Below are 71,662 nucleotides of genomic sequence, written 5' to 3' on the forward strand. Positions count from 1 at the left end.
ATGAGAATATCTTGAGCTTCTGATATTAAAATCAAGCAATTCAAAAACGCAAATTCATCTACAAGTCTAGGACTACAACTTTGATGAAAGATTTGAAGTGAGATAAAATCGTTTTAGAGAACAGAATTTAGCAGTAATCTTGTTGGTCAAAAAGGGTCTCCTGATCTAATTTAGAAACTAACAATGCCGAGTATCCTAATATGACTGAGAGTCTGTGAGTATGACATAAGTACAAATCAAAAAAATTTGTGACAGAAATAGAGTCTTTAGTGCAAAACTCAGGTCAGGATCCTTCTCGCAGCAGAAATCTCTACTTTCACGTTAGATATTCAAACGAGAGTATCTTGAGCTTCTGATATCAAAATCAAGTGATTCAAAAGCCCAAATTTATTTATGTGTTCAGGACTACAACTTTGATGAAGGAGTTGAAGTGAGATAAAATTGTTTTCGAGAACAGAATGTGGTTGTAATCTGGTTGTCAAAAAGGGTCTTCTGATCTAATTTAGAAACTGATAATGTCAAGCATCCTGATATGACTGAGAGTATGACCTAAAAAGAAATCAACTAAATTTGTGATGAAAATAGAGTTTTTAGTGCAAAACTCGGGTCAGGATCCTTTTCACGGCAGAAATCTCTGCTTTTATGTTAGATATACAAATTGGAATATCTTGAGCTTTTGATATCGAAATCAAGCGATTCAAAAGCCCAAATGTATCTACGCGTCTAGGACTAAAACTTTGATGAAGTATTTGAAGTGAGATAAAATCGTTTTAAAGAATAAAATCTGACAATAATCTGGTTGGTCAAAAGGGTTCTTGATCTAACAATGCTGAGCATCCAAATCTGACTGAGAGTCTGCCCTAAGTATAGTGATCCCTTGGACCCAATAAAGGTGTAGGTTAATTTTTCAACATGTCATGAGTGACAGAATATAGCTAGGATGGTCAAATATCGTACGAAACCAAGTCAGAATCAGAGCTTAAGTTGGAACAAAAAATTACGACAGCAGCAGAACTAGTTTTTTTAGTGCAAATTTTGAGGGATTTATCCAACCTTAAAAACCAGATAAAAAAGGAATGAATTTAGCATTATGAAAACTCCTGGTCAATCTAAGAAAACCTGATGATTTTGGCAGCAAATGGGAAGGATAAAGAGAGCAGAAAACAGTTCAAACAAGGTTTCAAAAAAATATTTCTTTCTATGCTTCTGTCAATCTTCCAGTAAACATGAGCTAAACTCCTACACCTAATTCAAAAGAGGTATACACCGTCTATAGCACATGGAGTCCAAAAATGAGTAACAACAACTAATATACTCACTAGTACTTATAATACCCTTAATTAATAAAAATAGCATAATACAAAACCTAATTAATTATATTATTTTATTTATTGATACTATTTTTTTTCCGTGTGTGTGTGTGTATTAGATTATGTGAAATATCTTAATTGCCCCTCAACCATTGTCATCTATAATTACTCATCAAAATATAATATTGTCGTTTCGTATTCATTTTTTTAGAGTATTACATTTTCTTCACTTTTTAAAAGTTTTGTCCTCAAAACTTAACATAACCCAAATAATTCAATACCAAAAATTACTATTGCAATAAAAAAAAATCACTATAATCTAAAAAATATCACTTATTTATTCATCATAGATCACTAATTAAATCATACTTTGAAAATCACAAAATAACAGCATGTTTTCACTGCACACTCTAATACATCAAATAAAAAAAAGACTTACAAGCATAACTTATATCAATTCATATCTTCTTATATATAAAACTATGTCCCCTAAAGTTCTCTTGAATCAACTAGGTTCTGAAACTATTAAATTGTCTCTGAACCTAAAAATCATGAAAAGTACTTCATTAGTATGACAACGCTGCATGTTTTAATGGCATGTAAGACATCTTAACTCTAAATAAAAAAATTATTCTCAAAATAATACTCCATTAAAAAAATATACCTTGAATCATAAATTAACTAAATCCAATATAAATCATCTTGCATAAAATAACCTAACTTTGAAGTCAAACAAAATCAAATGTACTACAAGTTTATGATCATATATTAATCTAATTATTGAAATGTTAAAGTCTAGAAATCAACTATAAACTTTTAAAGCAACCACTTGACATTCTAAACCTCCTCCAAATCATTTGGGAAATAAATAAATAAATAGGGGGTAAGTGTCACATTCTTAGTAAATAACAATTCATCTCTCTAGTTGGACCAAACATGTTAAGTCTTGCTAATACATATAACTTAAAACTAATTAATTCATTATACCAAAATATTAGTACTTTAAAAAATTCAAAAGTCCAAAAGCACACTTATAATTCATTTACAATTTAAATAATTTAAACCAATTATTTTGAATACAAACATGGATTGTACAATCATATTCAAAGTCAAATTCAAAATCAAAGGACTATAATTAATCTAACCACAATAACAGTGGATCATATTTTATCATATGACTAGGGATCAAATTCTAAATAGAAATGTTTATAAGTGTTAATGTTTAACCCCCAAAGGTCGGGTCCAAAACATAGTCAATAAAATTCATATTCATATCTATATTCAATCCACAAATGAGTTCATAAAAACAAAACATATTCAAAATCATATTCAAAACACTTTTGCAATCGTAAACATGCTCTTATAAAACACTTAACACTATTTATAAATCATTTAACATGCCTAATCCATCTATTTTACGAAACAATAAATATTTTAATTAAAAAAACTTATTTAATGCATAAATATATATTTTCTAACTCAAAATAACTAACCAAAAAGATGATCAATTAGTTACATGATACGCAAGTCCAAGATTAGCCTTAGAGACAATCAAGCACTCCTAACAACCTAATACTAACAATCACCATAAATTATATTCTCACTAATATATAATGTAATACATGAGCTTGTTTCTAACTTCTAGTATAATCAAAACTTAAATATACAACTAGCTTAAATGACTTTAAAATTCCCTCCAAGAATCACCTAACACTAGAACTATGTTATTACAACTTCTTGTTTTACTTATAAAATATCTATTTTTTAATAATTAAGTACCAAAAATAATTGTGTAAAACATATGCATGTTATGGTGAAAAAAACTAATAACATTACAAAATCTTATCAGAAAAGGCTAAGAAATTTTTTTTTATTTCAAGTAAATTAGTATTTTAAGAATAATTAAAATGGAGGTTTCAGAAACTATTAACCATGATTGTTTTTAGAAAATAATTTATCAAGTAAATAGATTAACTTATATAAAAATCAAGTTCTTTATTAAACATCTTCCACATATTCAAGTTATAAAAGAAAAATTCAATTTATGTTAGTATATATTGAAATGTTTCAAATCGAACTATAAGAATTGTTCACTTTTCAAATTTTAGTTATTAACTACTAAATTTCAATAATTAGAAATAATTTTTCATAAATTTGTAAAATTTCTTAAATAATATATAAAATACATTAAAACTTTTTTTAGTAACATATTAAACAAAAATAACAAGTTTTGGGGGCCATAAAAACATTTAGGGTGATTTTCACTCTCTAATTAACCAAGAGTGGGTTTAAAAAATTCATATTTTTATAACCCAAAAATCACATATTCAAGTTTAATTTAGATAAATTACCTATTAAATAGAAGAGTCCATGGCATATTATAACTAGGTACTAAATTTCAACCATAATGCTTATTAGAAAACTAAATTCCATAATAGGAAAGCTAATTAATTATGTTATTATATATATATATATATATATATATATATATATATATATATCAAATAATGCAAAATGTCTCAAATTCCATTGTCGCCTTTAATTACTCATCAAATGATAATGTTGTCCTTTTCTATTCAATTTTTTAGGGTATTACAAGCATACCACAAAGTTGTAGTATAGTCTTAAAATATAAGGTCCATTCTTTCATCATCGTTAAAAATAAATGTGTGCTATATAAATAAATAAATGTAAGTCAACTCATATTACTTTCTCATATCTTTTGAAACTTCTCAAACTTGAAGCTTCTCTTCCATGATAATAAAATTATCCTAGTCATCCTGATGTGCAGACATTTTATAAAAACATTATTTAAAATTGAAGGAAGAATCCTGGCATATACCATATAAGATTGTTGAAATGGTCTAGAAAAAAATAAACATAAACAAGTTTGTGAGTCAAGTTCACCTAACATTATTCTCTTCGCTCTTTGATCCAGTCATTAAATTACATAAAAAGATAGGGCATACTGAGTCGTATGGGATCCTAAGACTTTTTTAGCATATAGGAACATACCAAGAGAGATTTAAGAATTAATTTACCTCCATAAGCAAACGAAGCTGACGCATATGATCTATGCCAAGAAATAGATAACTATCCTCGACCATTCAAACAAGATCCCGATGACAACAAGCCTCATACTCCATTATAGTAGTAATACTTGAAGGAGAAGATTATTGAGAATAAAGTAGGAAACGAAATCAATTGATTTATAATAGGATTTTGTAAATAATAACTCATGAAAATCAATTCGAGATTTTTTTAAGGAGAGAAATCATGTTTGAAGAAAGAGAATCGGATCCAAAGAAAAATTTATGATGTTTCTGTAAATTATATATAATATTAAATTTGTTTTTCCATTTATAATTAAAAATTGTTTTGATCAATAATATAAATTGTAATTTCTAAAAGAATAAAGGTAAAGCAAAAAAATGATCTAACGATAAGATGGTAGAAGAATTTTTCCTAATACTAATAATTAAAAAAAAAAAAAAAAAACACAGGTGATCTATACTCTACTACTGCTCTGCATCAGGTACTATTAAAGGAAGAGATGGTAAAATAATTGAGAGAGAGTAGGTTAAAGTGACCAAAGAACCATGAGATTTTCCATTGTTAAAAGCATGAGAACTAGAGAGAAGTGCACTGACTGAGGAGCTTGGTAAGCATCTTGAAAGGCTTGTGGTGGGGTCTTCGGATGAAAATCCTGTGGGATTTGTTGTGGGACTTGCGGTGAGCAGGGGTAATTATTTTTCGTTCGACCGATTTTTACTTATAAAAACAACCAAATTAAAATTTTATAAAATATAAAAAAAAAAAAATCAAAAACGGTTCCAACTGACAGGTTTCGGTTCGGTTCGGTTCAATTATTTTATATCAAAAACCAAACTCAACCAGTCAATTTTGGTTTGATTTGGTTCGATTCGGTTATTTTATATTAAAAACCAAAAAATATATTGTTTTGGGTTTTTTTGGACTTTTTAATGGGTTTCGATTTCAGTTCGTTTTTTTCAGTTTGGTTTATTTTTACCTAAACCGGTTCTATTCGGTTGAAGTTTTTTGATTTTAAGCTTATGAAACCAAAACTAAACCGAATATTTTTTAAAATATTCTAACTATTTTTTTTATGATTCAATTTTTTTAATTTTTTTTTATTTAATTGATTTTTTGACTCATCTCAAGCGGTGAATAGGTATAGTGCAAACAGATTAGAGCTTTGAGGTGGAAACTCAACGGGCGAGTTGGATTTGTTTATTGGCTTTGTAGAGGTAACTGTGAGGGATGGCTGGTTGGTTTCCACATTCCTCGTTAGCTTGTGGCGATGTTGGGTTTCCACCTATTCGTGATGTTCTTCTATGTGGTTGTTACTATATTATCTGCTCATGTTATTCTACTGGTAGGATTAAATTTTTTAAAACAAAAAAAAAATCTAGATATTACTAATATATTTTTTAGAAGAAAACAATTAATCATGTGGGGTTGATTTATTTAACTTAACGAGTCTAAAAATAATTTATATAACCAGTAAAAATAAGTTTAACTTGAAAAAGATTTCAAGATAATATTTTTTAAAATTAAGACGATAATATATTGGATTAACTTGAATTAACTTAAAATAATCTGTCAAATCTGTTATCTTGGTCATTAGAACTTGATAATCTCATATAAAACAAATCGAAATAAATTATGAAGCATAATTTCTAATCATTTCAATGTTAAATGATGAAATTGAAAGAAAAAATAATTAAAAAAACAAAAAATAAAAACTAAAATCAACATGGATTAACATGCTTAACATGTGATCTAGGTTATGAGATTGAAATAAACTTATAAAAAGCAAATAAAAAACAATGTTGAAGGATAAAATTAAAAAAAAAAAAACACAAACAAAACAATTAAGTCAATCTAAATTAACTCATTAAACACGGATCATCAGAGCAGAGCATCCCTAAAAAAAATAAATTAAAATAAATTATGAAACTTGATTTTTAATAAATTTAATATTAAAAATGAAAGGAAAAAAGAAAAAAAACTACATTAAAAAGAAAAGATTACAACAAGCATGAGTCCACTTCTCAAATTAAATTTTCAACATTACATAGAAAACATGGTTGAGATTAAAAAAGAAACAAAGACGGAAAATATAAGAATTGGCAAACGTAAATTACATCCGTGTCCCTTGTGATGAACATTAGAGCATCAAGGAATCATTGTTTGGTTCATTGGAGGCACCATACCAACTTGAGCCTGCATCATATTCTGCCTCGCTAAATTTCCCTGCCATCCTACAGTAACAAATCAAAGGATAATTCTTTGTCATTCAAGATCCTGTTGATTGGAGGAGTGGTTCATAATATGAGAGGGGAAAGAAAACGACTTCAAGGAAATCTAGAATTGATGCGAAGATGTAAGATTTGAGGACTAAGATCCATAAGAATCATTTACAAGGAAAAACATATGAAAGGAATAGAATAAAAAGCAATACCAATGGAGGGATCCAGGCCTCTATTATTGAGCTCTCTGTATTCTTGACAAAGAGCACACCATTCAAAAAGGCAATGAGTGAGCCAGTCCGGTGCTGGGTCCTCGACGAGTCCGTACTTGGCTCTAAGCTTGGAGCGGTAACTGCAGGATACTATGCACGGCATGGCAATGCAGAAGGCCACCATACCATAGATCATTCCATTTGTCCCGCACGCTACAAAATATTAACATTATTATACTTTTATAATCAGTTGGATTTGTATATATGTAAAAAGGGTTAAGGTTTCTTTTCTTACTCGTCTGGCCATTGTCAACAATTTCTGCGACCTGACCAAATGTCACGCATGGAAACAAAGCTGTTATGAGAGCTGAAAGGTAGCAGCAAACACATCAGTTCCTTTTATTGCTCGATTACAAGAGATAGGTGTGGGGAAAAGGGGTTTTGGATGAACCACACTTGACTCCTAACAAAGAAACAAGACAAGAGAAGAGAGAGCAAAAGAAAAGGGTGCTGGGGAACGGAGGTGTTAATTATGTGTTACCATTTGTTGGATCATCCATGCAGTCAAATATCCCAGTTGTCCATGCCTGCTGTTGTTGATTCATGACTTGCATTGGAATTCCAGGTGCCGGACTTTTTGGAGGGAATTGAGCTACCTGAGGCTGAGGGGCTTGGTAAGCATTTTGAAAGGCCTGTGGTGGAAATGCCTGGGGCATTTCTTGAGGTCCTTGGTTTGGGAATTGAGGGTTAGTTTGCGGTGGGAACTGAGCTGGTTGATTTGGAAATGTTTGTGGGCCTTGCGGTGGGAACTGAGCAGGCTGATTTGGAAATGTTTGTGGGCCTTGCGTTGGGTATGCTTCAGGCTTCATTGGGTTCTGAGGTGGGTATGGTGCGGGCTGAGTTTGAAACGTTCGTGGTCCTTGTGGTGGGTATGGTGCGGGCTGAGTTGGAAACGTTTGTTGGCCCTGTGGTGGGTATGGTGCGGGCTGAGTTGGATTTGTTTGTGGTCCTTGTGGTGGATATGGTGCAGGCCGAGTGGGCCCATTCGAGTACATCGGATTGGTTTGTGGGCCTTGGGGCGGGAACTGTGAGGGCTGGGCTGGTTGGCCCCCATATCCCTGATTAGCTTGTGGCGGGTTGTACTGCTGCTGCTGTGGTGGTGGTGGTGGTTGTTGTTGATCTTGGGGGTTATTTGCGGGTGTGTCCGCGTACTGGGATCCGTAGTGATCTTGTTGGCTTGAATCATTATAGTTAGTTGCATATGGTTGTGAAGAGAAATCATCTTGAGTTTGTGTAGCTTCTGTTGTCTGCTCGTAATGGTATTCCTGTGGCTGATCAGTGTCATATGAAGAAGAATCTGCTTCAGGACGTCCCATTTGCTCTGCTCTCTTTACTTACTAAAAAGAAAGGGAGAGGCAGGCAGGCAGGAAGGAAGGGGGGTGGTTGATAATATCAAGTGGGTTTTAGCAATTAAGGACCAGAGAGCTTTATAAAGGCTACGTAAGTGTCCAAGTCTTCGCATGCAAGAGGGCAACTTGGAAAAAAGAAAGCTTAAGAGTGTAGACGCAAGACGGAGCATTCTCAAAACGACCAATAATAATGAGAGAGTGGCGGAGAGGTGCAAAGCACCAGTTGACTTGCGGAGATTCTGACATTTTGAGGGTGGCAACGACGACGAATAATGAGAGTGCAAAAGGAAGACTTGGGTGCAGTGACAGAAAACAAATTATAAAAAAGTTGTGGAATTTTTGAGAGGGTTTACTTTGACCAAGACAAACTTGTAAGGGTGTTGATTCTTGGAAACGCGGCTGCCTCCACCGAAACCCATGTGCGCGTTACGTGTCTGCTTGGGCTGGATGGCAATACCTGGCCAAGACACTATTTAATTAGCACTGTGCTAGCTAATCATTCCCTCGGAGTGCAGAGTCTTTTCCTGCTCTGAGAATGTTTTCAAATGAGACTTTTTGTTTTTTATTTTATAAATATTCTTGAAAATATATAAAAAATTCAATTAATATTTTTTTAGTATTTTTATTTTTTATGCATTTATGTTAAAAATAATTTTTAAAAAATAAAAAAATTACTTTAATATATTTTTAAATAAAAAATATTTTAAAATACAAGTATTAATCAATTACTACACTTTCAAAAATCATACATTACTTTTATTCCTTGAAGCCGTCTTTTAGTTTCTAAGAATAGAGGTAGCAGTTTCCACATTTGTCTTACAAGTTGCTGCAGCATTCGAATGAACTCTCGACCATGACTACTGCATTTTATTAAAATTAAACCCAATCATAGCCCACGACATGCACCGCATAAAAATTTATATATATATAAAACATTCAGAATAAAAGGGTATAATCATACACTAATCATTTGTAATATAATAAAAATAATTAATATGACATTTAGGGTACATATTTAAATCACATTCAAAATTATATAATTATATAATCACGAAAACAATTAGTATTTAAACATAAAATCCTTCATAATACAAATAGATATTTAATATAAGTTTTTAAATAAAATTATCAAAAATTGTTTTATATATCTATCATTCTACTCATACTTGTGAGGTACCTGTAATTAATTTATAAATATCTATTAATTGTATAATATGCAAATTATATAAGCAAATAGAAAAATATATATATATATAACATTTCATTTAGATTATATCTCATCATCATCAATTATTAATTAATAATTTGTCTACATGATCCATTTATTAATCTACATTGTTCACTTCATCAAGATTTTTTATTTGTCAATAGCTTAATAAATTATTTTTTTCCTGACATTTATTTTCTAAAACCCAGTCTTTCCAAATAATACTCAATACTAGATAATTCCTTTCTTCACCTTTATCCAGATGTTATTCCTATTTCTGGGAATCTAAACTTTTTCCCTATTACCATATATTATTCCTATTTTCAAGAATCTAGTTTCATTGTTAAGTGTCGGATGTTAGTCCCAATACATGAAAAATTTAATCCCTTTATGCCCATTATCGGCATTAGTCTTATCACCAGAAAGCTAATTCCTTCGTCCCTTATTGGACATTTCTTTCTATCATTGAAAAGCTAATTTCTTCACCCCTTACCGGTCATTAGTTTCCATCACTAGGAAGTTAATTCTTGCACCCCATACCGGACATTATTGTTCATCACCAGGAAGTTAATTCCTTCGCCCTATACTGAGCATTAGTTTCCATCACCAGAAAACGAATTCCTTTGCTATAAACCACAAATTTATGTACAATATAAAAGAATACTTCCAACATATTTCTATAAATAAGCTAAGGAAGATAATGACAATGTGTATGACACCGACTTGCTGTCATAGCTCGAGTGATACCTCCCTACTGCTATGCAGCTTCTGTAATCTCTCTTATATCGATAGATATTACATATTATTATTCCCTGCATACTCATACCATAAACAAACACACACACATTCAAATTTCCTCTTATATTCATTATTTGAATAAGTTCCACAACAAACTAACTTTCTTTACGATAAAAGAACTAACCAAATCCAGTTAATTTAGGCTATTAAGTCAAGGAATTCATCTCTCATTTATTTCACAATTATAATTACTAAAATATAGTTTCATTCGTAACATATCTTCTCTGGTAGTCATATTACATTTAAACTGAAAGAATGAAGATTTTATTTAACTTTAACACATTTAAATTTACTTGTTATAATTACTAGGCAAAATTGTCCAACGCAAATTTCAATCCATTGACTCTTAGATTTTTGCCTATATCTAGAGATTTATAACTCCAAATTACACATGATTAATTTTGTTATAAGATTAATAACATTATCTATAACTTTTATGAAGAAACTAATTTCAAATTCCATTGTTTTAATACCCTAAACTCCTTTGAAAAATAGTAATAAAGTTGTCCAGTTTTTTTTGTCCATAAATTACAAAACCAGCAAAATATTCCATTCATTTTCACACACACACACAATGTCAACCTTTTAAGGTTAACCAATCCCATTTCATCTTATTTAAAATCTTCAAAACCATATCATGGAAAAATATATGTATTAACATAATATACAACTATACTATGCTTCATATACCGCAAATCATTATCATATTTTCATTTGAATATTTCATTTTTGGTTGGTACTATCAACTAATTTCTTATCATAATTTATTCTTAATTTTTTTTAATTAACTATCCCTTAAATGAGAAGTCAACACCACACCATGATCCTTTGTCTCTAGATGTGCTAATTTTTTTCAATTCTAAATTTCTCAACATTATAGCATTTTAAGCATAATTTGTAATATAACTTAGTTCTTTTAAGAATAATTTTCCTCACACAATCACACACTAATTTATCTCAATTTTGCTTAATTAAACACAATTTTATTTCATGTAACTGATTCTTTATTGGGCGGCAATTAAGTCCTAGAGCCACATGATTTTCTTTATTATTTCTTCTTAATTTAACACCCAATACAATATAATTTAACTTGATTTGATTATTTATAGTCAATTAATATTTTTTTTCCCAAATTCTACCATAAACCCTAACATAAAAGTCATGATTTCGATCTCAATTGTTATTTGTTTCGTATGAAATTACTAGATTAAGTTTAGAACTTCTTACCAAACATTAATCTAATCTTTAAATCCTAAAGAGTTGAAAATTTTCAAAACTTCCCCTTAAATATCCTTGTTGTCGTGACAGGGGTCTTCAATTCCCCTTGAATTCCATCACTTTTCTCTTTTATTTGTGTGTGTTAAGGTGTGATGGTGGGTGATTCTCTTAATTTCTCTTTAATTCCTTAATTTTTCTAGTTTTTTCTCTAAGGATTTTTGAAGAAAAAAACCAATTCTTCATCTCTTTCCTTTTGTTCCAACTATCTCAGTCATAGAGAGAAAAATATTGTTTTTATATTGTTTGTATTTATGCTTTAACCCCTCATTTATATAAAATCTTAATTTGCCCAAAAAATTCTAAATAATTTTCTTCCTTTTTTTATTTTGTGTCTCAACATTTTTTTCCTTGCCATTAAATTTTAATTTAATCCATTTTACCTAAAGGTTAAAAATTTAATATTTCAAAAAACATTTAGCTAGGAGTGTACATGGTGTATCATTCTTCTACCATGAGAGCATGAACTTTCTTTACAATTCATTAGTGGTTTCATTGACCATTTAATTACATTGTTAGTAAAGTTAATGATATTAATTTGTCAAGATTTATACTCTTTCGTTCATTTTTTTATTGTTAAAAGGTAATAAATTAATTAATCAATGCTATTAAAAATGTCAATTGGATCAATTATGAGGTCAAAGATTAAAAAACTTAATAAGACATTTAATGAGTTTATTCAGGATGCTTGGAGCAATCAAGCTTTCAGAATTAAACAAGGAATGATAAGGCATTAATGTGATCCATGCAAGAACCGGATAAATTTATGTTGGTTTTGGGCTTTATTTTTTTTAATGCATAATTTTATACTAATGAATATAACTTTTTATTTGACCATTGGATTGAGCTGAAATATTGCTAAAATATTTTAAAAGCCTTGTTTTATACAAGGTTAAAATTTCATAGTGATCAAACATAAAAAAATACCATACGAGATTTACATTATTTTCGCAATCGGTTTAGATTTCTTTTTTTCTATTTGGATTGGTACCCTTTTTATTATTTTTCCAACCTAGTTTAGGACCTTTTTACCTAGTATAAAAAGAGTTATTTAGCTTGTATTTAAGTTTGTTTTATATTGGATTTATTTCAAAATAATATTGTGTGCGTGCAAAGTTTCTCTTGCTTTAGGTTCTTCATTGAATGTTCTTGAACTTGTTAAAATAAATTCTTTTTGTTGTGTTCTTCTTGTACTTCTAATTCCCAATTCCTTAAACAATAGGGTTGATGTTTTTTTTTCACCCAATACCTTTAGTGTCTTAGTTCAAGTAATTGTTATGTCAGCTTATTTATCATAATCTGATTTTAGCTTTCTTTAGTTGTTTTTTTTTTATTTGTTTTTGTGGATTCAAGAGTTTTTATCCTCCAAATTCACATCATCATATATATATCAATCATCTATGTATTTAACCAATAAAAAATAAGTTAATGACATGTATTTTTATGAATTCTACCTTTCTAAAATTAATTATGTTTTCAACCTTTCTATCCAATTCTATTAAATCATATGATATGTGTAAAAAATATGTGCATGCATTGATTATTATTTAAAGAAAATGTAAAAAAAAATATATGAAATTATGAACAAATAAAACAAAAACAATGGAAATTTGTAAAAAAAAAAATTAGAAGAAAAGGTGAGATTTTAGTTATAGATATTTTCTTTTATCAAATATTTAATATTATTTTTAAATAGTAAATGATTTTTCATAAAAAATCTGAATTTTCTTGTTCAATCCTTATGCAAATCCTATCAATTATTACTCTAAACCCTATAAATCATTTTATTACTTCAAAATATATTTACTTTATATTTTTTCACTTTTATTTCTTTAACAAACTTATTATTGTTTGATAGTAATGTTACCGATTTTTAATTAACGTTTAAACCATCACTTTTTTTCTTTTTATACCATCATTTCTTATCATTTATTTCTTATTACCACACTAATTAATTGAAATAATTTTCTCATTTTTCCCTATTTTATTTATTTTTTTATACATTGAAACACATTACTGGTTTAGCCAACATTACAAATTTTGAATCTAAAATTTATAATTCTATTTACAACTTCATAAATACCTTTAAATCTATTTACGAATGTCATACCCTCCTTTAAATATCATTTTTAAGTTTTATATTTTTCTAATTTTTCTATCCTTCAAAAATCATTGCTTGTTCATTGTTATGAATTTTAAACTAAGATTTATAATTCAAGTAGGATCTCTATGTATACTTTTATATTTATTCATGGAGATTATTCTCTCAATTTCACATAATATTCCCTATTGTTCGTATCTCTTACTCATTTTTTTTGTTATCTTGAGTTTCTATTAGAGGTATAATGATTTTTTCATAAAGTCTGGTAGTCATTACAAAATTGATTGAGGACAATTCAACCTATAAAGCAATATTTTTTAAAAGGTTGAGCGAGGGTAATTTGGTCTTTCTATATTTTACAGGCGAATATAAAAACTATATTACCCTTAAAAGCAAAACATGTTAAACTTACATAATTGAGATTTTTTTTTTTTTCATATTGTTTTTTTTTTAATGAATAAGTTGGGAGAAGGCGATTTGGTATTTTGATTAATATAAATATTATTAAAAAAAAAAAGTTATTAGCACATGCCACCGAGTGCGGCGTCATCCTACATAACACCTCCTAATTAATATAAATACATTTTTATTTTCATCATTTTTATCTCTTCATATTTAGAATTGTTTAAAACGGTACCTGTTAGTTTTTTCTTCAATAGAATTAACTCAATGACTTAAAAACTTAGTTCAAGCAAGACCAATAATATTTTAATAAATTATTAGATAATTTCCATAATAAGTATGTATAAGTTACATTTTTATATGCAATGAAAGAAGTACTACACTGTTTATTTTAATTTTTTCGTAGCTAATAATCTTTATTTATCCTGACAACATTAGACAAGCCCATGGAAACAATGAGAATTCTATAATATTGGATTGGTCCAATGGACCATCTAGAAAAAAGATTACATTAAACCAACTAATGGAAATATTGATTTTGGGCTTTACCGAACCCACTCCACTCCTTTTTCAGACGGTCGCGAACTTTACAAACACGAAAAGATTTTGATTTGAAACTCACACCCTTAAATCAACTGATCTCTTGCTAGTGAATTTATGAATCTGATTGTTTATTCACATCTTCTTCGCTAACTGAATTTGTAGTCAGATCCAAATTCGCTTAAAAAATGGAGGCTCCGCAAGGAGGATCCGAGAGGGACAAAACGATCTCCACTTCTCCTGTCTCCCTCGTCTCCAATTTCTGGAAAGGTATCATTTTAATCAATTAAAACCTAATTTTATTTGAATTCACCCTTGATTGATGCTAAATATCGACCTGTCCCGATTTATGAACCGATGATTATTTTTCTTTTCTTTCTTTCCTTTTTAATAATGATTTGATTTAGCAATTAATATCTAATTTATGCTGCATTTTTGCAAGAGTAGGAAAAAGAATAATAATGATGATGATCTGTTTTTTCAAATTAATACTTGATCTAGAATTTGAGCTGGAGAAGGAGAAAAGTGTGTTGGATGAGCAGGGACTTAGAATTGCTGAAAATCAGGAAAACAGCCAGAAAAACCGACGGAAGCTTGCCGAGAGCACCAGAGGTACCCTTACCATCACCAATTAATTAAATTGCTAAAAGTTAAGGTTTATCGATTCTTATTTATTTATTTATTTTTGGTGGCAGATTTCAAGAAGGCTTCATCCGACGAAAAGTTAGGTTTGTTTAACTCATTGCTAAAAGGGTTCCAGGAAGAAGTTGATAATCTTACTAAGAGAGCCAAATTTGGAGAAAATGCTTTTCTTAATATCTATCAGAAACTTTATGAGGCTCCAGATCCTTATCCTGCTCTTGCTTCAATTTCTGTAAGTAGCATTGATATATTCCTTTCTTTATGCTGTCTGCAAATGTAATCTGTAACTGGCAAGTGCTTAGTATCTGTTGTTTTTCTCGGTGATAATCTTATGAATATCAGGAATTTGTCTGCCCTTCACATATATTGTAGTGCTTAGTGTTGGATGTAATTCTCAGAACTGAGCAATCCCTTAGGTCTCATCCCAATAACGTAAGGTTTCACATGTTGGCAATGTATTCTTGTTAACATTTACTATTGATGTCTGCGGTACAAGCTTGGGAAGTCGTGTTAAAACAATATTTTAAGTTAGGCATAGATTTAGTAACTGTGTTGGAAACAAGTGCTCTTCTTAGCATCAGTGAAAGCTCAAAGTACAGGAGCTATATCTGAAAATCTTGACTTCTTCATCTTGCTCTCCTCCTGCCAGCATAAGAATTCTTATGACCCACACAGCATCGATCCATTATGCAAAATCTGTTTTCTCTTTGCAGGAGCAAGATCTGAAATTGTCTGAGCTAGAATCTGAGAGCCGGAAGATGAAAGTTGAGCTAGAGGAGTTCAGGACTGAGGCAGCTCACCTAAAGAATCAGCAAGCAACAATAAGAAGACTTGAAGAGCGCAACCGTCAGTTAGAGCAGCAGGTATGCATTTCTTTTTATATGCATTACTTACCAGTAGGAAATGAATTTTGATGTTCCCTCACTGTAGCTGTCAAGTCTTGGAATCACATGGGCTCTTAGGACCTTGGTGTTTGACCGCTATTATGATAGTGATATTGCTTACATGATTTGTAGCAAGCAGTTTGGCTGATAGAGAAAAGCACAAGGTTTATCCTTTTTTGTCTTTATGGATTTGTTTTTGTTAAAATATTGAGCCATCTATTATAGAACTTTGGCAATCATTTATGAGATTTGCTATTTGTATTGATTAGAATATTATTTGTTCATTTGCTATTTTATATGTGAGCCTAACATTTTCTTATAAGGCATTATATTTTTTCTCCTTTATTAATGGTTACAAAAAAAGTTAAATGAATGACATATCTTCATGCATAAGTGCTTCGTATTTGAGGTGTTAGCATACATTGTTTGTATGTACTGCATAATTTTCTCTTCTTTGCTAGAAGTTCCATCCCTAAAGTTGATATCATCACACATAATTGGAAACAAAGGAGAAGTACAAAAAAATATCAATTCATTCATGTCTTGAAGTACTTATTATTGTCAGACTCAGATGTATATGTATATAGGACACAAGAATAGAGATATTCAATCTGTTCTGACTAATTGTAAGCTGGTTGAGCTATTGGGTTTTTTACTGCATGGGAACTCTTTGGCCATCTTTTATTCTCTTTGTGTTTTTTTTTTTTTTTTTTGAAGTAGCAGACCTTCTATCAGTTAGCAATGTGATGTCCTTCCATAGATCACTGCTATTATATGTCAGATCCATAGTCAATATTGATATGCTAAATATTTCTGAAATACGAATTGTGATTATCTACTTGGTGATGTTTGATGCAGATGGAGGAAAAAGTAAAGGAAATTGTGGAGATGAAGCAACGAAGTTTGGCTGAAGAGAACCAGAAAACATTAGAGGTTTTAAAAGAAAGGTATCTATCCGTGGTTTGTTGTGGTGACAGATATCTTTCATTTTCAACGGAAAAAAAAAAAGAAATGAAAAGAAAAGAAAAGAAACAAAAATAAAAACAAAGTTCTGCTGGTGGCTGTTTGAATTTTCATCTTACTTATCTCTGATTCTTGTCAGGGAGCAATCATTGCAAGATCAATTACGACAAGCTAAAGAAAGCGTTGCAACTATACAGAAATTACATGAACTTGCACAAAGCCAATTGTTTGAAGTTCGTGCTCAATCAGGTGATATTCAAATCCTGACTTCCTATATTATGTCCTAATCATGCTCTCAAATCTATCGTGTCCATAATTGTTATTACAAGAAACGCTCACCTGTAAATTCTATTTCTATTGCAAGTATCTTATGCCTTTTTTTCTTTTTTAATAATATCAGAGGAAGAATGGGCATCAAAGCAATCAGAGGTCAATTTTCTGATGGATGAAGTGGAAAGGGCACAAACACGTCTGCATAGTCTTGAGAGGGAGAAAGTATGTGTTTCACAGTTTGTTTATTCCAACTTGTAATCTATCCTTCTCAATTTGTTCCCTCCTCTTCTTACAACTAATTAGCTTAGCTGCTTTCTTTTCATCTTCTATTGTTCAGTTTTTATGGTGGATTCCTAGACATGTTGTTGGGTTGTTTGATAATCAGTATGTTCTTGTTTTAACTGCTAGAACTTGTGCAGGGAAAACTGAATAAGCTAGGAAGAATCTTATTATTACTATTACTATTATTCATCATGAATCAATTCATTGCATAGAGTTTTATTCAAATAGAACATTTGGTATTGAATGGTCATGGATCTTGTGCCAGATTCCAGCATTCATTGAATTTAGTTAACAACACTAAGTAAATGAAACTGCCTTGTTGTTTTTGCTTCATGGGACATGTCAGCAGGGTTTTTTACCCTGTGATTTTAGCTTAATGTCTTTTGTTTGGCAAACAAAATATACAGTTCTAATATGTGACTTTAACCTTCCTCTTGACACCTAGCAATCAGATTTAGGCTTTCATTTCTGCTCGTCTTTATGGTCATGTACCTGCATCTGTGAGTATCGGTAAATCCTAGGCCAGAGGATCTAGTTTTTGTTTTATAACTTGTTGAAGAATTTCTTCAATTTTTTTTTATCCCAAGCACTTTGGGTTTTTTTTTTTCTATGTTTTTATTACTGCATACTAAATCTTAGGGAGGAATGTGTAATTGTACTCATTATTGAAACTGAAAAGATCATGCCATATAGCCTTCCACCATGATATGATCTGTACTGCCAAGTTCTGTGTGATTCTAGATGATTAGTGTCTTGAATGGACTTTTTATCAATGACTTCTTTTCTTTTTAATGGTCTGAAATTTTAACTAGATATTTCTGCAGGGTGTCCTACGCTCTCAGTTGCAATCAGCAAATGAAGAGATTGAAGATAAGAAAGGGTAATGTACTTCAGCACCATTGTCATTGTCTTTGCTTCTGCTTCTACATAAACCGGTGGCCTTTTTAAAGATTTGGATTGGATTTGCACATTCATGATATTTCATTCCTCCAGTGATTGTTTCTTTCCATGATGAATGCACGCATCATTTGAATCTACCTAACATTTTTTCTTACAGAAATGTTTTTGAGTTTTGTTTGTTGCTGTCACAGTGACAATTCAGATTCAACTAGCATTCTCGAGAGTTCTTTGAGCACCAAAGAAAAGCTTATCTCTGAACTTAACATGGAACTTCACAACATTGAAACCACATTGACAAATGAGCGAGAACAACACATTAATGAGATCAAAAAATTGAATATTTTACTTAATGAGAAGGTATGGCACTTTATTCTTTTTTTGTTGGTTCAATGTTTATCAAGAGATATTAACCCTGTTGAGCTTGAAACTTGTTAGGTTCTCTTTTTATTCTCATGAGATACTGTTCATTTGCTCCATGAAAATCAAATGAATTGGATGTATCATTTCTCAGGTGGTGCTATAAGATCTGTAATAATGAAGCATTTATAATTTCTAGCAGTTCCATCTAATTTATGGCTACAAGTTTTCTGTAAGAATGCAAAATGAATCTTTTTTTGCATAAAAAATTTCCTTCTTAACAACTTCATCTCATGCTTTGAGGATTTAGCAGTACTTAAATAAGTCACTTCAGGAAAAATTTGTGTGCTAGGAATGTGAAAAGTTAAATAAATTATAAATGAAAATAGAGCCTGTGTGAGCCTCTCAGTTTCAGGTTTATATCTTAAAAGTTGGCATCTTCTGAACCGAGGGTGGTGTATGAGCTAAAGTTCTCTTAGGCTACTAATTGGTTGGGCTGGAGATTTCCTGAAGGAGAAGTAAGAGTTATCCTTATTCATTAGCAAAGAGCTCTGGATCTGGTCAGATTCATTAGAGAGATTAGGGGGAATTTATAGCAAACTCTTTTTATGTCTTATTATTGGGCTGGAGATTTCTAGTTTGCGGCCTTCTTTACTGGGGTCAATCCAACTTGCTCAACTTAAACTATTTTTTTTTGGGGCTTTATTAACATAGCATGGCCCATCAGAAAAACTGAGCTCTAGAAGAATAGATAATAATTACAACACATGCAATTCCAGATCTTTTCCTTTGTCCAAGGAGTTAGGCCATAACAAGTTAGACACAGATAAATATCCTTAGCCAATGCTTCCACCTTAACCCAGGCAACAAGGTTTTGATAGATGATCTTTGCTGCAAAGTGAAAGGGATTGGATCAGATATCCAAGATTTATGTCATTGACTTTGATGAAGTAATGTTGCATAGTATATATGACTGAGGATTGTTGTGAATGGCTGTAAGAAATTAATTTGCTATGCCAATAAAAAATGATTCAGTATGGAAATGATCTATATTTATAATTGCTTATACATCTCTTCTTTTTGAATTGTTTTTGTTAATTACTTGGGTATTCCTTCATTTTCTTATGCAGGAAGCTGCTCTCGAGGAGATGAAGAAAGAGCTTCAAGCAAAACCAACTGAAAAATTAGTTGATGATTTGCGTAAAAAAGTGAAAATTTTGCAGGTAGTTAGCTCACCATTTTGGTGATTTACACAAGAGTTCCTGCTGATAATATTTGTTGAAATGTTTTTTTATTATTTCTTGGGTATAAATAGCCTTTTGAATGTATTGAAGGTGAAATAACATGTCTTTTCTGTGAAGTTAGTTGCTTTGTGGGTTGTTAAACTCAGATAGGTTAAGTTTTTTTATGTAGATTGGATAGCTTCAATCTCTGGATTCTTGTCTTTCTTACATCTTGCTATATTAGCCAAGATTTCACACCATTATTGCCAGTTTGAAGTCTTTTCATTGATAAGTCCCAGTGGTCTGAATTCAAATTCCACCTCTGTACACTTTACAATGTTTTATTTCTCTCTGTTAATGGTTTCACTATTATTTGATTTAGGCTGTAGGTTACAATTCAATTGAGGCTGAAGATTGGGAAGTAGCTACAAGTGGGGAAGAGATGAGCAAAATGGAGTCTCTTCTTCTTGATAAAAACAGAAAAATGGAACATGAACTCACGCAGTTAAAGGTACCAAGTAGTCCTTGCATTACCTCATTTACTTTCCAGTTTTCCTTTTAGTGTTCGATATTCTAGATCTTGCTGAAGTCACTATAAGGAAATAAATACTGTCTAAATGCTTTCTTATTTTTTGTTCTTTTATTCATTTTTTATGGTAAGATTTCAATCTTTACCCCATCCATTGACCATGTAGTTCGAGGCTGAGGGCCATACTTTGGGAATGTTTAGGTGGTGGCTAAAGATTTTAAGGATTGGTTATGATGCTCAAATTTTGCTGCTTTCAGGTAAAAATCTCTGAGAAAGTGACTTCACTGGAAACAGCTGAAGGCAAGATAACAGAGCTTACTGCAAAGGTTAATGAACAACAAAAATTAATACAAAAGTTGGAAGATGATATATTAAAGGTTCGGATCAATGACTTTTGAATCTCTTGCACTGCCTATTCTGTAACTTGGTCACTCTGCATGTTAATGTTAGCCTCCGTGAATCTATTATGCTTTGCATGTATATTAACAGGTCGAAACTTGTTAATTGTGTTAAAATGTCCATTAAGTTCCCAAATGTGTGATCATTCTATTCTTGAATGAACACATCATTGTCAAAGGATTATAGGCATCCAATTTTAAGACAATTTACTATCTTGCAGAGACATAATCAGCAAATAAATAATAAATAAATAACATCCTCCCATCATATATGATGATTACAAACACTTCAAAATGTGAAATTTAAGTTGTTTTCTTCCTGATGCAGGGTTATAGCTCCAAAGATCGGAAAGGCAGTCTATTTGATGCTTGGGATCTTTCAGAAGCAGGGGGGGTTGAATTATCTGAGGTACCTCTCTCTTTCTTCCTACACCGCAATTTCCATTAATGAGTTTATCGAGATAAAATTAACAAGTCATTGATCACTGATGTGTTCTTTGTGATTGCGATGGATAGCATCATTTTCACTCATCTCTAGTAGATAGTTTAGAACAAAGCTATCTAGCATGAAAAGAGTACTGAAACTAACACAAACAAGAGTTAAAAAAATAAATGACCTAGAAGTTAAATAAAATTTCACCAGCTGCCATTGTCTGTCATGATTATTTTATAAATTTCGTTTTGCACTGCATAGCATTGCTCTATAGTTAATGGATGCCATTGTTTTCACTCATTAATACTTGTGCATGCCAGGTTTTACTATTTGTTTTGATTAATAAAACGGTAGGGAATTGCAACATATGGGTGAACATTTTGTGAAAAATTTAAAGGATTATTAACTTAATTGGCTAGTGAATCTTCAAGGAGGGAAATCATGTAAGGAACATCAATTTAAATATTTTAGTGTTATTTTGTAATTTTTTTCTCTGAGATTTGTTTCTTCTCCATGAATTTTTTTCTTATTCATACTTGCCTATTTTGGTCCAGAATGCAGATCAGAAACATGTTTCCTTAGATCAAGATCAGAGCTCAATGCTTAAGGTGATCTGCAATCAGCGAGATCGATTTAGGGCACGTTTGCGGGAGACCGAAGAGGCATGTTATATGCTATGCAATCTTTTTGTAAATGCTGACTTTTCATTATAGTTTAGTTTTTTGTTTGGCACATTGCGAAATATTCACATTGCTAGATCAAATGTTAGTGTGATTTAAGTGAATTCTTTCAAATATTGTAGGAGGTGAGGCAATTGAAGGAGAAGATAGGGGTGCTAGCAGCAGACTTGGAGAAAACAAAAGCTGATAATGTCAAACTATATGGAAAGATACGCTATGTCCAAGATTACAATCTTGAGAAAGTAGTTTCTCGAGGATCAAAGAAGGTACCTCATTGCATATCCATTTTTATCTCTTTTTCCCTATTTTGCTTCTAGTGTTCTATTTTATTAATGTTATATGATCATTTTCAGCATGCTGAGGATCTGGAAAGTGGCTTTGCCTCAGATGTTGAATCTAAGTACAAGAAGATATATGAAGATGACATAAATCCGTTCGCTGCTTTTTCAAAGAAGGTTGTATTCTTTGAGCTCATCTGCTAAAAGTTGTTTCATCACAAAACTCATGGTCACATGTTTGATCATAAAGTGGTTTTTAAGGCCTGCCAAGTCACTTTCCTTCTTTAGCTTTTGTTTTCCCATTTGAAGGTAGTAATTGAATGGAACAGGCATAAACCTCAATACCTCATGCCTGTTCTGACTGATTTTGTTGCAGTAGGGCTTTGTCATTGTTGTTCTTCAAGAAAACTCAATTCAGTTTTCCATTTTTTAATTTTCTAATAGTTGAGAGGGGCGGTCTAGTAATAGTCTGTTTTATCATACTTTGAACGAAGAGATCTTTAATGACATATTTTCAGATTCAATATTCAGATGCATATCCTAGGCTTTTTGAAGTCATTTATCATGTACTGACCAACCATTTATTTGAAACTAGGAGCGGGATCAAAGATACAAGGAGTTGGGTTTCAGGGATAGAATCACGCTTAGTAGTGGACGCTTTCTTCTGGGTAACAAGTATGGTTTGGTTTATTCCATATTGCAACTGTTCTTTACCCCCCTTATTTCTCAGTACATAGTGCAGATCCTGAACTATGCATCTCTCAAATACCAGCATTACTATGGTCTCTAGTTATGGTTCACCATCATAACTAATGGTATCTTACATGAATCAGTGTTTGGCAGCTCACTGAGTTTTCTGGTCCTTTGAACTGTAACCAGATTTCATCCTGTCTACTCCACAATTTGTTTATTTTCACCACTGCTTGGATGCTGTTTGCCAGTTTTATAATATGTGCTAACAAATCAGAACACATTTTTATTGATTTCTTCAATTTATCATCACTTCTATTTCCTGTCTTTCCCAATCACATTCTTGTCACATCATTGCATAGGCTATATTTATTTATATAAATGAACCTTTTTTTTTTTTTCTTCAGCTTATGCTTGGAAAAATATATTTTTCTCCCATGAATATGGATGTTTGTGCTCCATATGTGTCATGTTCACTTGTGGTTGAGTATCCTTGTTGCCCCTGTTCGATGTGTGCAGCTACATGCTTTTCCTGTTCATAGCATTCATCTTATACACTGCATTCTTAGTTCCCACCTTCTTTTTATACAAGTATTGTCCAATGTTTCAAAAGTTCTTCAAGTTCTAATTTAAAATAACTATTGCAGATATGCTCGAGCTTTTGCATTTTTCTATACAATTGGGTTACATATTCTGGTGTTCACCTGTCTCTATCGAATGTCAGCTCTGAGCTATCTCAGGTGATCATTTGTCATCGCTTCATCAATAACTATGTTTTTATTTTAGATTTTCTGCCAAATTATTAAAGATTGTGTCTCTGCAGCCACGGTGAGGCCTTCGATGGAGATAAAAAGCTGGACCTCCCGCATGCACTCTAGTGTATAATACTTTTCTCTGGTATCTATTGATGAGACTGCATAAAAGTTCATCGGATGTATATGTAACAGAAGTGGCTTGTGATCGACTTTTTTTTTGTTTGACAACGCAATGAAAATAGCTGCATTTTTGTTCTTCTTCACGCATTCATTTGTGGGTGGATATCGTGAAGGCACTGAAGAATAGCCATTAGGAGTTAGGACTATTTGAATCTACTATAATTAGTGAAATCTGTGCAAGGTTTGCTGTGCGACGCAGCTGATTATGCCTCGACCATGAAAGTGTCAAATTTGTGTACAAATTAATTTCCCAGGGGATGTTCTAGCGTTGTGTTCATTTCTGTAACTACGATCTTCTGAAAAATTAAGATTCCTTGCCATTCGACGACTCCTGTTTACTAGCTTTTCCTGTTTATTGTCAGCAGATTCTCGTGTCTTGCATGTGGGGAATCAGTCACCAAAAAAAGGACGGTGAGAGTGAGAATATTCATGGGTGGTGACTCGACGGACAGGTGAGAATATCATAGAAAAGAGACCATTTCCTCCTTCACAGTGATGTCAAATGTCTATTATATCAGCTGATTAATTAACAGAACTAACTTCAACCGTGGCTGTGGCCATCTCGTGGCGTACACAACAAACCAATATGACTCGATAAAACAAAGATAAAGCTAACGAGTGCCGAAAGGCGACCTTTTAAGTAGTATTTAACGGGGCATATTACTACCCATTATCACGGGAAATAGAATTGGACTAGCTGGATTGAAAAAACAAATTATAGAAAATAATGTTCAGTTAGTGATATGAGTTAAAAAAAATATAAAAAAGTATTCGTAATAAATATATAACAATACTAATTAACCTAAGTCAATACAAAATATCCCATTAAATTCACATCTTAAGTTATATAACTGAAATAACTTAGAAAAAAAAAGAATTATAAAGCTTTTTTTATACATAAAAAATATGTTAACCTTTTTAAACTAGTAAGTCGAGTCATTACATTTGAAGCATTAAATCTTGAAAAACCATGAAGTTTAATTTTTAATAAGTTAAATATTAAATGATAAAATTAAAAAAATATTTAATCATACAACATGATTTAAAAAAAAAATAACAATTCAAAAAAATCAAAATCATTATTACTACTATTATTAATAAGTAATATCATTATTATTGTCCTCATCATCGTTATCATCATTATTATTATTTCTATTACTATTAAAATTATTATTATTATTATTATTAGCAGCATCATCACCATCGCCATAATTATTGTTAGCATTAGCATTATTAGTAATAATAATAGTAGTCCTATTAATATTATTATTATTTTCACAGTTGTTATCGCTATTATCATCACTATTATTATTATTGCTACCGTTGCTATTGTTATTATTATTAGTAGTAGTATTTTTATTATCAACATCATTCCTCCTCCTCCTCCTCTTATTATTATTATAACCATGATTCTTATTATTATTACCATTATCATAACAATTATTACCATCACTACCACTATTATCATAATAACAAACTACTACTACTACTACAATTATTACCACCACCACCATTATTACTATTCTCACCACAATTGTTACAAGCATCAATAATAAAAAAAAAATTATTATTATTATATGTCACCGAAGTACATGTTGTTTCCCACATGCTAGCACGTGCACAAAACGCACAGGCAACTTTTTCATATTAAAAAATATTATTTTAATGCAAAATCAAATCACTACCCTCAACTAGACCGATAATTGACAAAAATCTAAGACTAAAAGACTCTGATATCCCTAATCATAATGGGTTAAATTTCTTGGATTCAAGGGTACATATATAATTCTATGGTGTATAAAAAAATACCTAAATACCCCTACTCAAAACTATTGATTTTTTTACTCTAGGGTTTTTTTTTTGTTATTTTATTGTACATTAAAACATTGGATAGCATGTGTAATTTACCCTAATATCTTCCCTTTTAGTATATTTGTTATAATTACTTTCTATTTAAAACCCTTAATTAAAATTAAAAAAATTTAGTATAATCTTTTTTTTTTCAAACTAATCTATATTGTTGTACTTTAGTGATAGCATGTGTAATCACCTCATTTTTTTCCATGAGAAGAAAAAAATAAAACAAATAAAAAATAAAAAGGGCGGTGTGGGCTTGGACTAAACAACACAGGTAAGCCCAGGTTATTTTGGTTCAAACATAGTTCAGTTAAAAAATAAATCTTGAAAAGAGAATATGTAGAATAATTGATACACACATTCACTATATCCTCCCTTATACATGACATGAAAAGACATCTAGCCAACCTTAAAAAACAAAAAAGAAAAAAACAAAGAAACAAATAAAACCTCATTTTCATTGCCATCCTCCAGAATTTTATGATAACAAGTGCTAGTTGACTCACATCATCATGCTTAGCCACCTCCATATCAACCAAACTAAAGTTGATCAAACTTTTCCTTCACCCTTATGCATCAAGAGTGAGTTGGACCTAATGTAAATTTCATGGATATAAAGATTCAGAAACCCACAAGTTTGAACACAATCCTAGAAAAGTCAAAACTAAGATTTGAGATAGAAAACGTGACATAATAATTACATTGAACTAAGACACTAACACTATTAGAATTCAAACCCCCACCCAACAATTAGCGTATCGTGACCGAGAAGTATAAGGAAGATATCACAAAAATAGTTGTTCTTCAATAAATCAATTTCAATTCTTTCAAGAACCACAAGGTATGAGTTTTCCTCTCATACACACAAGTATTATTATGAAATCAAAGTATGTAAAAAAGACTTGAGTAAGATAAATAACCTTATTTATAATATGTAAAAAAATTCATAAACAATGTTGAAGAAATAATAAAAGAGTTCTAAATAAAATAGAAAAAAAATCCTAAATCAACTAGGAAATTAATACAAATTCTGCATAGTAGCTTCTATACCTTATCGCAAGGTCTTTTTGATGTCCAATTGATATGAGATTTCAAATATATATAAAACAAGACCTCTGGAAACTTTTGATAAAATTTTAGCTTGATCCAACCGTTGGATCGAAAATTATAATTGTTGGCATAAAACTATGCATAAGAAAAAATCAACCCAAAACCAACCTAAATGTCCTTGAATAATAAGGAGTGTTGCTACCGAATTTAACTCTTTTAAATAAGCATGAAATTTTTTGTAATAAATGTTTCCCCTTATTTTCCTTGTACAAGATGGAAACTCCAAAAATATTTTACCAAAATATCCTTGTAATGTTAAGATTAATTTTCATCACCCATCTTTTCTTGTAGAGCATGGAAAGTTGTTCAAACAAGGCCTCCCAATTATGCCGCCAACCATAAACCCAAGTTGGGGTTGAGTTGAGCTCGTTTTGCGCATGGATTAAGTTGATTATAGGCTATTTCATATGTGTTGAAGCCTCTTTGATGTTAACCTTTGCACAAATGCTCTAAATAAGCCATTAAATGTCTCCTTTAGTTTCTTGGCCTTTGAACTTGTGATTGGTCCAATTGACACCTCTAATGGATCCTATGTCATGATAGGCTAATTCATAACATCCCCTCTCTGCTAAAGAAATTCGACCTTGAATTACCACCCGCATCAAAACAAAAGGTGATCAGAAACATTAAAAGTAACACTAACATTATACTTACTTAGTATATACATTTTGTAGGCATTTTCATTTATTTTTTTAAGGATTTGGAATGGACCATCTCTTTAAGGTTGCAATTTTAATTTCTTATGGGATGGAAACCTTTACTTTTACATATGCACCCAAACTCAATCATCTGGTTGGAAAACAATTCGTATACACCCTTTATTTACCTTGGATGCATATTGTTCATTCTTCATTTATATATGCTATCATGCCCTCTCATGAAGTGTCTTCGCTATTTATGTTTTTCTATTTCCATCAAGACTAACTCTTTCATCAATCAACAGGTAAAGAAATCATATCTAATGGAGTTAATGAGTTAAAATCATACATGATCTCAAATGATAAAAAGTTAGTAGTAGAATGCACATTATAATTTTAAGCAAACTTTATGACTAAAAAACAATATTCTCAATTTCTAAGAATCTTTTGGATGACAGTATGTAAAAGTGTATTTAAATTCTTATTTATTACTTTTATTTTCCCATTCGTTTGTAGATGATAAGTAGTAAAAAACAATAATTTAGTTCCCAACTTTCTCCACAAAACAATCCAAAAGTATAAAGAATTAACCCTTTTTTTTTTCAAAACTAGACCTTTTTTTTTTATATATGTGTTTTAGTTGGTTATTAACCCTTTTCAAAATTCATTATATAAATACTAGAAGAATGCTATATTTTTTTAATGTAGGATTTGAAATTCTTTTATATATATATATAAGAAAAAAATTATTTTTTCAATATGAAATTTAAATTCCTTTAGTATATATATTCTATGTTCACAAGAAGAAAAAAAATTATATTTTTTCAATATAGGATAAAAAACGTTTTTAGTTTAAATACTTCAATTTAAAAAGAAAACATATTATCATAATATCTTTTCAATATAAGATAAAAAATATTTTAAAATAATTTTTTAAACTTTATTATTTATAATACATATAGTCTATATTCACGTGAATTATTTTTTAATTTTTTAATATAAAATATTATAATTTCAAATATATTTTTAAAATATTTTCTGGGACTTAGTTAGTTAGGTCAAAAAGATGTTATTTCACTATTTTTTTTCCTTTCAAATGTGTTATTTTGCAAATATTTTTTTTAAATCAAGCTATTTTTCTTTAAAAAATCGTTCATATGATATATTATCTATAAATGTTTTGAAGAAATTTCTATCAGTGAAGTAATTGTGGTGTAGCGGGAGTATTGTGACAAAAAAACTCGGGTTCGTAATCCATTTTTCTGTCACAAATAAAGTTTCCCAACTTCATCTTTCCTCTCTTGCATGTTTTCCCCCAAGTGCCCCCAATAGGAAAAGCTGTGCCGTCTCCTTCCTCTCCTCAGATTCAAAACCCTAAAGAACCGTTAGTATTTTCTTCTTTTTTATTAAAAAGGAAAAGAGAGAAGAGAAGAGCATGAAACTGGGTAGTACAGCAGTGGTAGTAACATCATCATCAGTTGCCACATTAGGGTTTCCAAAGAATTATTACAACAAACCATCTTGGTTTGGTCAATTATTAAAAACCAACATGTTTCCTCACAATTTCCCAATTCTCTCTTCCTCTTCTTCTTCAGCATCCATCTCCACCACCACGGAGGATTCCAGTGATGCAGTTGCAGCGGCTAAGCCAAAACAACAGCAACCTTGGCTCATTGTTGGCCTCGGCAATCCTGGCAAAAAATATCACTCCACTCGCCATAACGTCTGTTCATTTTTTCTCTTTCTTCTTCTTTTGTCGTCGTTTTCATGTTGTATGAATAAGGGTTTTCCCCCAAAATTTTAGTTTAAAAATTTTTAAATTGCAAATTTGATTACTAAAAGTAGAAGAAGATAATAATGTTTTTGTTTGTTATTGCCTGTTGGGGTGGTGTTGTTTTACAGGTGGGATTTCAGATGGTGGATGCTTTGGCTGATGCTGAGGGCATATCTATCTCTGGTGTTTCTCTTAAAGCCCTCTTTGGTAAAGGTCGGTTATTTACACCTTCTTGTATTCAACTCAATTCTACATTGAATTAATTGAAACAAGTTCAGATTTTTATCCTTCTTTTGAAATCATTGTCTCGTTGAATTTTTTATGGGGTCTTCAAATTATACTTTGGCAACTACTTGGTGCTGTCGCAAACATTATTTGCTTATGGTTGTTATGGAATGGGTGCTTGGCATGCAAATTAACAATACGAATGAGTGATAGATGTGGGAATTTCTCCTAGTTGTCAATTTTTGTGCAATTGCCAATGAATGATTGAAGGGTACAAATTAAGACACATAAAATTGAATTATCTTTTAGGCACTATGGCAGTGAGAGTTAGATGAGATAATGGAATTTTATCTTTTCTTGATTTTAGTTTTCTTATTTACAATCATTATGATAATAGTTCCGTGTTCCAGGATTTATTGGAAATGTTCCAGTGATGTTTGCCAAGCCCCAGACTTTTATGAATGCAAGTGGTGAGTCTGTAAGTAAGCTCTTTGAAGAGGACCTCTTCTTATATTTTCAGTCTAGATATTCTCCTCTATCTAATGTGTCTAGAGTTCTGGCATTGATAGGTTGATTTTCCAATGCCATTTGTAGGTTGGAGCCATTGTATCGTATTACAAGATTCCTTTGAAGCAAGTACTTTTGGTAAATAGTGATATTTGATCTCCCTTTACTCTTTAACTTGAGAAACAATTATGTCCTCCAAACTAAGAGTCAGTTATTCTATTGTTTCAGATTTATGATGACCTGGATCTGCCTTTTGCCAAATTGAGACTATTGCCGAAAGGTGGACATGGAGGACATAATGGGTATCTTCTTCTTCTTGTTGTTGCGTGCCCTTAGTGCTGTACTAATTCTATCCTGATTTTGGGCTGTAGTTTACTCGGATCTGAGCTTCAAGTAAAAGGGTCCCATGGCTGAGCCTTACTTTAGTGCATGTATTGTTTGCCTTTTGTGGTTTTGGTGTCTGATTGGATCTTGGAGAGGACATAGCTACAATGTTTTGAATCATAATCCCTCTTATATCATATCAGAATAAACATTTGGAACTTGTTTTTATATTTGTGATATAATTTGGAACTTCATTGTTGTATAATCTATCCTTTGTTATGGCTATTTTTAAAACTTTGTTGCAAAAAGGAAAATTTAATTATTGAATATCCAATGTTGAGGGCCATTGTACACTCTGAAAAATATTGTTCTCCATTGAAGTACAGAGAATTCCTTGTAATTAACTCTTGTATTAAAGTACAAAGAAGAATTTATCGTAATTAACTCTTGTATTAAAGTACAAAGAAGAATTTATCATAATTAACTCTTGTACATTGTATGGCTGACTAATTTTCTTGTTCCTTCAGGATGAAGAGTGTTATTAATCACTTCAAAGGAAACCGTGATTTTCCTCGTTTAAGAATTGGTAGGTTGTGTTTCCAAAAGCACCAAAATTATACTTGGCAATCTCCTTTCTAGATTTGTTATAGCTATGTGTTTGCGAAATCATTCTAGGCATTGGACGGCCTCCTGGAAAAATGGATACTGCTAACTTTGTTCTCCGTCCTTTCACTAAACAAGAACATGAAGAGGTATGTAAACTTTTTACATTTACTCAGAAGAGATACTGTATAGAATTGGAGAATGGATTTTCATCATTCTATCGATTTCTTTTCTTTTTTTCAGTTGGATTTTATGTTTCAACAAGGCATAGAAGCTGTGCGGATTCTTTTACTCGAGGGGTTGAATAAAAGTGCTACTTTTGTCAACAGTACTAAATCTATGGAGCAACTTGGTTAATTAACTGCTCTGCTGATTATCATTTACATGAAAGGGAATGGATGCTATAGGAAATTGATGGAATGGTGAACGAAATTGGAAAAATATATTTTGCGATAAAGAATCCTGCTCAAATTTAGCAACGCAGAATACGAGCTTTTCTATGTATCTAATTTTGTATTGGGAGAGTGTTAGTGCTTTAGATTTTGTTAAGGTGTACTTCTATTGTATCCAATTAATATTTAATGCATTTCTTTTAATAAAAATGAAACCTAAAAGAATGGTTGTTTTAACTGTGCATCATATATTGTCTTCTTTTAGTCGTTAAAGCTTTTTTTATTTTTAATTTAGTCATTAAACATTTTTTTTTTCAATTTGATCCTTGTACATTGTTATTTATGAGAATTTGTTTTGATTACTTTGTTATGAAGGGTTTTATTTATGGTATATTTGAAACTCTCTAGAAGTTTTAACGAAATTTTATGTTTGAATTTTTTTTTAGTATTAATAATTGAATTTGAAATTCAATTTCTAAAAATGTATAAAAGTAAATCAAATATCGAACTTCTTTGATTTACAATTCTATAGCATAGAAATTTAATGTTAAAACTATTTAAAATAAAATATTCATCAAGCTTTGTTTTTAAAGATATTTGGAGAAATAAGATGAATGTAATCAGGATGATATACAAATCAAAATGAATTGAATTTTATGTTTTTTAAACATGTGAATTCAAGAAATTTAATGTTAAAACTATTTAAAAAAAAAATATTCATTTTGCTTTGTTTTTAAAGATATTTGGAGAAATAAGATTATTGTAATGAGGGTAATATAAAAACTAAAATGAATTGAATTTTATGTTTTGTAAACATGTGAATTCAAGAGTAAAACACTATAACTGAATTCAATTATATTAGAGAATTTATTCCAAACAACGTATTAATTATTTAAAATGTACCTTTTTCATGTATTTTTTTCTTATAAGATTTTGTTCAACATTTTTTTTTGTTCCTTGAGTTTGAAAATTATTTGTTTTGGTTCAAAACTTCAATTTCTTCTGCATATCACTCCCTAGGTTTAAGAGACAAGAGAAAAGTCCCTGGAAAATGATAGAGAACAATTGGTTGGTCATATTTTGACAATTAAAATGATTGATTATAGTGTCAATTAGTGTCAATGAGTTTCATTTAATGAGGAGTTTGATAATAATAATTTTTTTTTTCTATTAACATACTTGAAAAATTAAATTGGGGCTTGTTTAAATTTTTATGATTCATTTGATTTTTGGTTATTAAAGCAATTTTGGGGTGTTTGGGGGTTGGTAAGTGGTTTATAGAGGTTTTACAATGTTTTTGATGTATTTTCAAATAAAAAAAAGTTAAAAATTGGGCTTTAAAGGTCTAAAAACTTAGATCTCAATTTTCTTGTCACTAGAGGTTATAAAAAAAAAAAAAAAAACATAATAGTAAGTGATGGGTTATCTAATACTACAGATGACCATCTCCTATAAAAACAAAAAAAGACTCCTACACTTGTCCATTTTCCTGTTTACAATAGTGTTGTATCCTGCCCTCTGTTAGATGAAAATTTAGGCAACAATAAGGATATTTGAAAATTGTGTATTGTTGGATATATTGCTAGTAAATTCCCTAGATATACAACTTTGATCAAATTCATTTATGCACCTGGAAGTGTGATCCATATTTAACCATTCATGATTCGGGGTGGTTAATTTTCAAATTTAATTCTAAAGTAGATAAGCTTGTTGTTCTGTATGGAGGACCTTATTCGGTCTTTAGGAGGCCTCTGGTTTTGAAATCCAGGCCTGAGTACTTTGACTTTACCTCTACTGATATGTCAACAACCCTGGTTTGGGTTAGATTTCCTAATCTTCCACTTAAATGTTGGTCTTCAATATTCATGTCTAAGATTGCCAGTGTTATTGGTAAACCCCTTCAATGTGATACGCCCACCACTACCATTTCTAGGCTCTCATTTACCAAGGTTTTGATTGAGGTGGACTTGCTTATTGACTTGCCCAACTCAACCAACATTATATTGCTTAATGGAGTGCGATTGCTATAACTTGTTGTCTGTGAATCTCTCCCAAAGTTCGGCAAGCATTGTAGACTCCTTAGGCATACTATCACAATATGTTCCAAAGTTGTCGCTGCCAAGGGGGCGAAAGAAATCCAAACAACTATTATTCTTGAGAGGGATAGTAGGAGTCTTGTTCATTATCCTCCTAGTTTTGGCCTTAACACTGAGACAATTGTTGTAGAAGACCAATGGGGCTATTAAGATATGCCTTATGGTGAGCAGTCTCTAGATCCCATGTGTGCTGAAGTCGAGGTTGTGGCTCATGGTTGGGCCATAATTTGTGGGAAGAAAAAGGTCAGACTCACCTTTACTAATGAAAACAGAGATCAAGATATAACTTTTTATATTCAAAACCTGAGTATTGTACCATCTGAACCCTCTGTCATTATGTATGTGATAGACGATCCCTTACAACTTGTAGATTCAGTTGAGGGGTGGGAAACTACCAAGAGTAAAAAATAATAAATGATGCGCAACAGAGGCATGTTTGCTCATGAAACTCCTCTAGTTGATCCTAGAAATCAGAAAGAACAGGCCTTAACTGTTGATGCTAACATTTTCTCTATATGCAGAGGGTTTGTTAGGTCCCAGTTGGGGGTGGTCACCAAAGATATGAGCATGTGTATTGCCAACAACGATTCAGGAAAGGGCAGGACTCCTGGCCCTCCCCCCTGACTGCGTTCCTTTTGGTTTGTCAATGGGCTTCACAGCCCTCTGATGTACTATGGAGTTGTTGGCCTCGTGGTGTCATGGTTTGCTTGATGTTGCTGTTTGTGCTTGGTTGTAATCTAGTTTACTCTTGCTTATAGCAAATGCTGGCCTTTTTGTTTGTTGTTGTAATCTTGCTATGGTTGTATCTTGTTTGTTGCTGGGTTGTCACTATTATTGCAGGTCTGTTATGGGTGCTGTTGCTGCTCGCAACATTCAATTTTTTAGTTTTTTATAGTTGGCTGTTGGGCTCTTCTCTTTGCAGTTGGTTGCTTGTTGGCTTCGGTTTCTGTCTGCTGTTGCTATCCTCTGAGCTGGTAGAGGCTTTTTGCTTCTCTATGAAAAGGCCTTGATGTTGTCTTTAGTTGGCTGCTGGGTCTCTTATGATGGGATTCCAAGATTTTGTTACTTCTAGCTCTTATTGTTGGTTGCAAGGCTGGCGGCTAGAATTTTTATTACTACTCTATTCTGTGTTAGAGTTCATGGGCATGGTTGGTTGATGACATGGTCTGTTTGTTGTTTGCTGCCTTCAAGGTTAGGTCGGTTATTAGCCTGGTTTGGTAGGTTGCTAGCTATAGTCTATGGTGTCCCCTTGTTAGAGTTACTACTTCCTTATGGATGTAACTGCCTTGTTATGGTTTCTGCCTTACAGTGGTGCTACTTTGCTTGCTATGTATGGTTGCTTTGCTGGCTCTGTTTTGTGCCCTTGCTGGTTTTCAGCTAGGAGGACAGTTGTTGTGCATTCACTTGTTTTGTATATAGTTCTGTTCCTTTTGTTTAATGGCCTAATTTTTTTTTTGTTGGTTATGCTGCACTAATTTCTTGTTCAAGGGAACCTGTTTTCTTCGGGTTATTTTCCTTCTTTGTACATATTTGTATATTTTGACTCGTTGGTTTTCCAGCTTTATTACTTTTTATTTATAATACTTTTTAGATTTTGATTATATATAAAAAAAAAAGTCTACTCTCAAAGAAAAGAAAAGTAATAATAATAAAAAAAAAAACTAGGCATGAGCCTAGGATTTTTAATTAAGGCTAAACATATAGTCCTGGCCTTGTAGGCCCATACATTTAAGGTTTTCATAAGGGTTAAGTATGTTGAGCTACTCAAGTTCGTGTATCTAGTCTATTTTTGTGTTTTGGTTTGTCTTTAATTTAATTTATTTAAATTAATTAATTTAAAATATTATAAATATATTAAAATTTTAAATTGATTAAAAATATATTCTAGATATTATTTTATGAAATTCCATTCAATTATTACTTTATCTTCAAATAAGATTATATCATTCTTTTAATAATATTAGCAAGTTTTTTGGATAGGCCATCATTATTTAAAAGAATTATTTGTTTGCTTCTATAACAATATTGTTATTATCATTTAATTAAATAAAAATTATTTAATATATATATATATATATATATATATATATTATTTTGTCAATTTAGTTCATGATCTAAGTTACAAATTTAACAGATTGGCCCAGGTCGATTGAAAACGTTGTCGTTTTGATATTTGAAAACAAAATACTTTGTATACATCAAATTTTAAGTTCAAAATTAAAATTTTACTTGCAATTAAAAGACATTAGCGATGCTTGCAAAAAAAAAAATCATTAAAAAAGAACTTCCATCCTACCTGTAATAAAGTGTGGGCTAGTTACCTAGTAATCATTAAGAGCTTTTTGGGATTTTTTGAGATTTCAATTCTTTGCGTGAATACTAAAGCTAGTAAGGCACAATCCACAAGACCATATTAGTAATAGATATTCACAATTGGATTTTGTATTATTCATTCTCAAACTCAAACTTAAAACTACTCTTTCAATACATGACTCAAAACTTAATCAAGTATGGATTTTAAAACCTGAACCTGATTAAATTTTGGATATCTATTGGATATCCATGACTTGACTCTAACTCATACCATCAATTTTCTCAATTAAAAAGCTCAAAATAAATATAAACTTTCTCTATTAAAATTGTTTTTTAGATACACCGTGTATAGTTAAAAAGAAAATTAAACCATGTAAAAACCCACTAAATTATAATCTGAGTAAAATAAATAAAATACCGAATAGATTAAATAAAAGGATTTTAGGTATTGTAATTGGATACAATAGAATAAAATATATGATGCTATGGTGTGAATTAAGTAAAAAGAAGAGTTAAGTGACAAAAAATAGAAATAAGAAGAAATTGGGGCCAATGTGTAAATAGGTCAAAGTTAGACTATAAATACTTCATTTTTTTCTCTTTTAGCCGTGAGCTTGAAACAAGGAGAGGGGGAAGAATTGTGTGATTTTTCTACTTAAATTCTCATTGATTGCACTAATTAAAGTGAGTAATTAGAGTGATTAGCTTAATTAAACACCAAGAGGGGGTTGATTTTAATGTGGTAAGTGCATTGAAGGAAGGATTTCAAGCTAGGGTTTGAAAAGGGAGAAGAAGAAAGCTTGATTTTCTTGCATTCTTTCCTTAAATCCTTATCAAAGTGAGGTAAATAACATGCTCCAAATGATTAATTCCTTTAATTTTATGTTTGATGAAAGATTATGCAAAATTATGATTATGTGAAGTTGTGGATTTATGTTATAATTTATAGGAATAATGCAAATTATGTTTGAACCTTGTTAGAAAGCATGAATTATGATTGAGTAAGTGTTTAATTTTAAATAAAAGAAACAAAAATTAATTTTCCCCATTTTAATTGAATATTTAGCTAAAAGAGGAATAATTTAGGGGATTTGAGGTTTAATACAATTGTTTGGAAATTATGGGAAGATGAAAGTTTATAAGTGTTATTATATGAATAGAGTAAGAATTTTTCAAAGAGAAAAGAAAAATCTTCACTTCCTTCCATAGGTTGTTTTTGGCTAAATGGAGAAGAAAAATTAGAGAATTGAGTATAAATGATATTATGGAGGAGTTTTTGGCTAAATGGAAAAGAAACATTAGAGAATGGAGTTTAAATGATATTATTAAGGAGTTTTTTGCTAAATGAAGAAGGAAAAATTAGAGAATGGATTTTAAATGATATTATTAAGGAATCTTACTAGATTGAAGACAATTGATATTCATGGGTTAAATTGAATAGGTACTTTTGTGAAAAAAATAAGTAAATGTTTCAAAAAGAGGGGTTTTATCCTCCTTGAATTAAAAGTCAATTAAACTTAATTAAGGGTGTTGGATTTAATCAAAGAATATGTAATGGATATTAGAATTTTACCGGTTCAAATGAATGAATAATGACAAAGTAAATTTTATTGGTACAGTGGAGGCCGCGAGACCTAATCAACAACAAGGAACCTCTTCACGCACACAAACACTAGGTAGGTGTTCGACACCTTGAAGTAATTAATTAGTTTTTATTTTATTTTATTTTATATTGTAGAAGGATTTTATAGATCGTAAACTCTAATGCTAGTTAGTGGAAATAATGCCCTGGTGAATAGACAAATCTTGAAAAATTATTTCCTGGTTACTGGAAATAATGCTTTGGTGAATAGGCAAGTGTCCTGGTGAATGAGCAAGCTTTGAAAATTATTTCTTGGTCACTGGAAATAATGCCCTGGTGAATGGGCAGTTACTGGAAATAATGTCCTGGTGAATGGGCAAGCCTTAAAGATTATTTTCTGGTTACTGGAAATAATGCTCTGGTGAATGGGCAAGCCTTGAAGATCATTTCCTGATTTCTGGAATTTATGCCTGGTTAAATGGCCATGTTAAAAAAATTAATTTACAAATTTATGAGATAATCACTAGATGTAAAACTTTGAATTTAAATATGTTGGTTTGTGGGAGACACTTTTGATATTTTTATTTTAGTAGATTTATCCTTATGTCTAGAAGAGAGTTTATGAAATTAGAAATTTTAAAAAGAAAATAAGACAATCAATTCTATGATATGAAAGTCACTTTAATGTATATGAATAGTTAGTCGTTAATCAATTACTTATTGAAATGTGCAATTGTTTTACTCATGTTTATTGCGATTATATTTTTAGGTACATCGCACCCTCAATCTGAAAAGTAGATGCTTGGATAAATAATTTTGTTATGTAGTTAATGCAATTGGAAAAAAAACTATTATTTTGTTGTAATATACTTCCATATCTAAAATTGTAATGTTTGACTTATTATCTTGTGTATGATGTAATTTATAATATTATTATTATTAAGTTGAATTATGGTTGGTCGTATGTATATTTTGAGCACAAATACATCAAAAAAAAAAAAAAGAGACGATTCATGTTAAGCATTTATTAGTTTTATTATAGTGTCCTATAGAAAATAGAATGGAGATATTGAAATTTAGTTGAGTTTTTGTTGTCCAAATGATGAGAAGAATATTGTGATTGTTATTATAGGTTGAGAAATTATTGAATCGATAACTTAGCATCTAAAAAATACAAAGGAAACTCTGCCGAAATTTCAAGAAAATATGTATATATTATATATATATATATATAAAAGAAAAAAATTGGTAACTACAAATATATATCATATATTTTGAGTTTACAAGTTGAAACTGTTACAAACCATGTAACATAAACACATTCAATTCAAAAATCTTCAATGACCTAGAAAACAAACATGAATAATATGAAATAAATAACTTCAATTTCTAAAAAAAAAAACCCTCAAAACAATATATCAGAAGACCTATTTAATACTATAAATATGGCATTCTACACTCAATTGGTTTTTATATTATTAAATAAAAAATAACCTAAAAAATATTATTATTATGAATTGAGCTTCTTAATTTATTTTTATTAACTTTTATAGGGTTATCGTGATCTTAGAAAATTATGTTGGCATTGGGTTGGTGGTCAGATTTTTGAGCATATACTTCCTTACCATGTTATTAAATAAAAAATGATTTCAGAAAAAAACATAATTATTTAAAATTAGGCTTCATGATTTATTTCAATTTATTTTTTATAGAGTTATTATGGTCTTTAAAAAAGATCTCGGTATTGAGTTAGTGCTTGATTTTTTAAACATAAGTTTTTTTATCATATAATTAAATAAACAAAGTTTTAAAAAATAAAGTTATCAAACTCAATAAAGTTCATGATTCAGATAGCGGGTTTGACACTTTAACCTATGTTGATCTAGGTTGATCAAATGTGTCATCATTTCAATATTTTTTAAAACAAATATATGTCACATTGAAGAACATTTTTTAAGCCAAACCATGTTTTTAGCAGTCATTTAAGTTTTTTTTAATTTATCAAGTTGACTAAATCATATTAGGACAATCCTATACAATTTAATTTAAAACTCGAGTTGGGCGAGAAATATGGTCAAGAGGTTTTAGGTTAAACCCCAATTATATAAATTGATTGTATACATTATATTCTAATATTAAACTATTAGAGAAATACAATTCTTTTTTCTAATAATGGCTAATGAAAGAGGAGTTAATGGAATGCAATTTTTTACAAAAATAATATCTGAAAATGCAATAACATTTATACACATATACATCTTTACATCATATAAATTTAATTAAATAATTAAATCGTTTTATATCATAAAAATAATACATTCAATGATTGCCACAACCATTTTTAATTTTTTTTTCATAAAATTTTATCCTTTAATAGATTTATTATCTTTCCATTTTCAATAATTTCCTATTTTAAGTATAATTAGTTTTTTTTATATCTTCAATTTAAGTCCACAAACAAAATCTAATATAGCATTTTAATTAATTATACTTCAAGTATAAAAATAAATTTAATAAAGGCTAATTCTATTATGAAAACAATTTCATTATTAATTAAATTGATAAATTATAAATCAGTAAAACAAGTGGGTCAACTTTTTAACATGTTTCGAGAAAAAAGTTTTTTAGATGGTGCGTGTACACTAAATAACAAACAAATAAAAGATGAAGAAAACTCTGTTAATGAAACAAGATTGATCTTAGATTCTAGATCCAAAATAAACGACACTAAACAACATATATTAATATATGTTATGATCAAATAACACATAAGAGATTTGATAACTTCAAGAAAAAAAAAAAATAAAAAAAAAAAAATTTAATTTTTAATTAACTCAATATTGAGAAAAAAAATAAAAAAAAATTGATTAAAAAAAGATACAAAAAGACAACTCAAGTCAATATAAGCTAACATGTTAAACTTGTAACCTGAGTTATGAGACAAATATAGTTTCATAAAAAGCACATAAAAAATCACAAAGCTCCATCTCTAACAAGTTTAATGTTAAAAGTTGAAATTGGAAAACAAACTAAATTCATGAGACATAAAAAAAATTAAAAAAAAATGTGAAGCTAAATTCCCAAACAATCTAATATTGAAAGAAAAAATTCTAAATTCACGAGACTGTGATAACTCTACACAAAATAAATTAAAAAAATTTATGAAACTCAATTTCTAAATAATCTAATATTGAAGGATGAAATTGAAAAAAAAATTGAATTATTGGAGGGTGAAATTAAAAAAGAACAAAAAAATAAACAAGTCAACCTTAATCAACCTGTCAATCTCATGATCGGGATCATGAGATCAAGACAACCTTATAGGAAACAAATAAAAAAAATTATGAAGCCCAATTATAAAAATATTCAATTAAAAACAAACCTAGAAAAATAACAGGGTCAACTTGTCAAACTAGTTACTCGGGTCATGAGATTAAAATAATCTCATAGAAAGCAAATTGAAAAAAAAATGAAAAAAAAACCCTAATTTCTAAAAAACTCAATGTTGAATGATTAAATAAAACAAAATCAATTAGAAAAAATAGCAAAAAATAACTTAAGTCAACCCAGGTTATTCTGTTAAACCTATAGCTTGGGTTATAGATAGGGATAAATTTACAAAGTATTTTTTTAAAAATAAAGTATGAAGCTCCACTTCCAACATATCTAACATTGAAGGTTCAAATTGAAAAAAAAAAAAAAAAAAACTAAGTCCATGAAACCAATATATAACCCAACAAAAAAAAAATATATATTACAAAGCCTAATTCCCAAAAACAATATAATATTGAATAATTAAATTGAAAAAAAAAACTAAATAATTTTTTTTTTGGGTTGTTAAAGAGTAAAGTTAAAAAAAAAAAAAAACCCCAACTAAAAAAACAAAAAAAAATACTACTTTAGCAGATAGTGTTTTGTGAGTATAGCCACACTCTTTAATGTTTTGTTAATTTTTTAAGGGATTTGATAAGAAAATCTCTACTTTCTATCAAATCCTCCAATCTAGTTCTTATTTTTGCTGATTTTGGTATAAGTCCTTGATTCTTTTATTTTTTTAATTTAATAATAGTTATTTTCAATCCCTTTTTTTTAATGAGAAACTCCTTGTCAAAAGCTTGTGCATCTGAAGATTAATCGGCCTTAACTCAGATACCTAATGCTAATCCAAAAATAATACTTAGAAATCAAAATAGCTTCTTCATATAGTCCTTCACCTTTTTGTGTGTTGTCTCATTTTGATTTTTATGCATTTAAAAAAGGTTAGTAAAAACTAGCTTCTTTATTGACCAAAAATATTTCTCAATAGTTATTTTATGTAAAAAATAAAATTACTATATTAATATCAATATAAAAAGCATAGATATGCATGAAAACAATCTGAATAAAACTATTAATAAATTAAAAAATAAAAAGATCAAGGACTTGATACCAAAATTAGCAAAGTAAGAACTCGATTGTAGGATTTGACGGATAGGGTTTTTCTTGTCAAATCACACCAAAAAAAACAATAAAATACTAAAGGGTATGTCTAAATCAACCAGACTCACAAAAGAACTTTTTTACTAAAATAAAGTTTTACCCTTCACTAATCAAATTTCTATTTTTTTTTGTTTAGTCTTTTTGTTTTCAATTATATCTTTTGATATTAGATTATTTTGGAAATTATACTTTGTAAATTTATTTTTCATTATTTTCATTATATTGGTTTATATACCGATTTCATGGATTTAGTTTTTTTTTTCTTGATTTCAAACTCCAATGTTATATATGTTGAAGATGGGTCTTCATACTTTTTTTATAAAAAAATTGGTTTCTATGAATTTATTCATATCTCATAACCTAAGTTACAAGCTTAACATGTTAGCCTGAGTTGACTTGGGTTATTTATATGGAGATATCATGGTCTCATGAATTTAATTTTTTTTTTCTTCTCGATTTCAATTTTCAATAATAGATTTGTTGGAGATTGATTTTCATGATTTTATTTATTTATTTTTTATGAAGTTATCTTTGTTTCATGACCTAAGTTACGGGTTTAATATGTTAATTTAAGTTGATTTGGATTGTTTTTTTGTAATTTTTTTTTATCAATCTTTTTTTCAATTTCATTCTTCAATATTGGGTTGGTTGAAAATTAAGGTTTATAATGTTTTTAATTTTATTTTTATAAGGTTATCTCAATCTCATGACCCGGATTGCGAGTTTAGCAGGTTAACTCAAGTTGATTCAAGTTGTTTATATATATATATATATCCTTCAACTTTGTGTAGATTAGAAATTGATTTTCATAATTTATTTTGAATTATTTTCTATAAGGTTATCATAATCTTATTACCCATATTATATATTTAACAAGCTAACTAGATCGATCCCAATATGTCATTATCACAATATTTGAAAAAACGAATAACAAGTCGCTATATCAATATTTAAAAAAGAGATTGTCCAATATGCATTTTATTTTGAGTTCATGATTATAATTTTTTTTATTAGAAAACATGTTAGCAACGATTGTTTTTTTCATGTTAAAGAAATTGATCAGATACACAACACAGTGTGATTTGGTGATCTAGTTATATCTAAACGAAAAGTAGTTAAAAGAATGTCTGTCTAGTCTAATTTTTATATGTTTGTATTTTGTAAAAACTTTTACAAGAAAATTAATCTACGTGGAATATTTATCTATAAAGAGGTGCGACCCACAATAAACAAGAGAACATTTTTTTCCTTAAGCATAAATTAATTTCTTTTATAAAATATTTTATTGTCAGCTTTTTACAATTAGTTTATCTATTATAAAATATTTTTCAGCTCATTAAATTTTGTAAAATATTTTATGAATTATAATTCACATATAATATTATCTAACAATTTCAATAATCAATGTCTTCATCATATCTATTAGGGGTGAGCAAAACCGATTCGGTTCGGTTTTTACCTACAAAAAACAACCAAATCGGTTTTTTTTTTTTTGAAAAAAAAACCGAAATCGAGTCAAACCGACCGGTTTCGGTCCGGTCCGGTTCGGTTCTTGATTTCAAAAAACCGAGAAAACCTATGTCTCATTTCCTAAAAACATCATCCCTTTTCAACAGTTCTTCATCTGCCTAGACCTGCTATTTATCAAACAAAACCACCACCAAAAGAGTACTTCAATGGAGTCCTATGGCCAACTAGTGGTTTTAATTACTGGTTGCACCTAAGGTGGTATAGGTCATGCCTTGGCACGTGAATTTGCTGCCAACAACTACCTTGTTGTGGCCCCGACCAGATCATTGACTTCCATGAGAGAACTTGATCAAGATAACAGATTTTTTCTCCACTAATTGGATGTTTTGTCTGATGAAAGTGTGCAGAATGTTGTGTCGAATGTTATTGAAAGATATAGCAGAGTTGATATTTTGGAGGCGAGGGAGATTAAGAGAGAGGGGGAGGGAGAGGGACAAGAAGAGGCGAGGAGTCATTCCCGTGTGAATTAAAAAGGAATAGAATTACCTCAGTGTCGACTCTGCTTGTTGTCGGAGGATGAAGGGATCGGAGAGGGAGATTAAGAGGCGAGGAGGCCGAGGGGGAGGGAGAGGGACAAGAAGAGGCGAGAGGGGGCTAGGGTTACTGGCTTGGGGGGTAACTTTTTCTATTTATAGTATATTTTTTGAACCGGTTCGGTTCGGTTCGGATTAACCGGTTCTTGCATTACAAAACCGAAAACTGAACCAAACCGGGATTTTTTCTAACTATTCTAATCGGTTTGATCGGTTTTATTTTTCGATTCGATTTTTTCAGTTAATATTTTTTTGATTTTCTCGGTTTATTCGATTTTTTGGTTTTTTTGCACACCTCTAATATCTATAATGACCGCTATCACTCCACACATTTATTTCATCAACCTAAAATATTATCACCATCATCATCATTTTATTAGTACTGTATTTTTTACATCATTACCTACCGATTATCATAAAATATTTTACAAAAATAAATTTTTCACACTGAACATTTTATGTGAAAGAAACACCTACAATAAAGGTGATTTTTTTAGAGGCATGCATACATGCCATGCGATCATCTTTATTATTTTATTTCCTCCTCTCGTAGACTCGAGCAATCGTGAATCGGACGGGCTTTAAGTTAGGAGTCCATCTCATTCCCTCCAGGTCTGGGCCAGTGTAGATCCATCGCATGTCAAAACTCGGGTTAGAAACTCATGGCCTGACTAGCTGCTAAGCGCTAACAACTCCTTCCTCCTTCGAAAGAGACCGAGCCAGCCATCGCCATATGCTCTTTCTAAAACCCTAACCTCAGAAACCTCAGAAATTCACTCATTCTTGAAAACTTGCAGCAATCATGTACGGTGGTGGTGAGTTTCAAAAACATGTCTTCGAAATTGTTTCTTTTAATTATTTTCTTTGCTGATAATCTTGTTGGTGAAAACAGATGAAGTGTCAGCTATAGTCATTGACTTGGGTTCTCACACTTGCAAAGCTGGTTATGCCGGCGAGGACGCACCCAAGGCGGTCTTTCCTTCTGTTAGTCTCTACATCTCATGTTATTTAACCTTCTACATCACCAACATTTTAACTTACTTTCTTTTTTTTAATTGCTTTTAAAACAAGGAATTCGTGTTTGAAATTTAAAAAATGGATAATGTTTATGTCTTTTCTGTGGTTTTGATGGAGAGGAAATTGGAAAATGCTTGTGGCTGTCAGCTAGGGTTTAGACATTGTTGTTATTGCTATCTTCCCTTGTTTTAGAGGTTTTCTTGATACATGGATAACTACTGCCCAGGTTGTGGGATCAATTGATCAAATGGATGTCGATGACATGACAAGCAACGAGAAGAATGCTGCTGTAGATTCTAAAAACAATGTCAAAGATTCTGAGAAAGGGAAGGGAAAACGTAAATTATTTGTAGGATCTCAGGCCTTAGGGTTTCGTCGGGACCATATGGAGGTCAGTTGGTGTTCCAGTTATCTTCTTGTCATGTTTCTGAAAGGCTAGGTGGAATTGTTCAGGCTATGTGATAAATTTAGCGTTTTCCTAAGCTTTTCTGCCTTTCATCAGGTGTTATCACCTTTTAAGGACGGGATTGTTGCTGACTGGGATATTGTGGATAGCATATGGGATCATGCTTTCAGGTAATGTTTCATTATCAACACTCTGATTTCAGTTTAAAATGTTCGGTGGTCTTGTTTTCTTTTCTTTTATTTTGTAATATCTAAATTTAAATTTTACTGTCTTTAGGGAGTGTCTATTGATTGATCCAAAGGAGCATCCAATGCTACTTGCAGAACCTTCATCCAACAGTCAACAACAGAGAGAAAGGTAAGCTGGCAATACATGATGATATGTACTTAAATCATTCAATGCCAGCTGCATCTGTCAGAATTTGTTTCCTTTTGTATGTTATCTGGGAGTAACCCTCTTGATCAAACAAAAGAGTTCTTGCTTTTGTGATTCTATGAGAATGACTAATAATAATACCATTGATTTTTGTTGAATACCCAATTTTGTGGTATAAACCATGAAGCTATATCAAGGTCATTCTCTATAAATAATTGAATAGCGTGATCTATCCCAAATAATGTGTGAAGGAAAAAACTCCCAGTTTTGCAACATGTTCTTACTTCACTTATGGTTCTCATGGTAATCATATCACTCATTCCATGTTTCAAAGTGATGCTAGTGAGTACCCCCCCCCCCCCCCAACTTCGTCCTTAAATTATCATTCACCAGCTTGTTTTTGTGCAGGCAATAAATCTTCATAAAAATATTCCTTTTATCTCAGCTTGTGTTATTAAAAACAAACTAAGCTTCTTGGTCTTAGCTTGTTTCATCATGCTGCTTTGATGCTTGCTGATTATGGTTGGGTTGCTGCATAACTGACAGGACAGCAGAGCTTATGTTTGAAAAGTACGCTACTCCTGCATTATTTTTGGCGAAGAATGCTGTATGCCCTTTTCCATCTTGTGCCCTTGTCTCCAATTTGTACCATATATATATATATTAATATGATTGGAGGATGTCATTTAATTTGGTATGACTCAAGTTCCTCGTGCTGCCAGGTTTTAACATCTTTTGCATCAGGACGTGCTACCTCGCTAGTTGTTGATAGGTAGGATATATTTAGTTGCTGATTCATGAGTGTATACTGTCGTCAACTGGAAGTGTCAGTGTGTCTGAATTTACTTCACTCTTATCTTCAATCTTCTTACTATTTGTGCTATTTTAGTTGAAAGTAACCACCTTGTCTCTTATCTCCACAGTGTATTTCTTGCCATACACATTCTAAAAAGAATACATGAGATAGAAGAATTAACTGTGGGCTTAATTACTGCAGATTGTAGCGTTATTTAAATAGTGAAAAGAACAAAATACAAGGAAAGGAACTTGCTTTTAACATTTTGATGTGAAGATAGACAATGACATTGGTAAATAACATAGTTTAGAACTGTTGTATTTCTCATCCATGAGCAATATCCAGAACTTAGAAAATTCAAGTTATGCAAATCCAATGGTGGATAACAGAATTTGAAATTGGTGCTTTTCATGAAAAGTTGATAGCAATGTGCTAAACCTAGAAGATTGAAACATTCTATGGATTAACATGGCAATTTATCTGCTTAAATTGATGTTGGCTGTAATCAGTGTTTTGAAACCACAATGTGGATGTTAACACGTTGGAAGTTTGGCGATTGCTTCTAGAAAGATCTTATTTGCAATAACAGATTTTGATGCTCCCTTACATTCTATATGACATCTTTTTGTAAAACATATTGATTGATTTATTGCATAGTATATAACACTGATATAATGTTATCTGTGCTAGTGGTGGAGGATCAACTACAATTGCGCCAGTCCATGATGGTTATGTTATTCAAAAGGTACTGCTCTTTTCCTGATCATGTGGCTTATTTTACTAGCAAATAATTGCATTTAGGCTCTGGTATTTGTCTTTAAACTTTCAACAATAAAGCAATTGATATCAGTCTTGATATTTGTACAATTTTTTTTTATTGTTGACATTTCTTAACTTAAATTGCAAGTAAATTCTGCATCTTTACATTTTCAATTTTCATTTGAAGATATTGGATAGTTCCTTAGGAAATTATCGAATTTGGAGGACCCATATTCCCTTTAAAATGAACTGAGAATTTGTGAAATGTTTTAATATCTCTGGTGCTTTCACGTGAGCATGGAGGTCTCTCCTTTAGTTTTTTTCTTGGTAATTTTTTTGTATCCTCTCAAACATCATGAATGTGTCCCTAAACTCTAAGATAAATCTACAATTATGATATATCCTCAGCATGTCAAGTGATAAAAGTGTTGATATCTTTTATTGGAAATTGTCTTGTTGTGGTTGGCAAGCAGGCAAAAAGATGGTTCCTTTGATGTTTATGTTTTTGTTGGAGTAAATAAAGAAATTCATTAGAAACGAAGTATATTTGCAAGACTTGCTCCTAAAAGATAAAGGAAAAAAAGGATTCCATGCAAGAGAGCACCAAGCCTGTTGAATAATTGTTACAGCACACTCCAATTATTGGAACTTAATTAAAAATCAACCTTTTTCCCAAATCACTTGTCAGCAGCGGACTTATTGCTGCTCAGTTTCTCTTTCCTAAATATTTAGAGCTTATGGGAACAATAAAGTTTGGCTGGCCTTTTTTTAGGCCCTGTTTGGCATTGCGGTCCAGCCGTGCTTTTGGAAATTTTTGAATTTTTTTTAGCTTCAAATTAATTTTTTGGTGTTTTTGGATTGTTTTGATGTGTTGTAAAAAATGAAGTATAAAAAAAATAAAAAAACATTATTTTGATGCATTTCCCCTTAATGTCAAAGGTCCAAGGTAGAGTTATTTGCCATGACATACTGACAGCCCTCTTCTTTTTATTGCTTTTGTGGTTATAGGCTGTGGCCTTTTCTCCTATTGGAGGAGAACTTCTTACTGATTGCTTGATGAAAAGCTTGGAGAGCAAAGGTGTCATGGTGAGTTAGTATAGGAATGAATTTTACTTTGAAAGGCGAGTTCTTTTGTCAGAACTAACTGAAGTATGCTTTTTTTTTTTTTTTTTGCTTTCCTGTTTTCTAAGTAATCTTTTTATTTGGCTTTGCAGATAAAACCAAGGTACTCTTTCAAAAGAAAGGAAATACAGCCGGGCGTGTTTCAGGTATTTTTAAAATGTCACTGGAAATTGTTTTAGTCATTATCTTTTGGGAATATGATTTCTTTCCATGTTTCTGCTAGATTTCCCTCGTCATTTCTTTCGCTTTCTGAATTCAGATCTAATTTCCACTGTTGCTTTTTGTTCATCTGGATTTTTTTTTCCTAATATATGCATTTGACATTTTCTCTTATATTTTTTCTGAACGTCTTAGACAGTGGATCTTGATTTTACAAATACAAGTGAAAGCTACAGACTCTATTCTCAGGTCTGTGATTGTCTAGACAATATTCCTTGTGAAGATGAGTATCGTTTTGTATCTGATTGTTTGTTTTGGAAACAGAGAGTGATTGCAAGTGATATCAAGGAATGTGTGTGTCGTGCACCAGATACGCCCTATGATGGTGTGTATTTTCTTCATATTGTATTTGCAATGCTTGATTGCTTGTAGATTTTGTCCATTAAGATCGCACGCCCCACTCAATGGAATTTCTGGATTGTCTATATGTTTTGTATGTGGATATGGTTTGTGGGACATCCAATTTGTCGTATTTCTTGTTATTGTTGTTTGACATCAGAGCTGCATTCAACCTTCAATAAAGTTGTGGTTAATTTAATCCTAGGCATCAGCTTTACTGCCACTATCTGTTTGTTCCCTACACAAAATGTGTTCATATTTCCTCTGAGGGGTTGGATCACTGGCGATGTAGAATTAACATTGCAAATGAAACTTGTATTGTATCTTAGAAACCTGCTTAATTTTTTTTTCTCAAAGCTTCTGCTTCATCACTTGGGTTAGTGTGTCTTATGATTTAGGCTATTATTTGTGAACAGGCTCTGTCAAATATTTTCCTGAAGTTTCCTTGAATTTTTCCAACTTAATGCATCCCAAAGTTCCTAAAGCAACTTTCTTTTTCCCGAGTAATGACAGAGTAGTCTAACATTTTCAAAATTGGTGAATAGAATTCCAGAAAATGTAAAAACTTGAGAAGCCAAGGACCATACCGTCTCAATCAATATATGATGAGTGAATGACCCACCTTTGCCATGATAAATCATGACAATTAAGCTTTTGTTCAGTAAAACTGAATCTCTTGCTTAGTTATGTTGGTTGGCATAACAAGTCATAATTTGTTTTCAGTTTCACAAGTGTTGATTTATGTAAACCTTTCTTTTTCTCTCTGTTTCCTTGTCCTTTGTCTTTGCAAATTCAGAAAGTTCATACTCAAACATTCCAATGACTCCATATGAGCTTCCGGATGGCCAGTAAGTCCCAATCAATACAGTATTATCAAGTTTAAATGCTGGTCGGTTTACTTTTTGTATTTTGAACATTGAACATTACAGTTTTCTATCTGATATTTCGTTCTTAAACACAAACAGGACAATTGAAATTGGAGCTGATAGATTCAAGATTCCAGATATTCTATTCAATCCATCCTTGGTTCAGGTTCATGGCTCACGAACCCTCACAATGCCTATTCCATGACTTTTCCATTGCATTTTCTGTCACTCTGCAATATTCATAGTCATTTGGGGAGATGTCCATTAGTTTATTCACTTCATGGAACAATTTGTAGATTGCTACAATTTTCTCGAAGTACTTCTATTTTCTTCTTTTAACTACATTGATGGAGGGAAATTTTTAAAAAATCTATGCTAACATTTTATTTTTGACTGCCTTGTGCACATGTTAAAACTTCACGGTGGACATGAATTCTGGTATTTTTTTCCAAAAAGAGAAAAAAGTACAAATTTTTTTATAATGCAGGGCTCTTATTTTATTTGTTTGGTGTATCTTTACCGTAACTCTTTTCTCATTTGATTTAGTTTCTACATTTTAGTTATTGAATGGGTCTTTCTATAATATCTTTGTTGGTATTCTTGAAATCTTGTTTGTTCCTGAACTTTGATGCTTCTTGTTAGAGTTATATTTTTGTTTAACATAAACAAGCGTCAATGATAATTTAATCTGTATATTTAACCAGTAATTATCCTTTTCTTAGTACATGTGAATCTTATGTTCATATGAAATATTCATGAGTTGCTTGATTCATCTGTGGGTTGCAAATGGTTCTATGTATTGTATACAAGTCCATCTTGTATTTCAAGTGTGAAATTTTTGACCATGTGTTCTCATATAGCAATTGTTTTGTGACTAATATCAGACAATTCCTGGTATGGATAATTTTGTGGAGATTGCTCCTAGTGTTCGCGGTTTGCCACAAATGGTAAATTTACTCATTTTTACTTAAAATGTTTTCTGTTGAACTTAAAAATTAGTAGCTATCTTTCTCTGACTTTTGCTAAGCTCTTTCCCAATATGCAGGTTATTGAAAGCATTAATAAGTGTGATGTTGACATTCGAAGAGAACTGTTCAGTAGTATACTGGTAAAGTGAACGTGCTCATTGTCAACTCTGATTGTAATGTTGAAAGAAAATAACTAGCAAAATGTGTGGATGGCTGGATAACTGATGGAATGATTGGGGTGTAGGATTTGTGCTCTTAAACTTTGAAGGTTTCTTTGCTTTTCTCTTTTATTTGTTCAAGGATTTCACTTATTTTTTTATCCCTTTATTTGATGGGGGTGGAGATTGAGTGTTCTTAACATTAGTTGACTGTATTATGATCAACAAATAGAGTCAGCTATGGGTTACTTAAAATTTTGATTGTGATTCATGCCATAGATTACACATAACTGTATGCATCAATTTTAATGTCAGATTATCATATCATAGTGTCAGTTTTATGAATATCTACGATGTGAAAAAGAAAAAAAGAAATACATGGATTGTAGTTTTACTACATTATGTTTAAAATTTCAATGTTCATTTGCTCCTCTTTCCGCTTTTATGTAGCTTGCTGGTGGAACAGCATCAATGCAACAGTTGAAGGAACGGCTTGAGAAAGATTTGCTTGAGGTGTTTTTTGGTTGACAAGATACTTGTTGTCCACCCTTCTGCTTTGGATTTAGTTATAAAATAATGGAATGATTATTCATTCATATGCAGGAGTCTCCTCAAACTGCCAGAGTTAAAGTGCTTGCTAGTGGAAATGCAACTGAAAGGAGATTCAGGTTTGATTAAATCTCTCTCTCTGCTTTTGTGTGCGAGAGCTTGTAAATATTGTCAGAACTTGGCTTATATTGGCATCTGTTTTCCAGTGTAACAACTTCTACAGTTTGGCACCTAGTGGCTTGTGTGTATTTTAGGCAACAATAATGTATGAACTATGCAATCTCATTTTTTGTATGACTGGTGGCTAACTAAAAAATGATCTTTGGGGATAGCTTTAGAGATAGATGTGTTGAAGTATTGAGAATCCTGAAGAAAATCAATTTAGAAACAAAGATAAGCCTATCAAATTAATAATTGAAAGTTTTGTGTATAGCCGGATATCTCACAGAGCACAGAAAACAGTACCCATCCTGGTGGAAAATTCACTGCGAACTTGAAACTTGGAGTAATTCCTTCATTTTTTAATGTTTTCAACTTTTACCATGTATAGTGCTTTGATGTGTTATCGTCTTTGTGAGAAACAAAGATGGGATTATCTTGGCAGTCAAAATCAGTTTATTCCCATGCATTTGAAGCATGGTTTGGTGATTTCAGTGTGTATTAGATATAGTTTGAATTCTTTACCTCCAATGCTTTCATGTACAAGACATGCAGAAGAGCTGATAATTTGATTTTTTTTTTTGAATCTTTTCAAGTTTAATTATATGTGATATTTCTCTAGCTGACAAGTTCTTATCATGGTTTAGAATTGATGATTTTACAAATGATTATTTAACAGTGTCTGGATAGGAGGGAGTATATTGGCATCTCTTGGTTCATTCCAGCAGATGTGGTTCTCCAAGTCCGAGTAAGTTCCCATCTTTCAGAGCTCTCTGTTATATGGATGCCAGTTAATTTCTGAGGTTAAAGGAGCATATTTTCAAGTTATGCTCTCTTTTTTTCAAGGATTTTCAGAATTTAAATTTGAGAGTAAGCTTTACGAATTCAAGGTTGAGCAAATATTTCATACTCAATTTAAGCGTGTGGAATTGACAGGTATGAAGAGCATGGGGCGTCTTATGTACAGAGAAAATGCCCTTGATACAATATTTGTGATGGTAGCTGTGCAGAAGGTTGTATCAGTTTTCGTGGTGGACAATTTTATGGTTGGTGAAGCTGTCTTTCATGTCATCTGAGTGCTAACATTTTGGGGATCATATAGATTCCAAGCAAGTTCAGAGCATCCACTGCCACCACGAAAAATTAGCTTAGATTACATTATTATCATCATCATCATTTTCCTGACCTTGCTTAACATTAGCTTTGTATCAGCATTTTCCATCTTGCATCCCTTTCACGCATGCCGCGACTAACTATTTGACCCTCTAGCATAGTTCGATGCCCATTTGTACGGACTGCCAAGGGTTGTCTATATAACATGTTACTATTGACAAACATGTGTTATGCCTTGAACGCGAACAATCTGTATTATTGGTACTCTGACAGGAAAGATACATTTGGAAAAAAACAAAATTAAAAAAAAAAATTGAAAAAGAAGAGGAATTTAGTACTTGACAAGACTCACGGAAAACCCTAGAAAACCCGGGTTCGTTTTGAGACTAATGGATGAACGAGGAGGTTGAGAAGACAACTTGGGTAGCATGAAAATCTACAAAACGAGTTATTGTTTGGCTTAGGGGATTTAGTAAATGTGTAGAGGGAATGAAGTCTCAGAGGTTATCTTGTGTGTGTTTATCAAGATTAAAAATGATTGCTTAGAAAAAGATTTAGAGAGAATTACCATGTTAAAGATGGAATTGACTTAACTTGGGGTTCAAGATAGTTTATATAGCTTTAAATTCATGCCAGTGTGTCTATGCAAAGAGTAGAGTGATCAACTTTGAACTATTTGGAGATGGAATTAAAGTAACAATACGTCTTTATAAAAGTTGCTTGATTTTTGTGTTTTGTGAGCTATGTATTGTTGATGATGATTGTAGGATTAATTTTTTGGGACTTGTTGTGTTAACTAGGTGTGCTTTCATTCAATGCATGCATGTTTCTGTCTTCATGGTTGATGATGATGATGAGTAGATTGGATTTGACTTAAAAGTGATGCTCTTAGGGCTGAACAATTGGTGCCAGGATGTGTTCGACTAGTCTCAGGCTTGAGCTTACAGGGAATCACTTTTTAGGAACCATGGTATGTTTTTGCGCTCTAGTGTGAAAAGCATAAGTTTTGTGGAATTGGATCTTTTGCATATTTGTGCTATAAAATCTTGTTGGAAGATTTAGGAACCCTCAGGGCCTCGTGATATATTTTTGCGCACCGTAGGCACCCTCAAGACCCCATGATATATTTTTGCATACTAGTACACAAATCATAAGTTTGTGCAATTGCATTTTGCAATTTTTGTGCTTTAACAAGTGTTGGTCACCTTTAGACATCTTTTGGAGCCTTGTAGTATGCTTCTGCATACCAGTACAAAAACTATGAATTTTGTAGAATTGTGTTTTTTGCTTTTTTGTGCTTTAGAAAGTCTCTCGACAAACTTTAGAAACTTTCTAGGAACTTATGAAATGTTGTTAGATGCAGTGTGAAAACTATAAGTTTTTTCAAATTAAGATTTTTTGCACTTTTGTGCTTCAAAAAACCAACCGGCTAACTTTAAGCACCTCTTCATGACTCGCTGTATGTTTTTACATGTTGATGTGAAAATTATAAGTTTTGTGAAATTTATTTTCTTCCACCTGTCATTTGCAAAGCCTGTTGGCCAAATTTAGGTACCTTTAGGGACTCACGGTATATTTTTGCATCATGATGTAAAAACCACAAGTTTGGAATTTTTTTTTCCTGCTTTAAAATGTCTATCGAACCAATTTTTGGTACCTTTTATGGCCTCTCAATATGATTTTGCATGTCAATGAATGCTAAACTCATAAGTTTTATGGAACTGAGTTTTTTGTACCTTTATGTTTTATAAAGCATACCAATGAACTTTAGAAACCTTTTAGAGCGTCACAATATGTTTTTGCATGTCGTTATGAAAACTAGTTTTGTTGAATCATGTTTTTGTCTCAATTTTGTGCTTTAAAAATCCTATAGGCCAACATTATACACTTTTTAGGGTCTCGCAATATGTTATTGTATGTTGTATGCTGGTGTGAAAATCAAAAGTTTGGTTAAATTGTGTGTTTTGCACTATTGTGCTTTAAGAAGCCTACCCGCTAATTTTAGGCACCTTTAAGGCCCATACATCATGTTTTTTCATACTGGTGTGAAAACCATATGTTTTGTTATCTTTTGTCTTTCAAATTTCTAAGCTTTAAGAAGCTTATTTGACAATTTTAGGCCCTCACAATATGTTATTACATGCTAGTATAAAAACCATAAGTTTTGTCAAATTGGATTTTTCACTCTTTTATGCTTTAAAAAACTTACCCGTCAACTTTAGACCTTTTTAGGGATGCACAATATGATTTTGCATATTAGTGTCAATATCATGAGTTTTTTGGAATGAGTTTTTTTATATATTTGAGCTTTAAAATCCCTATTGACGAGATTTAGGCATCTTTTAAGGCCTCATGATATATTTTTGCATGCCGATGTAAGAACCATAAGTTTTATATAGTTGTGTTTTTTACACTTTAGTGCTTTAAAAAGTTAAAAAGCTTGTCGTCAGCTTTAGACACCTTCTCATGCTTGAGAATACTATTTTGCATAATGATTTCAAAACTAAAATTTTTTGAAATTGTAATTTTTTGCAATTTTGTGCTTGAAAAGCCTACATCAGTCACAACTTAAAAACTCACAATATGATTTGTATGTTGATACAAATATTATAAGTTTTGTGAAATTGAGTTTTTTTTTTCATGCTTTAAAAAGCATATAAGCCAACTTTAAGCATCTTTAAGGGCCTATTGGTGTGATTTTGCATGCTAGTTAGAAAACCATAATTTTTGTCCAATTATGTTTTTTTTTGGTAATTATATGCTTTAAAAATCCTACTTATAATCTTTCAGCACCCATGTAGAACTCTTTATATGTCTTTACACGTCATTATAAAAACTATAAGTTTTGTGGAATTATGTTTTTTGTATATTTTTTCCTTAAAACCTTACAACCAATTTTAGGTACTTTTTAAGGAATCATTGTATGTCTTTGCGTATTGATGTGCAAGCCATAAATTTTGTGGAATTGAGTTTTTCATACTTTTAAACTTTAATAAGCCTATCAACAAACTTTAGAAACCTTTCAAGGCATCATGATATATTTTTACATACCAATGTGAAACTATAATTTTTATGGAAATGTGTTTTTGGTACTATTATACTTTTTAAAAAATCCTATTGACTAACGTTGGGCACCCTTTAGAGCCTTACAATATTTTTTTAAATGCTGATACAAAAATTATAAGTTTTGAGAAATTGGTTTTTTATGTTTTAAAAAGCCTACCAGGCAACTCTAAACAATTGGTAAGGCCTCACTTTATGTTTTTTCATCTGGTGTTAAAATTGTAAGTTATTAATTACGTGTTTTTTTACACTTATGCTTGAAAAACCATACTCGCCAACTTTAGGCACCTCTTAAGTACTCACCATAAGTTCTTACAAGTTGGTTAGGATACCTTAAGTCTCATAAAATTTGTTTTTTAGGCAAATTTGTACTTTAAAAATTCTATTGACCAGATTTAGGTATTTTTTAGGGTTTCAAAGTATGTTTTTACAAGTCGATACAAAAAACATACTAGCTAGCTTTAGATAACTTTTAGGGCCTCACGATATGTTTTTGTATGTTGATGCGAAAACTACAAGTTTTGTAGAATAGTGTTTCAAAACATTTGTATTTTAAAAGTGTATCAACATAAAGCGTATCAATTAGCTTTAGGCTATTTCTAGGGTTTCACAATATATTTTTGCATTCCAATGCAAAACCATATGTTTTATGGAATTTAGTTTTTTCTATTTTTTTCCTCTTTAAAAAGCATATCTTTTAGAGACTCACGATATGTTTTGGTATACTAGTATGAAAACCAGAAGATAATTTGAATTGAGTTTTTTTATTATCAAGTTTTGTGCTTTAAAAAACCCACAAGCCAACTTTAGACACCTTTAGTATGATTTTGCATGAGAAAACCATAGGTTTTGTTGAATTGAATTTCTCGTATTTTTGTGCTTTAAAAAGCCAACTGCCAACTTTAGGCACCTAGTATAGCCTCACAATATGTTTTACGTGTTAGTAAAAAAATCATAAGCTTTAAGCAACTGGGTTTTTGACATTTTTGTTCTTTCAAAAGCTTACCAACCAACTTTAAACATTCTTTATAAATTTATGTATATTTTAGCATGCTGGTGCAAAAATCACAAGTTTTGTGAATTGAATTTTTTACACTTTTGTGCGTTAAGAAGCCAATTAACCAATTCTAGTTACATTTCAAGGTGTTTGTTGTGATTTTTCTTGCCAGTGACAAAACCATAAGTTTTGTTTAATTAGATTTTTCTATAATTTTATACTTTTAAAAGCCTACCAACTAGCTTTAAAAACCTCTTGGAGCTTCACAACATGTTTTTTACATGTTAGTGTGAAAATTATATAAGTTTATAGAATTGAGTTTTTCATATTTTTCTACTTTAAAAAACCTATTGGCCACCTTTAAACACCTTTTAAGACCTTATGATATATATTTGTAAGATGGTATGAAAACCATAAGTTTTGTGGAATGGGGTTTTTTTGTTCTTTGAAATCCCAATCTGCTAGCTTTAAGCACCTTTTAGTGCATTACAATATGATTTTGCATGTTGGTGAAAAAATCTTAAGTTTTATGGAATTGGGCTTTTTTTTTTATGCTTTAAAAAATATACTAAACAACTTTAGGAAACTTTTAAGCCTCAAATTATGTTCTTATATGCTAATGGAAAAACCATAAGTTTTGTGGAATTGGTTTTTCATATATTTTTTTACTTTAAAAATCCTACCAACTAGTTTTAAGCATCTTTTGGGGCCTTACGTTACGTTCTTGTAAACTAGTGCAAAATCATAAGTTTTGTGGATTTGTTTTTTGTAGTTTTGTTATTTAAGAAGCCTATCTGCCAACTTTAGGCATCTTTTTGGGCCTAATTGAATGATTTTGCATGTTGATTTGAAAATAATATTTTTTATGAAATTAAATGTTTTACTTTTTTGTTCTTTAACAAGCTTATTGACCAACTTTGGACAACTTTAAGGGCCTTATAATTTATTTATTTTTGCATTTCTATGTGAAATATTAAGTTTTATGGAATTGGATTTTTCAAATTTCAATGCTTTTAAAAGCCTAATATTCAAACAACTTCTACAACTCACTATATGTTTTTACATGTCAATGCAAAAATCATGTGTTTTATGGAGTTGACTTTTTCAAACTTTTAGACTTTAAAAAAATATTAGGTAACTTTAAACACCTTTTTATGGCTTCTAAGTATGATTTTGCATGTCAACACAAAAATTATTAGTTTTGTTGAGTCAAGTTTTTCATACTTTTGTTATTTAAAAAACCTACCAAATAGGTAAGGCACTTTTTAAGGCCTCACGATATGTTTTTGCATCCCGAGAGAAAGCTATAAGCTCTATAGAACAAAATTTTTTATTTTTTTTTATTTTGAGCTTTAAAAAAACAATTGGCTAGCTTTACGTATTTTTAGGGTTTCATTATATGTTTTTTCTTGCAAGTGTGAAACCCATAAGTTTTATTGAATTGTTTTCGATTCTTTTGAATACCAAATACCATAATCAGATGTGGTACTTAAGAATTTCAAGATTTTCTTAATTGCAGTAAAATGTGATTTTTTTGGATTAGACTAAAATCTAATTATTTTGCATTATGAATAATAACCTATGCAAAACATTTTATTTTTATTTCCCTTCTTCGTTATTCCACTTTTCTTTCACCTCCTTCCTTTTTTCTCATTAGCGCTCTCTCTCTCTCTCTCTATATATATATATATATATATATATATATATATATATATATATATATTTTCCTCTCTTTAACTTGGCTCTTATTTCTTGCATCTCTTCTTTATATATATATATGGATAAATCTTCTAGAACCTTTTTTGGGTGGAATGATCATGGCCATCAGTTTCCCTTGGTTAATCTCAACCTTTTACCATCGTTTTTCCCTTTGACCAAAGTTATTTGGATAAGCCTCTTTGCACCACTTTCACAACTGTTTCAGAAGGTTCAATCACTTTTTTTTTTTAGCTGATGATGTATTATTTAGCAACTGTGAGATGCATATTATAAAGATGAATATAGCCAAAATCAAGCTAAAAGCATCATTTTATTAAAGAAATAAAACATCATTTCACTTAAACATAACAACATCCTTTTACTTAAGTAAAACGATGTCATTCAACTTAAATGAAATGACGTTGTTTTAATTTAAAACAATTATTTTAAAAAATTTCCAAAGAGGTCCCTTAATTTCTTTGCTTATTTGAACTTGGTCTTTGGATCCTTAATCTTTTTATTTTTGGAAAACTTCACCCTTTTCTCAATATTTCTTCTCAATTTCATCATTGATTGCATTAAAATGGTCCTTGTATTTTTCTACATTTTCAAATTCAATCCCTGACTCTTATATTTAAAATTATTCATCCAAATTCAATCATTTTTCTCTCAATTTTGTTTCAATTTCATTATTGAATGGCATTAAAATGGTTCTTGCATTTTGATGTCTTTTTCAATTCAATCATTAACTTTCTAATTTTTAATTATTTAGCTAATTTTAGTCATTTTCTCTCAATTTCACTTTAATTTTATCCTAAATTTTATTTTTTAAAAATGTTTTTCATTTGTTGAGATATTGTTTTATTGAAATATTTGTTACCTTTTTTGGGATATTTGAGAGGAGTAAAAAATTAGGTTATGACGACTACCCTCTCTTTATAATGCTTATGGTATAAATTTGATTAAAAAAACCTTTTTTTATAGGCCTTATTTAGCAAGCTTATAAAGAAAAGATAGCATACATAAAAAAAAGTATTGAAAGGTCGTCAAATCCAAATGTAGCTAATTTTAAGAATTGAAATTTAAAAGAATCTAATGGGGTTCAAATATGCATGAGCAATGCTATAACACCCTTATATGATTACTATGTGGGCACATAAAATAACCAATAATATAACACATAAGAATCATGAAAATATTTTTTTATAACAAGCTTAGATGTACTCATTCCCACCCGTTAACACGATCTACAACCATCTATTTATATTTTCCAATAAAATAATCACATGCAAAATCTGACAGTACAATACTAAAATAAAAAGACTTAAAAGAGTAAAACACCACAATCATTATATTTATAATGAAAAGACGTAATCCATCATCATTAGTACAAATTTATCATAATAACATAATAATCCATACCAACTCAACAATTATGTTTATTACAATCTCCCAAGAAGTAACATGAATATTATAAAATATAAAATCCCAACTCTATATGAAAAACTGGTAAAAGTTTTACAACTAAAAAGAATCTAATAAAAAATCTTAGACCTAAATAGTTTACCATGCTAGTATGGTTTTAAGGAGTTCATGAAGAACCTATAAAAAATAAACATACCAAGAATTTATAATAAAATTATTTCATTATATCATGACATTAACAAATCAAGCATGTATTAAAATTTACTATCACAATTTCCACATATTATATTTTTACATTCTTTACCATAAACATTTCCTCTACTAATAATTAGTAATAGTATTTCACCTAACAGAATCCTTTATTTCAATATCTAACACATAAGCTCAATATCTTTAGACTAACGTTTTATATGACATTGGACCCAAAATGATGATTTTCACACAAGAATACCAAAAGGCAAACTTAACTATAAAGGTTATCATTTCTAACCTTTCTTAATCCTCCTTTAAAGGCTCATTAATAGAACAATAACTAGTCCTTTGTTTTGTTTTGCTTAGCTCAACATCGAAGATGTATGTCCAACACCTTCATAGTCTTTGCTCATGTGACTAACTATAAATTACCCACTACCCCCACATATGAGGCCGATACATTAAATTTTATGATCAAGTCCCTATTTTCAAAAATAGCCAACTTGAAGTTAACAATTTAGAGCCTCACTATTGTGCCTGACTTCCATGCATACAAATGCATCCAACATGTCCTCCAAAGGACCTTGACCCTAGCCTACACATATGGCCGACTATCATGCCCACAACCATGAATCATAAATCGACTAGGAAATTAATATAATTCATGCATAGTAGCTTTTAAACTTTATCATAAAGCTTTTCTAATTTCTAATTACCCAAAAAATTTAACCCAATATTAAACAAAACCTATGCAAACATTTAATAAAGTTTAGCTCAATCCAACAATTAGATAAAAAAGAATGCTTGTTATAATAAAACTATACATTAAAAAAAATAAACCTCTACATGTTGAAATTAATTATCCCATGAAGTAGATGGATCAAACCCCTCTCATGCATAAATTAAATTAACTAAAGTCTGATATTTACTTGTTGATGTTGTCTCCTTGAAATCCACCCTAGCCTAAATTTTTTAAATAAGCTCATTGAATGTATTTTTGAGCTTCTTTATTTGCAATCTTGTAATTGGTCTAATTGGAACTTGTAATGGATCTTTTGATGTAGTCTTGATCGTATCATAAATAGGTAGAGTGGAGAAAAGAAAAATCTATCATTGAAGGCATAATGATCCCTCTTTTAAAAAAAGGTTTAGGAGATTTTTTTATTGAAGGTTTATTTTTTTATCTGAATTATTGTTAGAGGCTGAATACTTGAATGACTTATAGTTTTTGACAACTCGACCTTGAAGAAGTTGATCAAACCTAAAAAAAAAAAATTAATTTTCAAATGATCTTTACTCAAATCTTAAATAATCATAGATTGTCTAATAGGATCTTTAGAACTCTAAAAAAAATTTTAAAATACATTTTCCACTGCATCTAAGAGTTTTGAAAAATTAAACATAAAGTCAGTTTTATAAATAACCAATTGATTGACTATAAAGCATGTACACTAACAACTATAATGAAAGTTTAATGTTGGATTAGATCAAGATGGTGGTGGTTCGTGAGTTTGGTGGTGGTTATGGATAGACCTTTCAGCTTTGATGGTGGCTTAGTTTTAGGTGGAAAGAAAAAGGGTTTGGACAATGTGAAGAGGGTTTGGACAACGTGCTTTGGTTTCGCGCATGCACGTACACATACATGGTCTTAAGTCAAATGATGATTGTAATGGCTGTGTATGTTTTTGGATGTTATTATGCATGTTCATTACTAGTTTCTAAATTAGATTTGTAGTTTTATGAGCATATATGATGAAGATATTTCTTTACTGTATTTTGTTTGATAAAAAATTTCTCTAACTTTCTATCAAATATATACCAATATGTTTAAATAATAAACTATACCATTCTATTTTAATGCACTGAAAATGAACATCTCTTTCATTTTTTTTTTGACAAATGTATAATTTTTTATCCTAGCATGCTTGAACTATATGATAAAAGAAAAAATTTGTATCCTCATTTACTCCATATAAAATTCTTAAAATGGATGCATTTCAAATGGTGCTATGATTTTAACATGTGAATTGCTTATATGTCAATATATAAGTTTTAACCGATAAATCTTCACATATACTAAACAAAATTAACTTATATACTAGGTTAAAATTTCCACGTGTGCGGATAATAAAAATCAAAATATTAATACAAAGTTGAAAAAAGAAAAATATAACATTTTTTTTAACTATATACTTTAATCACAATTTCTTGACATATGTTTATTATAAATTCTTTTTTAAGATGAATAGAAAGCTCATATAATATACTTTAATTTATTATGCATATTGAATAGTGTCTAGTAAGATAAAAAAGAGATGTTTTTAAGAAACCTATGTTTTTTATACTAGATGAATTTATATTAAGGTTCTTTATGTTTTTTTTTTTTTTTTTTAAGTTTATGACAACATAATAGTTCGCTTGTGTATTGTTTGACTCATTACATTTTAATTAAAAAATTTTCTTGGTAAAATTATGAAAAAAATGATATAATAATATTTCTTAAAAAAATCAAGGATAACTAAAAATTTAAATTTGACATCCATCAAGAAAATGATATATATTATATATTATTTAAAAATAAATCAGGATAGTAATTTTCTAAATTCAATTACAAATAATAAAAAAATGAAAATTAATACTAAACGATATAAAAGGTTATAAAAAAATTAGATTAAATATCTTTATGAGTGTGAGATTTGTTAATATCTGTGCTAAAATACATATAATTATAACAACTATGATAATACAAAAATATTTTTATGATGATATAGTTAAATTGCTAAATAATTGATAATACACAAATAATTAAATAACTAAAATTTATTTCTCTCTCAAAGATTATTAATAATTCAATTTCTTTCTTTCTTTTCAACAACATTTAACTCTTAACTCTATTAAAATATAAAAAAATTTAAAACCATTTTTTACATGAGTTTTGTTCTCTTTCCAAATACCTTCATGCCCAAAATTATACGAGAAAATAACATAATTAGAGAAAAAATTGGAAAATAATATGAGTGTGTTTGTTTTTAAGGTAGTTTTTGTGGTTGTGATATGAAAAAAGTAAGTTTTAAAAAAATATAGTTAGGTGTGGTTAGTTAGATTTTGATACGTGTTTGATAAAAAATATGGTTAAAATTTATATGTAGCAAAAAAAATATATAAAATGTTTAGTAATTGTGTGGTTGCAGTTACTTTTCAAAGTGATTTTTTACTTAGAAATGTATCAAAATATATTTTTTTTTCAATTTTTAAAAAATTATTTTTAATATCAACACATCAAAATGATCTGAAAAAAAAAATAATTTGAAGTAAAAAAATTAAATTTTTTCAAAAACGTTTTTAAAACGAAAAAATAAACAAAGTTTTATGAAATTCAATTAAAAAAACATTTAAAAATTACTTTTCAAAAATTACATTTTAAATTCAAATTTTTAGTGGGTCTCATAATAAAAAAACATAATAAGGTGTGTTACTATATTTATTATAACGCAAACACAAAAACAACTACTAAAGCGCATCCATATATTTTAAAAAGTCGCACCACTCTTAGTAGTGCAACAAAATATATGTTTTTGAAAGGTTGCGCCACCACATTTCTTTTAAATAATATATTTTATTTACAAGTTAAGAGCTCATTTTTATCATTGTATGCTTTTATTTTAATCTTCAATAACTTACTCTGCATATCAACACACATAATAAATATTTTATTTGAGAAGATATTTTATTCAGAACTTAATAAAAAAATATTTTTATTGTTCCATGTGTAAAAATAAACAAGGTAGGTTTATCCTAATAGGAGTATGATAAATTTGTTGTTTATTTTCTCTTACAAATGGAATAATAAAAAAAATAGTTGGCTGAACCTTTCAAAAAATGTTTCTATTGCAACACAGAGATTACAATTTTGTTGCGATAGCATAACTGACGTGACCTTGTTTATTTTTTTTTTAATTAATATGAGTATTTAGATTAAATAATATGTATTTTAATTAATTATTTAAATTTTAAAGTTAATGATTTTATAAATTTTTATAGTGATTATTATATTAACAACTACAAGACTCAAATATGAGACCACAAGGAAAACAAACATTTTATTTTTATTTTTAATGATTAATTATATGGTGTTTTATATTTTTTTTTATTTTACTTTTATTCTTTAGAAATTACACCTTATATTCCTGTCGACCAACATTTTCAATTTAAATAAAATGATAAAATTATACTCATAAATGATATATCAATTATCAACAATTCAAACAAGCAATAAATAACACACGCTCTCTCCTCAAGTTACGAGTTCTCTGCAGACAACTCTCTCTCTCTCTCTCTCTCTCTCTCTCTTCCAGTATGGAAATTATAACGGTTAAACTTAAACCACACCATCTTTTTTTTCTTCCTCTCATAAAGTAACACGTCCATTTAATGATTTCCAGCAGATTCAAGAGCAGTAAAGAGCACTGGGTTTTGCTTAGTTTTTGTAAATTTGGATTATTTGAGATTTGTGTGGGATTTAGAGGTCTGGATCTTCCTAGTGAAAAGGATAAAATAGATTGCTTTTGCTTGGATTTTTTTAATTGGGTTTTGTATATTCTTGTCGTTTGGTAAGATATCACAGTCTTGAGACTTGGAAAACTTGACTGATATATACAAACATGACTGCCCAATGCAATACCAATCTCCATTTCACTACCATCAACACCAGATTTAGGTTTTGTTATGTATGCTCCAGGGTTTTGATTTCCCATCTGATTGGATATTGAGCAAGAGACAGCCACCACAACCACCACCGCTCTTCTTGCTTTTATTTCTCTGGTACTACCATCCATTAGTAGATATATTTTTTCAATTCTCTTGGTCTTGACTTGCGAGTTTTAATGGTAGGTGATGTTGTTTTGATTAATGGGTCGGTCATATTTGTTTTTTTGTTGTTGGATTAATGGATGGTTTTGAGAGATATCCGATATTTAGTCACAATTCATCATTTTGGTTTGAGCTATATGAAGGGAAATAACAAGAATTTTGGTGGGAATAAAAGTACCCAAGAGAGGATTTCTTATTCCGATCATTTAAATGACGACACTTCCAAGGTTCCTCGCGAGGGTGGTTCAATGATACTCAGCCGCCACCACTAAAAATCTTGCTCCGGTATCTATGAATTTCTTACCTTTTGAAGTATCATTCCGAATTCCTATATTCCCACCCCCCCTTGTAAAAAGAGACCACATCTTTGTTTTTGTTTTGAAACTCAGGCTATAAAAGCATTATACCATGTTCCTCCGCCGTGTGATGATATACCTAGATACTGATCTCTTTCCCCTTCTCCAACGCCAATATCTCCCTACTCCACCTTTGGTCCTGGATCAAGCGCACAGGAAAAGACCAAGAATTTTAAAAAATCATCCTCCCTTTGCCTTTATATTCGTTAGGACTCCGAGACGATGGAGAATATGTCCTTGTGATCTTAAGCCAGAGAATATCTGTGAAATTCAGTTGTGGTTGATTGCCATCTTCATAGATCTGTCCACCACATATTTCATATAAAATTCTTTTTTATTAGAGTTTTTTTTTTTTTTTTAATGTGATTCAACGGTTTTTTTTAGTTATTAAATAAAATACTTTGATAGTTATATAAATAATTTAATATTTTTTTATAGTACGTTAACATGAAGATGTAAAATATTATGAATTTATAAACTTCATTAAATAATATATAATTTTTGAAAGAAATAAAACAAATTAAACTATAAAAGGTTTGATACAATTAAAAAGACTCATTTTTATATCCTTAGAAACTCATCGTGCTGTAGCTGTAGTTACATATAAATAATTTATAAGTTCATAATAAACTCCTAAAGATTAAACTAAAAATTTCCTTAATAATTAAAATTTTCATAATAAATTAAGGTAGGGCTTAATATTGTGATGGTAATTATTTTTTAAACTATTTTTTAAAAAATATATAAAAATAATATATATATTTTTTTATTTTTTAAAAAATATTTTTAATATCATCACATCTAAACAATTAAAAACCATAATTTTTTTTTTTTATAAATCATAAAAAAAGTCTCAACCGCAAAAATAAACTGCCACTAAATTCAAAATATCCTTCCCTCTTGAGGCCTGCCAAAGAAAAAAATAAAAATAAAATACAACCCATCCCCTCTTACTCAAATGCTTTTTGCAAAAATGAAAAATCAAAGTTCAATACATCATAAAGTCATGCAAAATGCCTCTATGAAAAAAATTAAAATCCCGCTTGATCATTTTACACATGGCAGATTTTAATTGCAGGAACACCTAATTTCCCCCCTTCATTCCCACCCACTTCCACACGCTCTCTCTTCTTCCCTCTCCCAAAAAAACGCTTTCCTTTTACTTAGCCCTCAGCTTCGGACTCCAAACCTAACCTAGGCTCGGACCCGAACCTCAGTTTTTGTTCCCCAGTTCGTTGAAAATTTTGCTCTCCATTATGATCACTTTATCTCTCTCTCCCTTTCTCTGAGCTTTCATTTCTACACTCCCCCTTTCTCTCTCCCGATTCGAAACCCTAGATGAACAAGTACTATGAAATTTTCAAGCCTTTAGAGGGTCGATTTGGAGCTCGAATCGAGGCGTCAGCGTGAAACTGTGAGTCCTAATTCTCTCTAGAAACCCTAATTTTCTCCATGTTAAATTAAGAGTCCGTGTCTAAGTTTAGTTTTTGTCCTTTATGGATGGGCAGGTGTATTACCGCTTTTTTCTTTGATTAAAGGTTTTATGTTTTGTTATCGATCTTTATAATTTGGCTATAAATGTGATATTTTAGTTAAATTTGGGGTTTTAGGCTTTGTTTGGTTGTTGATAGAACGAGAGGGAAAGGTTCTGTGTTTCGTTTCTGCTGGTTATTTGTTTAGCTACTGGGCTTTGAATGTTTGGTAAGCATTTGTCTTCGAGTGAGTTTGAGAAGGATTTTCAATCTCATTCGACTTGTCAGGATCCGGATTTTGTGTATCTTCTGTTGTCATTCTTAATTTCTAACCACTGATACCGAAATTCACTTGTGAATAAATAAACGCTAAAGCCATTGCGAAAGTATTGGTTACATGTAAATTTAGCTTCTTAAATTGAATATGTCCAAGTGTTTTCTGCAAGTAATTTGATATCATGCTGCTCTGCGCTATGATCCCTCCAATCAAGTGTTTTCTCCATGTAAATATTGATTGGCAGCTTAAATGTGTCAATTTATGAGAAGGTCAGGACATTTTGGGAGGACAGCAACCCCCCCCCCCCCCCCCCCCCCCCCCCGGTTATTTAAGTTTTTCCAGTTCAAGGTTATCAAAAAAGAAAATCCCCAAATCTGACTTCAAAGAACTCTTGAATTCAGCTCCCTCTCCAACAATTGAATGCTTGATGTCTAGGCATGTAGCAGGAATCTTTCTACTACACCTTACCCCATCGCCTGCACAATTGCATTCCGAGGGGGTAAGACATCCATGTCAATGAATTTTACTCGGCAGTGGAGTTTAGGAGATTTCTACTTTCTAGGGCATTCGTTTGAAGAGGTATTTTTCCTTATAGCTGGTCCACCTTTTGTAATTCAATGAAAAGAAGAGGTCACCTATTAATCTCATCTTCAATTTGATTTTCAGCATCTCCTAGTATGAACCAATAGATAGAAGAGTCATGTCTTTTAAGTTCTTGCAATCTGAATTTAAGCTTCTTGCTGCTGAAGGATATCTTCTGTAGGTTTCCTATTGCCTAAACAATTTATAGAGCTTCACCTTAACCTAGCTGTAACTTTTCGAAGTTAGATTAGTTGACAATGTCTGGGACGTTCCTTATTAGGGAAATATTGAAGTCATACAGTTTTTGAGAAATAATAAAGTGACTGGAAACTTTTTCTAGGTATATATGTGTGGTGCCCCTGCATGCAAACTGAAAGTAGGCTAAAAAGAGTTCAAATTCCAGTAATGATGGTGGTTGTTTGGATTTATGGCTGTTGGCAATATTGTTGAACTTAATAGAATATATTATTAACTATTCTTTTGATTACTCTTGGGTAGATGATCAACAATTAACTGCAAGAGATTGTTAAATATGTGTGTGTGTGTGTCAAGAGATCATTGTTTATATAATATATTTGTAAAAGGTGATTATGAGGTAACACTGTAATTGAGGGCTGACTTAAGTATACGGGACAGCTATTCACCATCAATGTTACTAGGTCATCAACTCCTTTTTCTGATTAAGTCTTTTGGTCAACTGTATAGAGTTATGCTCACATACACACACACAATCTTATCCACACATCTTTCCATTACTTCATTGTGATGCCCTAGATCTTGATTGTATGCAGAATGAGATTTGAGTGACACCCAATGAACAGAGAAGAGGTTTGAGCATGCTTGTACTTGTGAAGTTTTTCATGTAGTAAAGTTCTGTTCAATTAAATTGTCTGAATATAAAGATTTAAACTTGATCTCCTTTTAGGTAGTGAGTTTCTTCTGACAATTTAAGCTGCTGGAATATCTGTGAGGTGGGTTATCTATGCCTGGCAACGAAGTTGGAGATAGGATCCACAATTTCCTTGGGCAGGATAACTGGTCCCAGGGCCAGCACCAATCACAGACTGTTGATGGGGCTTGGTCTGGCCCAAATAATAATCCCTGGGCTGGAAGTCAGAGGCAGATTGGCACACCTCTTATTTCTAACTTAAAAAATGACAATGTACATCAACCAGGTATTAATTATGCATATCTTATTTTGTTAGTTTTCATTGGCCTGTATTGTTTTCAGTAGAGTTAAATTGTAATAAAGCAGACTTGGTTTTTCCTCCATCATAACACCCTGAATTATGGATATTATGGTTTGAAGTTACGTGTGCGGTAAAGTTTGTAGGCTTTTATGTCATTTATCACTCATTTTCTTTTGAAATTAGCTGATACTGAGAGAGGAGGTGAATCATCAAGTGTGCAGCTTGGCATGTACTTTTCACATTCAAATCCCAGACCTGAGTTTGCCAGAAGCCAGGGTCAAAGCCAACAGCCACCTTTGAATGGCTATATGCATGGCCATCAAGTTCTCCAGACAAACCAGAATGAAGAAAACTTTTTGGGAGTGGATACAGAATCTGATCGACGTAGTATGACATCAAAAGGCTTTTCAATGCTTGATTCACAGCTGGCAGATGGTCCTGAATTTCTCAAAAAGAATTCAGTGAGAATGGATTTTAATGAATCTCCAGTTAATTATGATTTCTTTGGAGGTCAGCAGCAAATTAGCAGTCAGCATCCTGGCATGCTGCAATCTTTTCCTAGACAGCAGCCAGGGATTAGTGACATGCAGCTGCTACAGCATCAATTTATGCTTAAGAAAATACAAGAAATGCAGTGGCAGCAAGAACTTCAGAAGCAAGAAGATGCAAGGAAACTGAATTCAGTCAATCAAGCTTCTGCTTTTGCAAAACAGGCAGCTGGCAACTCACAGCCTTTGATCAATGGCATTCCTATTCATGGAACATCAAAATTTTCATTGCAGCCTGAGCTCATGGCAGCTAGCACAAACTGGCCACAGCAAGGTGTGCCTCCAGTTATGCAAGGATCTGTTAGAGGACATATGGTTTCCCCTGAGCAGGGCCAGGCGCTGCCACACATAGTGGGTATGGTTCCGCAGCAGGCTGATCATTCTCTTTATGGTGTCCCTATCTCTGCAACGAGTCTCACACCAAGTCAGTATTCTCCTGTCCAAATGGATAAGCCCTTAATGCAGCGGGTATCAGACAGCAGTAACTCCTTAACAAACAATCAGTATGCATTTCCAGAGCAGGTTAGCGTGCGGGATGGAGCATTGATTTCTAGACAGGGATATCAGGGGAAAATGATTGCATCGTCTGATGGTCATGGTACAAATAGTGGATTTAAGTTGGAAAACTTGCAGCAAGTGAATCCCCAGCAAAGCAATGAGCCAGTGCAAGAAATTTGCATGAGGCAAGACCTGGCTGGTCCATCAGAAATATCAGAAGAGGAAACCATGATACAGGTTGCTCCTTCCCAGAATGTGGCTACCCTAGATCCAACCGAGGCAAAGATTTTGTTTGGGTCTGATGATAATTTATGGGACGCATTTGGCAGGACCGCCAACATGGGTTCTGGAGGTTACAATATGTTGGATGGCACAGACTTTTTCAGTACATTGCCCTCTGTGCAAAGTGGGAGTTGGAGTGCTCTTATGCAATCTGCTGTAGCAGAAACTTCTAGCAGTGATACACGGCTGCAAGAAGAGTGGAGTGGTGTGACTTACCAAAAGAGTGAACCTCCAGCTGTGAATCAGCAGACTCCCACTGCAAATGATATTAGTAAACAGAATTCAAATTGGGCTGATAATAGCTTGCCATCTGCCTCTAGCTTGAACACTCGACCCATCCCTGTGTCTCGTGAAACAAATACAGGTATGAGTTATAATAATATCCGAGGGGTTCACCAATCTGGAGTCAATACTTCACATGAACAGAGTGAGAGGTTGCGGACTGCTTCTCTTAGGCATACTCAGCAGTTTCCGGGTGAGGAAACCAAGTGGTCAGATAGGAGACTCCTACAAAAAGCAGCTGTTGAAGGCAGTCATTTTTATGGAAAAGCTACCCATTCTTCAGATGCAGCATCAAATGCAAAGAACATTCCAGGCTCTTGGTCAAATCAACAGAGCATGCCATCATATAGCTCCAGTGGCCAACCATTAACTAGTCGAAGTGGCTGGAACTTTATGGATTCTGCGTCTCCCATCACAACTGATGCTTTGAAATATCAGGGAAATGAAAAATCATTCCAAGATTCTCAGAATGCTGATAAAAAGAGTCCCATGTTTGAGGTGATGGGTCTTGGTGCTGATATATGGAAGACTACTTCTGTTTCCAATTCTACTGCTGAATTGGAACATGCAAAATCTTCCACGACAAGCCCACTGGTCAACCAAGAAGATACTAACACGAATAATGTTGCTGCATTGCCAGATCCAAGCACCGAGAGGGCCAGCATGGAAAGCAGCAAACAGCTTTCTAAAAGTAATAATATTGATATCTGGAAACATGCTGGTTTTTCAATGAACCATAAAGGAAATGAGGTTGTAGGAAAGTGCCAACCCCATATGGTCAAGAATGATCATACTTTTGAGTCATCAAGAAATAGTAGTTTGGCAAACAGGGCAGTTGAAACTCAGGAAGCACAGCGCTCAAATACAAAAGATAACACAACTGATAGCTTCCCCAATATAACCCACCATGCTTCTGCTTTTGGCGCAAGGGAAAACACATGGTTGGGTGCAAACGATTCTTGTTCTTTGTCCAGAGGAAAGCAAAAGCCATCCAGTCCTATAGGTCGAAAGCCATCTGGATCACGCAAATTTCAGTATCATCCTATGGGGGATCTGGATGCTGACATGGAACCTTCTTATGGAACAAATCTTGTGGCAAATTCACAGTCCATTCCCCAGCAGGTTTGT

The 71,662-nt window shown here is 31.2% G+C and overlaps 5 protein-coding genes across 15 annotated transcripts in view; 4 read left to right on the plus strand and 1 right to left on the minus strand.

The window, feature by feature from the left end:
• Positions 1-6,361: 6,361 nt before the first annotated feature.
• On the minus strand, positions 6,362-8,444 carry LOC118049064 (uncharacterized). The gene is made up of 4 exons (XM_035058939.2): positions 7,337-8,444; positions 7,091-7,162; positions 6,796-7,008; positions 6,362-6,595 (listed from the first exon to the last, which is right to left on the minus strand). Exons 1-4 carry the CDS (start codon positions 8,169-8,171, stop codon positions 6,510-6,512), a joined length of 1,206 nt encoding a protein of 401 aa, XP_034914830.1. The 5' UTR covers positions 8,172-8,444; the 3' UTR covers positions 6,362-6,509.
• A 6,089-nt stretch (positions 8,445-14,533) lies between these two features.
• Positions 14,534-24,322, plus strand: LOC118049062 (protein CASP). Of its 3 annotated transcripts, none has more exons than XM_073403619.1 (19): positions 14,535-14,797; positions 15,029-15,139; positions 15,223-15,401; positions 15,883-16,032; positions 16,912-17,000; positions 17,156-17,265; positions 17,417-17,511; positions 18,396-18,451; positions 18,663-18,828; positions 19,959-20,051; positions 20,434-20,562; positions 20,838-20,957; positions 21,307-21,387; positions 21,966-22,100; positions 22,214-22,357; positions 22,445-22,546; positions 22,965-23,044; positions 23,707-23,799; positions 23,883-24,322. In XM_073403619.1, exons 1-19 carry the CDS (start codon positions 14,716-14,718, stop codon positions 23,935-23,937), a joined length of 2,070 nt encoding a protein of 689 aa, XP_073259720.1. In that variant the 5' UTR covers positions 14,535-14,715; the 3' UTR covers positions 23,938-24,322. The 3 variants fall into 3 exon arrangements, with proteins under 3 accessions (XP_073259721.1, XP_073259720.1, XP_034914828.1); XM_035058937.2 differs by having other exon boundaries at positions 14,537-14,797; positions 21,966-22,073; XM_073403620.1 differs by lacking the exon at positions 22,965-23,044 and having other exon boundaries at positions 14,534-14,797.
• A 4,476-nt stretch (positions 24,323-28,798) lies between these two features.
• Positions 28,799-31,661, plus strand: LOC118049065 (peptidyl-tRNA hydrolase, mitochondrial). The gene is made up of 8 exons (XM_035058940.2): positions 28,799-29,322; positions 29,502-29,586; positions 30,009-30,076; positions 30,193-30,243; positions 30,334-30,407; positions 30,957-31,015; positions 31,105-31,181; positions 31,276-31,661. The coding sequence occupies exons 1-8, from the start codon at positions 29,035-29,037 to the stop codon at positions 31,387-31,389; spliced, it is 816 nt and encodes a 271-aa protein (XP_034914831.1). The 5' UTR covers positions 28,799-29,034; the 3' UTR covers positions 31,390-31,661.
• Positions 31,662-44,568: 12,907 nt separating this feature from the next.
• Positions 44,569-53,980, plus strand: LOC118049066 (actin-related protein 4). 3 transcript variants are annotated; one of them, XR_012167521.1, is made up of 21 exons: positions 44,569-44,772; positions 44,850-44,941; positions 45,201-45,365; positions 45,477-45,550; positions 45,657-45,737; positions 46,302-46,362; positions 46,478-46,527; positions 47,242-47,296; positions 48,319-48,396; positions 48,525-48,578; positions 48,787-48,840; positions 48,916-48,976; positions 49,787-49,838; positions 49,956-50,022; positions 50,741-50,803; positions 50,902-50,964; positions 51,433-51,495; positions 51,586-51,650; positions 52,370-52,438; positions 52,627-52,736; positions 53,604-53,980. XR_012167521.1 is itself a non-coding variant. In XM_035058942.2 (20 exons), the coding sequence occupies exons 1-20, from the start codon at positions 44,760-44,762 to the stop codon at positions 52,670-52,672; spliced, it is 1,326 nt and encodes a 441-aa protein (XP_034914833.1). In that variant the 5' UTR covers positions 44,569-44,759; the 3' UTR covers positions 52,673-53,543. The 3 variants fall into 3 exon arrangements, 1 of the variants encoding a protein (XP_034914833.1); XR_012167522.1 differs by having other exon boundaries at positions 53,696-53,980; XM_035058942.2 differs by lacking the exon at positions 53,604-53,980 and having other exon boundaries at positions 52,627-53,543.
• Positions 53,981-66,545: 12,565 nt separating this feature from the next.
• LOC118049067 (uncharacterized) overlaps positions 66,546-71,662 on the plus strand; it is a 9,669-nt gene continuing 4,552 nt past the window's right edge. Inside the window, exons 1-5 of one of the 7 annotated variants that reach the window (XM_035058944.2) lie at positions 66,547-66,817; positions 67,554-67,731; positions 68,526-68,562; positions 68,660-68,909; positions 69,108-71,662. The exon at positions 69,108-71,662 is cut by the window's right edge and continues 87 nt beyond it. In XM_035058944.2, the coding sequence (XP_034914835.1) occupies positions 68,717-68,909; positions 69,108-71,662 (2,748 nt within the window). In that variant the 5' untranslated portion in view covers positions 66,547-66,817; positions 67,554-67,731; positions 68,526-68,562; positions 68,660-68,716. Of the gene's footprint in view, positions 66,818-67,553; positions 68,563-68,659; positions 68,910-69,107 lie in introns of all 7 variants that reach the window. The other 6 variants (XM_035058947.2, XM_073403729.1, XM_035058943.2 and 3 more) reach the window with 6 other exon arrangements.

Source organism: Populus alba, chromosome 12, assembly GCF_005239225.2.
Source record: "Populus alba chromosome 12, ASM523922v2, whole genome shotgun sequence".
Lineage (NCBI taxonomy): Eukaryota > Viridiplantae > Streptophyta > Magnoliopsida > Malpighiales > Salicaceae > Populus > Populus alba.

What these genes read in the sequence shown, in the direction of transcription:
- LOC118049064 (XM_035058939.2), bottom strand. Translation starts at nt 8,171, where the DNA reads ATGGGACGTCCTGAAGCAGATTCTTCTTCATATGACACTGATCAGCCA. An exon ending in TGTTGACAATGGCCAGACGA is followed by an intron (nt 7,009 to 7,090) that starts GTAAGAAAAGAA and finishes AATATTTTGTAG; the next exon opens with CGTGCGGGACAAATGGAATG. An exon ending in AGGCCTGGATCCCTCCATTG is followed by an intron (nt 6,596 to 6,795) that starts GTATTGCTTTTT and finishes TTGTTACTGTAG; the next exon opens with GATGGCAGGGAAATTTAGCG.
- LOC118049066 (XM_035058942.2), top strand. An exon ending in ACCTCGCTAGTTGTTGATAG is followed by an intron (nt 46,528 to 47,241) that starts GTAGGATATATT and finishes TATCTGTGCTAG; the next exon opens with TGGTGGAGGATCAACTACAA. An exon ending in TGGAGAGCAAAGGTGTCATG is followed by an intron (nt 48,397 to 48,524) that starts GTGAGTTAGTAT and finishes TTGGCTTTGCAG; the next exon opens with ATAAAACCAAGGTACTCTTT.
- LOC118049065 (XM_035058940.2), top strand. Translation starts at nt 29,035, where the DNA reads ATGAAACTGGGTAGTACAGCAGTGGTAGTAACATCATCATCAGTTGCC. An exon ending in GGACATGGAGGACATAATGG is followed by an intron (nt 30,408 to 30,956) that starts GTATCTTCTTCT and finishes TTGTTCCTTCAG; the next exon opens with GATGAAGAGTGTTATTAATC. An exon ending in TTTTCCTCGTTTAAGAATTG is followed by an intron (nt 31,016 to 31,104) that starts GTAGGTTGTGTT and finishes AAATCATTCTAG; the next exon opens with GCATTGGACGGCCTCCTGGA.
- LOC118049062 (XM_073403619.1), top strand. Translation starts at nt 14,716, where the DNA reads ATGGAGGCTCCGCAAGGAGGATCCGAGAGGGACAAAACGATCTCCACT. An exon ending in GCTTGCCGAGAGCACCAGAG is followed by an intron (nt 15,140 to 15,222) that starts GTACCCTTACCA and finishes TTTTGGTGGCAG; the next exon opens with ATTTCAAGAAGGCTTCATCC. An exon ending in AAAAAGTGAAAATTTTGCAG is followed by an intron (nt 20,052 to 20,433) that starts GTAGTTAGCTCA and finishes TATTTGATTTAG; the next exon opens with GCTGTAGGTTACAATTCAAT.